Below are 72,089 nucleotides of genomic sequence, written 5' to 3' on the forward strand. Positions count from 1 at the left end.
CATTCAAACTCTTTTCAAAACCTTTTTCAAATCTCTTTAACTCATTTACTCATTTAATCATTTCAAACTTCTTTCCTGAAATCATGTTATGAATGCACACATAGGTAAACATTTAGCATTGAACGAAATAAACTGTGACAACCAGAAATTTTTTATCTTGTAAGTCCAGCCAATCAATCAAGAGTCAGACTCGTTTCTGCTACCTTTTAGCATTGTTAAGGATCATTTAATGGGTTCTAAGCCTAGTGCACATAAGGATTTAGTGTCATGAAGTGTTAACTTAGGATCATCGTGTTACATTCGAGCCAAACACTCCATCAAGAGGAGTGTACGGCCGTACACTCAAGGTGGTCGTGAACTCATGCCCTTATGTAGGGTATTCCTTCATTTCTCTTCATTTCTTACACTTTCACCTCAAGAACTTCCAATCTCTCTCAACTATCATCAAGAACACTCCTTCTAATCTTTAAAAGTGGTAAGTGATTCTTCCATCTTTCTTGATATCCTCCTTAGTTTTGTAAACATCTCATGATTCATCCATGAAAACATCTCTTTATGATAGATCTTCAAACCTTCATCCATTTCACCAAGAACACACACTAGTTCTTGGTGGCCATGAACCCCATTCAAGCTTCCAAATCGTAAGTATCCTTTCCATATACTTAGTATACATTAGAAACTCTTGATTAACACCCTAGAAACAACCATTTTAGCATGAACAACAAGAGTGTACGGCCGTACACCCTGGCATGGCCGTAAACCCTTGTTTGGTGCATGTTTTGGCCGCAAACTCATCTCATGTCCCAACATAGGATCGTGAACACTTAATGGATGCTAGATAGGGCCGTAAACACCTCTTTTGCATGCTTCTTCCATGAGTGTACGGCCGTACACTCCATGATCGTACACCCCTTGTCCGTACACTCTCTTGTGTGGCCGTAAACCACTTGTAGTCAATCACATGTGATTGTAACACTTTCTAGCAAGTGCTTCCTAGTCCCTAAGGGTGTTTCCTTGCATGTTAGTTGTGTAAAACACTAATTACATGCCTATATATGTCATTATATGTCATTTAGGATTCGTTTGTGTATCGGGAATTCATTCGTGGAACTTCTCATCCTTACACGAATCCGCAATTGAATCACCCACATAAGGTGAGTTCATACCCCTATAATCAATCTTTTAAATGTTTTAAATACTTTTAAGGGGGGGGGGGGGGGGAATACAAGTTGAACACAATGTTAATTGTGTAAACGTTTATCTGTGATAACCATCACGTTAAAGGATTTCTTATGCTTTTATAAGTGATCAAATCATTTCAAAAACTCTTTTAAGTTATGTTACTTTATAGTTTATAAAACTCCGTTTTTAAAGTACGATCATAACTCGATAGATAATTGAGTCTTTTCTACAAATCAGAGACAGTTCAAACAAACATACTAGTAACCTGTAATAGGTATAGTTTAGGAGTTCAAACATACTATAAAGAGAAACAGGGAGGAACATACTATAAAGAGAAATAGGGAGGAACATACTATAAAGAGAAACAGGGAGGAATATACTATACAAATACAAGAATGCTATAATAATAATGTGAAACCACTACTTCATGACTTAGCAATATACTTGTTAGGCCGCGTTTTGTAACCAGAGTCTCCTGGAGGGAGAGCATGAGTTTGTGTATAGATCTATACGGGATTGACACCCCACACCTTGCTGCTAGCTACAGTGGGACTTGCAAGTCTACGAGTGACAAATATGACATCAGTTCGACGCCATTAGATCGTTGTGTTATCACGTGTCATATCAGTATGGTTATAACCACATCACATTTTAACCTTAATTAACAAACTGGTTTTAAGGTAGTTAGTGCTTCAGTAGTCACTTTTTACAACAATTACTGAATACTTTCATTATTACAAAGGACAAACAGAACAGTCGAGTCTTAGTACATTCAGTTAGAAGGGGGCCTATAATGCTAACTTTATGATTCCTCGGTAGATACATCAGGGATATATATTAATCGGATCCGACAGGTAGTAGGATGTGTGCTTTCCGCTTCATTTCCTGTTCCTCGTTTGGTTGGGGGCTTAGAGCAGATTCACCCAGTCTACTATCTATTCGATCTTAGCTATATATATATATATATATATATATATATATATATATATATATATATATATTTCGTATGCACTAAGTAATCATAAGGAGTACCAAGTATGGGTCAGGTCATAGTATACAAATTCAATACATCGTTTCCTAGTACAAAACATACTTTTCAAATAGAACATTTGATAGACAAAACTAGAAACTTATCCAGTAAAGGGTTTAATCCATTTTATTAAACTAGTATAACTTAAAGGACCTTTAGTGGTTAATTCTATAATACCTTAGTTTATACATCAAGGTTGTATATAATTAATATCTGATAGATAGTTGGATGTGTGCTTTCCGCCTCATTTCCTGTTCCTTGTTTGGTTGTGGGCTTAGGGCAGATTCACACAATTAACTATCCGTTCGATATTAGATTATATATGGCTAGTATAACTAAGTGATTATAGAAGGAGCTATTGTGGTTACCATTTTACTAAAAGAAATAAGGGTTTTCTTAAAGATTGTTTTCGTCAAATATAAAGGAACTATTACAGTTAACTCCGTGAGTACCAAGTGAATACGCCAGGGTTATATACAACGAAGATCTAACAAACAATGGGATGTGTGACTTCCGCCTCATTTCCTGTTCCTTGTTTCGTTGTGGGCTTAGGGGCAGATACACACAATCGATTGTTTGTTTACTCTTGATTTTATATAACTTGTATCCGTTTAGTACTCATAGAAGGGATTGTAGAGTCATTTTTACTTAACTTTTCATCATATCAGGAAATATAGGATTTTCTGGAGGAACATGCGAACTTTTCTAAAAGAACTTTCAACTTACATTACATCACTAAAATCTTATGAACTCACCAGCTTAAATGGTGATCTACTCTTTCAAAATAACTTGTATTCTCATGTAACTAGTAGACAGGTACGCGTGTTGGGATTCAGAAGATGAAGTATAGTGGCTTCATGTCTTGTTTTGTTATTTACTTTTGGATTCAATCTTTTGTGAATCACTACTTTGTAAACACTTTAATATTAATACAATGGTTGTTTGATTACTATGATTACAATGATACATGTGTTGTGATACTAAACATGACGTCCTCCGCCCCCAAACGTTTCCGTCATTCCTGTTTGGGGGTGTGATATAAATATCTTAAAAAACAATCAAATTTATGAAACAAATTTAGTTTCATTATGGGATGTGTATTTAATAGTACTCACCTTAGTCCAAAGCTTATTCTTCCTCGCTTTCAAGGTATGTAGAAGTTTCTAACACACCCCTTATCCTTTTGAATGATTAGCAACTCAACTATCGCCTAATAGCATCAAAGAGTATATTAAAACTATATAAAGTGATCCATTAAGTTGCTTCTTAATATCTTAATACTAAATATGGAATTTTATTGTTTCATCACCTTCCTTATGTTATAACTTAAACGTAGACAAAAAATCATGTGTGATTTCAAGTTCGGATGAAAACATTATGACCAATTTTTTTTTCAAAAAATTGAGATTTCCAGAAGATTTCAAATTTCACACGCCCCGTGAGAATTTTCCCTTAAAATCCACACTCCCCGTGTGGAATCGGCAGGTCTAAAAACGTCAAAAACTTTAATTTTAGACATTCTACTTTGGTCCCATTACATTCAATCATCCTACAATTTTCTTAAATGACTCTAATAGATGTATTAAATGTAGGAAACATGATTTGAACTCAAATACATCCATTTAATTTGATAATTAAGTAATTAAGAACTTAATGCCTCATATGATGGAATGACAAATCCAATGAGACATCAAGTGACATCAAATGCTTAATTCAAGTCATGTACACTTCAATGTTTCTCAAATCACTTACAATGATTCAAAGAAATTAGTTCTTACTTGATTAGCCAAGCATTCCAAAATTTCTATAACATAGTTTAGAGCTTCCTAATATCATTCAAATGATATAATTACCAAATTCTTCATAGGAATCACTAATTCCATTCCTAAGTTGCCATGTGACTCCAATTAGCTCATAACCTCATGAATCACATTGGATCATGAGTTTTACTCATTCACTTCAACATACTAATGATTATTCTACTACAATTGATATTATCCTGAGTTCTTAATTTGCAATTAAGCATCCATAACTCATAACAAAGTTAGGAAAATCCCTAAATTATCCTTGAAACCTTAGTTTTGATCAATACTCCACATAAGATCTCCATAGTGGGAATTAAACTCTACATTAAGAATCTAACACTTCAAAATAACTCAGAGACATAATCTCAATCTATTTCTTCACATTTATCATGAATCTAGGGTCCGTAACTCATTTTTCCTCCAAGATCCAAATCATAAACGAATAATGTTATGAGCTTAGAATCATATATAGAATTCTAATTTTAGCTAGAGAGTTGATTACAAATATCAATTGATGTTATATTTTTGTATTTGGTTGCTTGACAAACCCTAGATCGATCTATAGGAAAATAGTGGAAAAGATTTATACCTCAAATGCTTGGTTCTTCACTTCTAACACCAATTCTTAGCTTGCTTTTAAGTGATTAAATAATTCCTTTAATCCTTGTGAAAAACTCCCAAACCTCCCCTATCATCACCAGAATTGCCATTAGAGCTCTCTCCATATCTCAAAAACTGATTATCAAGAAAATAGGAAAAAGTTCACATATCTAGCTCTTATATTTCAATACTTAGAACATTTGGTCCTTTCAACTTTCTTTTTTCATAAAAATGACACCATATAACTGCTGGAGAATCGTGCCCAAAACCATAAAAAGGTCAGTGATATTTCTATAAGTAGCAGTGTCCTTTTGGGTTACATACAAGAACAAAATAAAATAGAACTAAAAAGATATTTATTTTAGGAACTTGTTTAGTTAATTAGTTAAGAGTTTAATTAATTATTTAGAAAAACATGGAGAATATGAAATATTCTAGAAAAGATTTGATTCCTGGATAATTACTAATATATTAGATAATTATCAGTTGGAGTTAAAATCACCTCCCTATAAATAAAGGGGTCAAAATCTGATTTTGGAATAATGCAAAATTAGCCTCTTAGCTCCAAAAGTCAGAAACCCTAAGAAAAACCCTAGATGAGCTGAAGCTCGATACTGTGTCGTGATGTCTACATCATCGTGTCGTGTTGACGGCCAGAAGTGATTTTCTGGTTTCGTTTCGTGGTAGTTCTTGGTGGTTCCTCAGATATATTGATTGTTGTTTCTTGGGTGTGATTACAAGAGAGGAACTCTACGTTGGGTTCTCAAGTCTGATCAACTAGCTAAGTCAAAGAAATCTAGGAAGTCCACAAAGGTACGATTCGTTTCTATTAAGTCCTTTAAGTTGCATAGATACTTATGTTGAACTATATCTAAAGTTATGAGTCTATGACCAGAAAAATAGTGTGCTTCCATTGTCCCAATTGGTCTCTTGGCTAGGCTAATATCCCATCAATATAAGCAACTAGCTTATGCAAGCTACTTCTCTAAATGGACTTAAGTTCTTAATATTCTCAATGACAAACTAGTGTTTTCCTCATAACATCCTAACCATTATAATCCATCGATTTATCTTAATGGTGCAAATAAATGCTTTGCAATCCATTTAATTTGATGAAATCAATTCCACACTGAGGTCATAATTCATTTTTCTAGATTCCCAGTTCGCTCTTGTGGCTAACAATCCTTATAACACCAACAGATTAAGGGGTTATTCATGTTTTGATTCCAATTCAATATAAATGTATCAATTTATGGTTATGAACATCCTTTAAATTATAAGCCATCAACAAACTATTATAGAAACACATTAATGAATTACATATTCTCAATCCATATCATATTCACTTGATTCTCCTATTACTTTGAGTTTGTGCATTCCTTGAATGATTAGTGCAACAAACCTACTTTAATGATTCATAGAATCCTTTAAGGAATAACTTGGCAACATTTAGATTATCATTAGGATATAGGGTTTATGTTGAGATTAACACTCAAACACCAAATCTTTCAAAGGGATAATGGATTTGAATTTAAAATCACATCAAGTGCCATATAAATGTTAGAAAACAAAATCCTAGCCCTTAAATAATCATGAAATCGATTTTGGTTTCCATTACATGCTTTAAATCTGAATTCATGTAAATAGGAAAGAATGTATACCTTGAAGCCCTAGATTCCTTCCACTCTTTGCCTCAATTGAGCTAAATCTGCTTAAAATCAGTTCTTGGTGGTTTTGCTACAATAAATCACCATTTCTACAACGCTCTATCTATTTAATCATCGATTTTTCTAAAATGAGGAAAGGGCATGCTTTATATAATCTCATTTACGTTTTCAACCCTTTTTTACTCATATTTTTACAAATCGGTCCTAAACTCTAACTGATGAGAATTATCTTTAAGAGTTAACTCTTTTAGTCCATTTTCATCCCATTTATGAGTTTTTTGGTTCATGATCATGTAAGTGAATCAAGAATTTGATCACAACACTTTTGATGTCTTTATATAGTTAGTCCCTAACTTCCAAATGTTGTAATTTAAACATTTATTCTTTTAATTATTTTTTACTAATTTAAAATGATAAAATTTTGTTATTGAAATTATCTATCTATGTATTTATTTCTTTTCCTGATTAATTAAACGAATACTTATACCCCTAAATTTGGGATTTTACACATATGTACATAAAGCCTTTGAAATTGAGCAACATTATACGGTTTTAATGGATGAGGAGGTAGTGGTTTGTCATATGCATTTTCTCAAATTCGTTTGCATTAATATGATTATTACCGTTTGTTTGTTTGATTGATAATGTTAGTGAAATCGTATTTTTGCTACTGTTGAAAATATCCTTATGGGGAGTTTGATGGATTGTTGAAGGAATGGGATGTGTATGCTTTCTCTAATGTCTATGTTGGTGATAATCCTGCCCGCTTGAAAATGTTAGGTCACAAGTATACTATTTTTTATATAAAAAGACTTCTATAAAGGCCTTGGAAAATGGATTCCCACATACTTTGAATTTGTTTACTTTGGCTAATTTTGGTGATATCATTTCTGACGATTTTGGGTTGAGTATGCAGTAACCATTGTTATTGAGAACATGTGTCCTTTTGTTTTGTGCCTATCCTCCCTAATTTCTGATATATGTGGTGTATTGATTTGTAGATTTCGTCGGTGTTATCAAAACTTATAATGATATAATGTTGACTACAAAACAGCATTCTATTAAGAGGGTATCATTTAAATTGCGAAAGTTGGAGTAATACGCAAGTGTCTAAACCATTATCTGGACTTTACCGGTGATAAGTTATGAAACACATACTAATGTTACTTCTTGTTTGGTTCATAGACTAGAATGTATTCGTTGTACTATTTGGGTTGAATATGTTGAGGAATTTACATGTCTGGTACGTATTATTCCTGGTGGTGAATATGTAGTGGTGACCAACCAAATTGGTAAGGTTTACCAATAACAAGGTGATCTTTGCATATGTTGCATGAAGTCTTTAAGGTGAAATAATGAAGTTAGAAGTTTCAACTTTCTATAAATTTACCATGTTCTATGTATTTGTTGTTGTACCATGTCACCCTATAGTGATTGATTGCTATTTTGGGACAAGAGTGATTTTCAATTAAAATACTGAAGAGATCAAACAATTCGGAAAATGATATAGTCATGTTAAAATATTGGGAAAGTGGTACAATATAGGAAGCTACTAGGTTATTTTTCGCAATTATATTTGCATTGTATCTGAAATCCTGGAAATAGATGTGGAACCAGATAAATTTATAGACACTGAATATCTTAATATGGATTTAACACTGGAGGAATTTGCACCTGGTTTCCAAAGGATGTTAAACATTGAACTTAGGGACTTAGAAGAGGTAACAAACTTGTTCTTGTTACCATTACTTTTATATGATTTGTAGTATTTGTGCACTTTTACTACTCTTAGTAAACATAATTGGTATTGGTTGCGGAAAACATGTCTATTTACAAGGAATGATGTAAAATAGTCATGTTTTTGTAATTAATCATTTACATTAAATTTAGGTGTTGCTTGTTGTAGATATAAGCTCCGAGTCATGTTAAGGAAATTTCTAGAGCATTTTATGTAGTCCTCTTTGATCAAGATTTAACTTATATATTAGGAAAGATCTCCCATGACATGGTGAAGGGTTTGTCAAGAGATGTGGATGAGGATTTACTCCATGAAGATTTGAATGTGATTATTGACAAACGTTATGATTTCTAGATGGATGTGGGTGATTTTAACATACACAATAACTACCATGTTTATATGTTGTAAAAAATCAACAACGATACCAGATGACTGACAAGCCATAGAGGTAATGGAGGTAAATTTCATGAGCTTTATACAAATTGCCATCATATGTTATGTTAATATTGACATTATGGGTCAAATGATATTGGATTGGGTGTTAACAAGGTACATTGAATATGAAGAATGGTGGTGAATGCAATGTTCATACCACACTAGTGGGCTATGTAGATATGGTGTGTAATAATGAAGTCATGTTATAAATGCTAGAAGTTGTTAATGTAGCTAATATCATCTGTTTGTATATGTACTGCATGGTTAAGAGGATTCTTAGACAACATTAAGGTACAACATAAGTAACATTTTTTTGATCGTCAATACGCCCGAAAAACAAATCTATAAACAACCTATCAATTGAAACTTAATTATGCAAGAATACATACCTTTTGTAATCGTCGAAACCCTCGCAGATCTTTGATTGATTGATAAGTTCTAAGAGCCTAACATAGAACTCCTCTTTCATAGTCGCACCCAAGGCACTCAAATCAACAACATTTGACAATAATCGATCTATGGAACATATTGAACGAGGACTCCAAAATCCAGATCTAGTGGAATAGCAGCGCCATGTCATGGCCATGTAGCCACCATGCCATAATGTCAGGGTTTTGGTGGTTACGAGAGAAGAATGAGGTAGCCGAAAATTTGCTTAGGGTTTTGTGAAAATTCATCTGCTAAATTCGGCTAGAGACCCCTCTATTTATAGGGAATGATATAAACCTTAAAAGATAATTATATAGTCACCTAATAATTATCCATATAATTGGTAATTATCCGACTGCTTAAATTATCTTGTTTAATCCTCTAGAACATTCCAAAAATTCTAGATTTGATTTAATTAATTAAAGACTATTAATTAATTAACAAATCAAGTCCCTATAATTTTCCATGTCATTTATTTCTTATTTATGCTCTTGCATTTAACCTAAAAGGGTCATACTATTAATAGTAATATTACCAATTGTTGTGACTATGGGCACCATACTCCAACACTCCCACTTGCACAAGTTACCAACACTATATGGTCTAATATTCACTAGTAATTAGTAGAGAATATACAATCAAATATACCTGACATACTCACAAACTAGAGTCGTGATATAGCCCTTAGATAAGTGATCAAACATTCCTGTGTTCTTTAAGATATTTATATGAACGTGAGACATGGATGTAGTCAATCTCAAACATTTAAGATTTTGTTTCCTGATGCCAACTAAAAGCAAACTGCAAAATAGATTTATCAATTCAGTATGAGCACGACCATGCATTTTAATGTCAACACCAATGTAACGTCCATAAATTTTACGCCAAATTCAAACTTTTGCAACCATAAATAAAAGTCAAATAGTATTGTTTACAAAATGTTTTCAAATCAATATCCATCAGAGTGTCCCAAAATCATATCATAAGGATGAGGAGCGGTACGGTCACGCCTTCGCCTTACCACGATCTCCTGAAGTACCTGAAACAATAAACTGAAACTGTAAGCCCGAGGGCTTAGTGAGCTACCCCCAAAATACCAATACCACACTGACAATACCATATCAGTAACAACCAATCAATCAATCATGCATACTGGGCCATCGGCCTGACTGGTCCGCCCTACCGGGCCTACAGTCTAACTGAATCTATTCATGCATACTGGGCCATCGGCCTGACTGGACCGCCCTACCGAGCCTACAGTCTATCAGAGTCTATCCCGAGCCTTCGGCATGATTGGTCCGCCTCGTGGGCCTGCAGTCTCCCCGGACCGCTCATAGGGTATGTTGGCCTTCAGCACAAAGCAGGACCGCCTCAACCCAACCAATAAGCAAATAACCAAGTTCACATAACTATTATATACTGGCATATACAACATCAAACATATCTATCATACTGATCATCAACCATAGAATCCTCTCGTAACGAGAGTACCGACCTAGCAGATCACTAACATACCAATCCTTACGGATCATAAAGCATAACATACTGTCTACCCTGATTCCGATCTAGCAGACCAAACCATATGTAGTATACCATAACAATAACAAAAAAAGGGCCGGACTTGGTGCTGTAGACCCTATCGATATAGTGAGGATGACTCACCTCGTAGATGCCGACTCGAAAGGTAAACTCCAATTCTCGGATCACTTGTCATAGGCTCCACCACCTATGACCATAGTACAATATACTCATAAGTCTTTAACTCTATAAGGTACTCCATAACCCACCAGTCAACCCCTGGTCAAAGTCAAAGTCCTCAGTCAAGGTCAACAGTCCATGTTGACCCCCAACTCGCCGAGTACCCTTGGCTACTCGCCGAGTTCCTCGAAGCACATTCCACTCGCCGAGTGATCGGGGTGACTCGTCGAGTTCCTTCGATTCCCGATCAAACTCTAAGGCCACCCGTCGAGTTCCCTCCTTTCCACTCGACGGGCACATACGCATGCATATCCTAGGGAAAACTCATCCGACTCGCCGAGTTGTTCTTCAACTCGTCGAGTCTTATGGTGATCTTCATCGGACTCGCCGAGTTGTTCATCCAACTCGTCGAGTTCACGGCCATCTTCATGTGACTCGCCGAGTCAACCTTGCGACTCGCCGAGTCCATTAAGTCCTTTTTCCATACAGACTTGTTTTGAGCCATGCAGCGGCTCCAAATCATAGATCCAAGCTTCTAGGGCATGCTTTTCACGTAAAGTTGCAAACTTTACGTGCATGCATGACTAATAAGGCTCTTAATGCCAAAACTAAGTTCTTAATGGGGCTTTATGCATAAGGAGGGCCTCATTCTCGACCAAAATCAGAGCTTTATGACTCTAGAACCCAAGAAGGTTACAGATCTGAAGTTACAACTTCAGATCTAGCTCATATCCCACATTACCATCTCAACCAAACCATAAAAACCCTAGATCTCAACCAAAAGTGGTCTAGAAAGAAAAAGGAGAAAAGGTGACGACTTGATACCTCCAAATGATGCTATTTGAGGTAGATTTCTGATCTCCCACACTTCTTTGCTCCTAGCCTTTTGTTTCCCTAAGCTTCTCTCCTCAAAAGATCTCCTCTCCAAAGCTTTACACACACAAGAATGAACACCACACGAATTAGGGTTTTTCTGAGCTCTCAAGGACTGCAAAGAGGCCAAAGGAGGCTTATGCTTCCTTAAATAGGGTGCAAAACCCCGGGATTTAGGGTTTCATCTGCCAGCTCCTACTCGCCGAGTCCCAATATGGACTCGTCGAGTAGGTCACTTAACACGCGATCCCACGCCCGCTGCTACTCGACGAGTAGGTCAACCAACTCGTCGAGTAGAGCTTCACCCAATAAATCTTATTTAAACAATACCTGAGAATCGGGGAGTTACAACTCTCCCCCACTTGAACTAGACTTCGCCCTCGAAGTCCGTCGGAATAAACAATGCCGGGTAATGCTCGCGCATCTCCGCTTCCGGCTCCCATGTCCACTTGGATCCCCTCCGATGTTCCCACTGTACCTCTACCAAAGGTATTTCCTTGTTCCGCAGAATCTTCTTCTTCCTTTCCAAAATAGCCACCGGCCTCTCCACATAGTTCAGGCATTCATCGACCTGAATGTCATCCAACGATACCACTGCCTCCTGGTCCATAATGCACTTTCGCAATTGCGAAACATGAAATGTGTTGTGGATCCGGCTAAGCTCCTCCGGAAGCTCTAGCCTATAAGCCACCCTGCCAACCCTGGCAACAATCCTGAACGGCCCGATGTAGCGGGGACCTAATTTTCCCCTCTTCCTGAAGCGGATCACTCCCTTCCAGGGTGAAACCTTCAGGAGAACCATGTCACCCACCTGAAACTCCAGCTCAGATCGGCGTCGGTCGGCATAACTTTTCTGCCGACTCTGAGCGGTCTGCAGTCGCTGTCTAATCTGCTGTATCATCTCGGTAGTTTGCAGAACTACCTCTGTCCGACCCATCACTCTGTGCCCAACCTCGCCCCAGCAGACTGGGGTCCTACACTTCCGCCCATACAACAGCTCGAAAGGCGGGGCGCCAATACTGGAATGATAGTTGTTGTTGTAGGTGGGAATCCCAACTCCTAAGTGTACATGCAACCCTAAATACCTTGGATCTATGTTTTCTCTATTATACATGCAATTATGAACTTTCCAAGGTATTACCCTATCTAGCATACAATACTTGATACTTGGGTAATCAAATGGATAGAATACATACCTTTGTTTGATGTAGCTTGTCTCCATGAAGCTTGAGTGCCTAGTGCCCCAAGGGTGACACCTCAAATGGTTCACACAACACCAAATGCACATGGAATGACTTGAGAGAAATGGAACACTCGTTGAAATCGTCTAGCCCTCATATTCACACATTAGTGCACGATTTCTTGAGCCATGGGATTCTTTTATATGGTGGCTATTAGGGTTACACCATGTAACTCATAACTTTACCCATTCCTTATGCTCCATGGATTTTAACCTCCATGGAGTATCCATGGGTCATCCCATGGACTTAGTCCAACATAAGGAATCTTGGATCACAAGCCGACATATATAAGAATGAATGATTTACACAATCAACCCATATATTTAATTAGTCTCCTTTTGATCACTTATTTAATTCCAAATTAATTCTTGATCAATACTAATTAAATAACCTTATTAATATATTAGAACTTATAATATATTAACCAACCTTAAGTGTTATTTCTCTCATTATGGTCTATCCAAATGCATGATGCCATGCAACCCAAATGGACCATGCCGGGTCGGGTCAAGTCTTACCAATTATAGTTATGGACTTAGACATTAATCCAACAGTCTCCCACTTGGATAAGTCTAAAACTATTATTGCGTATGACTTCAGGAACCGATCAGCAATCGTAGCTCTCAAAAGCTTCTGTCGAACTCTGACCTTTTCGATGAACTCTGACCTTTGTCAATGACTTGTCCATTAGATAAGGGATCATATATTCCTCCATTCTAGATATCATATGGACTGAGACATGGATTATCAATCATTCTCTCTGTCCATTTGTTGTTTCCCGATTTCCGATTCATGATGACTGACTGATTGAACAAATCAAATCAGTCCTGGCATGGCCAAGCACTCACATGTATCATCTTTAAATCATCGAGGGGCCCACAGATATCGCTTTTATCCCGAAGGTAAAAGGAATGGATAAACTTCGACTCATATGGCTTGTTCTACTACTTGTTGAATCATACACAAAGGCACGTTTTATAACATCGAGTTACCGAATGCGTTTTCGTGCAATCAATGTACAACCAACTCATAGTAACAACTCATATCTCTAGGTTTGAAGAATATAAGATATTATCGTCTCATGATCACTCGTGATAAAATCCATGAAGTGATTCAAATGAGCGCGGGTTGAATCCAATACTCAGAACTTATGAGCACTCATGAGTGTTGTAGCACCACTTTGTCCACCAACTTGGACCTCTACAAACCAACCCATGACAGTCTTGATTCATATCTACTTCCAACATATGACCGACTATGGATGGTTTGAATAACTTAATCATTCAGGAAGAGTGACTTAGTTATTCTGGAAATCAAAACATGCAAAGTGAAACACAAGAATAAATGAATCAAATATGGTATCAAACCCTATGAATATAAATAAACACTTTTATTTATCACCATACTGATTACTCATTATTCATTGTTTCGGTTTTATCAACTTTATACTTGAATTAAAAACACTAGTTGTCCCATGCTCCAAGCATGTACACTATGTTTTTCTTAAACAATAGCTTTGCCATACACCAAGTATGCACTCTATGTTTGTCTATGATCCTTACTTTGTGAAATAAACCATTTGAACATAATTTCAATGATTCTAATTTCACACTCCCAAATCCTTATCGAAAAATGTGAGAATTTCAAATTCCTATCATTTATCGAAATCTGTTTAGATTTTAACTTATATGCACTGACCCTCCTGTAATGAATATGTACAAAGTCACAAAGACTTGTCAACAGTCATTATAAGGTATTCCAATGGAGATCAACTCCATGGAAACTAAGTCTCATATTCAAAGTACATTGCTTTGGACATGCTTCTTGCATTAAGTTTTCTAATCTTACACAGATAACTTCCACCTATGGAGACAACTCCATATTCTCATTTTGACTATCACTTCTGAATAAGAGATGCCTCTTTTCAGAATATGTCAATATGGTCCTTCCAAAATTAGCACTATACTTCCAACTGTCCCTGAGCAACCAATCTTTGGTAAACCTCAGATTGTCCTCGACAATTGCTTAATCATTTTAGTCATATCCAATTCTAGACCTTTTCCCTACATAATGCCCAGCATTTGGAAAATTTTAGAAAGGATGAATATAGCACATGTAATCGATCCTATATCCGAAGCATATGGGACACGATTCATGATGTCTCACACAAAGACTAAACCAGTCTTTTGCTATAATATTTCCATTTCAATTTGCCAAGTTCTCAAAATTCAGATTATGAAAAGGGATGCCGTAATCATAATCGAATTTTAGAACGCAAATAAAGACTAAACCAGTCTTTTGCTATAATATTTCCATTTCAATTTGCCAAGTTCTCAAAATTCAGATTATAAAAAGGGATGCCGTAATCATAATCGAATTTTAGAACGCAAATAATGGACCCATATATAGAATTTCCTTATGTTGAGCCATTCCAACATGAAATTCATATATATATCCTTGATTAAATACGATTAAAATCTCAATCTAAGCTTTTAGAATTGAAATGAAGTATAATTTCCTCTCCCTTAATTATAGCAAAACAACTTTTTCAACCCCTGCAACCTCACGAATTGAAACTTTTGTTTTCTATAATTAACATTGCTAACTTGCAACCTTTGTCATAATTATCATGCTCCCACTAACATGATGATTATTAGCATAACACTTATGCTCCCACTAGCTTTGACATGTACTCAGAAATCAGCTGACTTTCTTACCAAAGTTCAGATTTCTGATACTAGATTGTTTTGATAAAACTTTATCAAAATCATACACCTCTCTTAGATAGCTCACATGTGTGTCTAAACAATTTTAGAACTATGAAAAGGGATGCCGTAATCATAGTCTCAATTGTTTAGACCTTTGCCACTTCTCACAAGTCCATGTTAGTGTGCCGGTAAACCACACACGCTCCACTAACGACTTTGAGAATGCAAATATCACAATTGCTATCTAGCTAAAATCTACTTAGTGAAAGTGTTTCCTCACCATCATTTTCATGAATCGGAGAGAAACCTTATGACACTTAGATTTAATAGTGTATGTGTTCTTATCCATGTGAATTTGTCAAAACCATAATCACAAGACAAGGTTAGTGACAAATCCAAACTCATATTGATTAACTTGTGCAATCTTAAATTCTTGCCATTTGGCAGCTCAGGTGCCTGCCATTGCTTCCAAGTAGTTGTGCAACCAATTGAGAACTCTCAGAACTCCTATGCAAAGCCAACTTGAATAGGCACAAAAATTTCAACACGATAGGTTATAAACCTCAAGTCGTGTGCTAGTGAAGGACTTTAGGTTTTATTCTTGATTAAGTCTTGAAACTTTCAAGAGCTTTAAGACTCCCACTGTCCTCTTGACATATAAGACTCCCTTGTCAAATATTCAAGAGATAGTGCGGATTCTTTATCAAGACTAACACTTTACACAATTGGCCTAAGTTGGTCTCTGTTTTATCCAAAACATCACAACTTACCAATTTCAAATGTACAAGAGTAGATAACCTTTTACTCTTACATTTGACTAGTGTTAACAAACCCTCTTTAAGATATGTCACTCAAGTTACAATCTTGGAGTATGACTCTAAGAATTGTTTTGGAACGAAGTATGACTCATCTTTTTGATTTAACCATTTCAACAATTCATGACTCCTCTTCTTAGTCATAAGAATGCACTAAGATGACTTTAGAGGACCAATTGTGATATGGTATCTTAATCATTAAGATGATCATAAACATGATACTAAAGTACTCTCCCATCTTTTCAGATTTGAGAAACTTTTATCTTTCTGCCATACTTTGATTCTTCTTATTCGTTCTGTCTCACATTGAAACTTCTCCAATGCTACAGACTTATACTTAAAATTATAAGTATAACCATATTTACTGAACTTAAGTAAATCATGACGAATAGTCTTCTTGATCTTTTGTGGTGGACTTGACCAGTGCACAAGAATGTGTACTCGATCCCTTATTCCTTTCCTTATTCACATAAGGAATTAGTCTTAATTTTCCAAGCTGAAAGTTCTCATTCATCATACTATACAACTTGCATGATTCCAAGTTTCGGTCCAATTGAACCTTGGGTGATGAGAATCTTTCCTTATTTGGTAATATTAGACACTACCACAACCGAAAGAATCAAATCCATTTTTCCAATATTGCTATCAATGGAATCTTATAAGCAACAACTTTTCACAAATGCCATTTTAAGGATACTTAAAATAAATAAAATCAAAACCTTTTTCTTTTATTTTAAAACTTTGCGGAAAAACTTATCCTTACAATCCATATGAAAACCTTGTTGTTATCTATTCCTAAGCAATATAAATATCATAACTCTTAAGTAATAGCCCAAAATTCTGATCACCGAACCATGCAATTGAAATCCATCTTCGCAATCAGAATCAGCATGTACTTAATAGAGTTAGACAATGGACTTTACCTGAAGTAGAGCCAAACTTATTGACTTTAACATCCTTAGGTAAATTTGGCAGCTTCGTAACCAATGCCCCTTCCTTTGGCAATAGTTACCTATGGACCCTTGATAATGGGACTATCTCAGACTTCGCCTCTCTCTTTACCATTGGGTCAACCGAGTTGACTATGGCCGATCCCTTTCCATTGGGAAGAGAGAGCTTTACTGGATATCCAATGTCATCATTGTCAATGTCCATAGCGTTTTAGGAAGTTGATCTTAGCAAATAGATAAGATCATTAAGGGTCTTGTCTTAGTCTGTTTCATAGGATTCCCAAAAGAACTCACTATGTGACTTAGAAAGTAGTTGAGCCACCAACTTTCTCAAGACTTTGACACCCAACTCTCCCGGCTTGTCAATATGTGACTACATCTCCAAGATGTGATCACACCTAGACCTTGCCTTGCCAATAGGGCTTGAGTGACCATAAACTTTTTAGGAACTTGTGGGTTAGGGAGAATAATCGGAGGAGGTGAAAGAAGTATGATATCCATGGGACATCATCTTCATTTAGGAAAGCTTGTTTCAAGAGATTTGGGAAGATCATAAATGTCTAGACCAGACATCTTTTTGGGAGATATTCAAGATAGTTGATTTAAAGTCCTTAATATGACACCCAATATGAAATATTAAGGCTAGGACCCAACAAACTATTTTATAACTTAGAAGAGGGATGCCGTAATCCAAGCTATAAAATATTTGAAGGTAGGTGAATGACGATTCACCAATTTCCACCATGAAAAAAGAAATAATTTATTAGGTTTTAATTGGATTTGAAAGTCCTAGATCTTTGAGATTCATTGAACTGTTCAAAGGCATGTTTCAATCTCGAGTGTGCCCTTCAGGTTTTGTGACTGGGATGCCAAGGATCACAAAACAAGGTGTGAATAACCATGCAAATATACTTGGTACCCTTAATATTTACCCCTTAATCAGTGTGCCGGTTAACCACACACGCTCCACCGATACTATGATAAATATTAAGTTACCCTTTGCCTACCTTGTTAAGTCCAGGTTAGTGTGCCGGTTAACCACACACGCTCCACTAACGACTTAAGCAAAGTGCAAAGTGTAATTTCATGGGTTAGCACCAAATTCACATTTTCCTAAGTAACTAAGATTGGGTATTAATAAGAGTTTAGTTACTTAGTATTTATCATTAATACTTTTAATGAAAGGAGAATTATAGTCCTTGTCCTACCCGTTCGGCTAACGACCCTCCACCAGTCAAGGAAGCGGTGGGTGAGAGTGGACACCCATTAAACTGCCATTTTATAGGCAGTAACCTTATACCCCCCTTATAGACCGACTTCGTGAATGAGGCCTACTAACGGTAAGACTGACTTTACTCTTATACATATATTTATTATTAACTTATAATACTATAAAGTATAAGGGTTGAATTTTAAATTTTAAAATTCTAAGGGCTAACTTGGAATTAAAGTATTCATGGGGAAAACTTTACAAATTCCAAAACTTGAGGGCAAGTTTTGAAAATATTCAAAACTAATTAATGCCATAACTTATGTGTTTAAAGTAGTTTTAATTAAAAAAAACTCTTCAAGTTCCATAACTTGAGGACAAGTTATGGAAGACTTTAAACTAATAAAAGAATGTAACTTTTCTTTATTTTTGTAACTTATGGAACTAATTAAGGTTACACATTTTATCATTTAATGAAGTGACTCTTGAACCTCCATAACTTGAGGAGAAGTTATGGAGTCATAAAACCATTTAATGAGGACAAGACTCTTCATTTTTGTAACCATTGCCAACTTTTTATGAGTTTTATGAAACTTAAATGTGACTTTTCATATAACTTGAGGACAAGTTACAAAAACACACTTTAGAATCAACTCTTAGATTAAAATGGATTGAAAACACATAATCAATTAACTTTTCTATTAATCTAATAAACTCATATGAACAAAGATAATTCATATCAATTTTTTTTTCAAGTAATTAGCATAACCTTTAAACTAATACAAAACATGAATCTATTGACAATTATCTTTGAAATTGGATTAGCATGAACATTACCACATCAAAAACAAGTTTATAAGTCCAAAAACATCTAAGGGTAATGTTCCTAGTCCATTTCTAGCCAAAACAGTCGAATATATGCTGCCAGGGGTTCCAAAATTCGATTTTTCAGCTAATTTTGCAAGTATAACAAGAAAACAAGCCTTGGCTCTGATACCACTGATGGGTTATGAGCATTCTAACACTCCTAAGTGTACATGCAACCCTAAATACCTTGGATCTATGTTTTCTCTATTATACATGCAATTATAAACTTTCCAAGGTATTACCCTATCTAGCATACAATACTTGATACTTGGGTAATCAAATGGATAGAATACATACATTTGTTTGATGTAGCTTGTCTCCATGAAGCTTGAGTGCCTAGTGCCCCAAGGGTGACACCTCAAATGGTTCACACACACCAAATGCACATGGAATGACTTGAGAGAAATGGAACACTTCTTGAAATCGTCTAGCCCTCATATTCACACATTAGTGCACGATTTCTTGAGCCATGGGATTCTTTTATATGGTGGCTATTAGGGTTACACCATGTAACTCATAACTTTACCCATTCCTTATGCTCCATGGATTTTAACCTCCATGGAGTATCCATGGGTCACCCCATGGACTTAGTCCAACATAAGGAATCTTGGATCACAAGCCCACATATATAAGAATGAATGATTTACACAATCAACCCATATATTTAATTAGTCTCCTTTTGATCACTTAATTAATTCCAAATTAATTCTTGATCAATACTAATTAAATAACCTTATTAATATATTAGAACTTATAATATATTAACCAACCTTAAGTGTTATTTCTCTCATTATGGTCTATCCAAATGCATGATGCCATGCAACCCAAATGAACCATGCCGGGTCGGGTCAAGTCTTACCAATTATAGTTATGGACTTAGACATTAATCCAACAAGTTGTTCATCCAACTTGTCGAGTTCACGACCATCTTCATGTGACTCGCTGAGTCAACCTTGCGACTCGCCGAGTCCATTCAGTCCTTTTTCCATACAGACTTGTTTTGAGCCATGTAGTGGCTCCAAATCACAGATCTAAGCTTCTAGGGCATGCTTTTCACGTAAAGTTGCAAACTTTACGTGCATGCATGACTAATAAGGCTCTTAATGCCAAAACTAAGTTCTTAATGGGGCTTTATGCACAAGGAGGGCCTTATTCTCGACCAAAATCAGAGCTTTATGACTCTAGAACCCAGGAAGGTTACAGATCTGAAGTTACAACTTCAGATCTAGCTCATATCCCACATTACCATCTTAACCAAACCATAAAAACCCTAGATCTCAACCAAAAGAGGTCTAGAAAGAAAAATGAGAAAAGGTGACGACTTGATACCTCCAAATGATGTTATTTGAGGTAGATTTCTGATCTCCCACACTTCCTTGCTCCTAGCCTTTTGTTTCCCCAAGCTTCTCTCCTCAAAAGATCTCCTCTCCAAAGCTTTACACACACAAGAATGAACACCACACGAATTAGGGTTTTTCTGAGCTCTCAAGGACTGCAAAGAGGCCAAAGGAGGCTTATGCTTCCTTAAATAGGGTGCAAAACCCCGGGATTTAGGGTTTCATCTGCCAGCTCCTACTCGCCGAGTCCCAATATGGACTCGTCGAGTAGGTCACTTAACACGCGATCCCACCCCGCTGCTACTCGACGAGTAGGTCAACCAACTCGTCGAGTAGAGCTTCACCCAATAAATCTTATTTAAACAATACCTGAGAATCGGGGCGTTACAACCAAATCATCAAGGGCCCCAAAGATGTCGACTCCAACAATTTAAAGAAGAAGTGAACAAAAAAATTGACTACATAGATTCCGCATATTCCTCCTGTCATATCTAGTCAAACCATGTATGATTTCCATTTACGAACAACGTTGGGGAGAACAAGACACAACAGATTGTAAGAGAAAATTTCATGCATCTCCATTTGAAGAATATATGATATTACCATCTTAGAATTACTTTTGACAAATCCATGAAGTAATCTCTAAGTGCGGATTACTCCAAATACCTTAAAATCTCCATTTAAAGTACTCATGAGTATTGATCGCAAACTTTGCTATGTTCTTCCCCATGAACAATCTACCAATGCTCCATTACAATCTTAAATCACTACTAAATTCCAGGAGTTGGACCGATTATGGAAATTTGAATAAATTAGTATTCTAGAAGTGGCTCTAAACATGCAAAAGTGGAACACAGTGACGTCCTAAATGAATTTACCGAACTCCATCAAATATTAAGTTCTCCACTTAATAATCGTCAGATCAAATAGAGACCATAACTGCATCAGTTCCTAAATCAAAACAACCTAAACTAAATATGCTCAAGTTAATATACATGCAAATCTAATGTAACTAGATCTTTATCTAACTAATGACATGCAAACAATGACACACACTGATTTACGATACACATTTTTTGTGTGTCCTAAAAATAATGTCATGTTTCTAAAATTTAAAGGATAGAGGGCACGCATTTTTGTTTGCCCTAAAATTAATTTCCAACAAACAAATACAAACACGGAGGGCGCTTATCTTAAATGCGTGTCCTCTACAAATGTCGCTTTATAATTTTTTACTTAAACGCGCGTTTTTAAAGGGGGAAAATGAAATCCTCTGAAATTCTAAAATTTTGAAGTACTCGCTACTACAATCTCTCCTATGTATCACCCTTCATTCACTCCTTCCTTACACTCTCTCCTCTGTATCTCCCTTCATTCACTCTTTCCTTCTCTCTGTAAACCTTTTCTCTGTAAGCCCTAAGCCACATTGCCAACACTATCCCAGCTTAGAAACCCAAAAAATTAGAAAACACCCACTATCCTAGCTTAGAATGAATCAATTTTGCCAAACACTTCAACCACCCACGATCTCACCCATTTGCCCCTATCTAACACCGATTCTTCAACCTCAATCATGTTCGAAGGAAAGAACCAAAAACAACACACAGACACGCACAAGAAAGAGAGGCGCGAATGTTTTTTGATTATAAGGGATCTAAAGTCGAAATTAGAACTGGAAGAAGTAGGAAGCATCAAGTACGTCTCTTTTCCCACGTTCATCAAAACCTACCTCCAACCCATTACAGCTGCCACACTGGAATCATTTGATGATAATCGAGTTTAGATTTCACCTTCATTGAATCTTAAGGCTGAACAAAAACTTATGGCTCAATTCAATTAACATCGAATCACTAGGTCAACCAGCCCTTCTTGACCTTCTTGTTCAACTCTACTTCTCTGACGATATGGAAATTGAAGACTTAAGGCCTTCAAAGAAGAACGATATATATACCGAGGTATTATTATTTATTAATACCCAAAATGTTTAATTATTTTTTATCTTCTTTTATCACATGCTTATTTTGTAAAATTTCAATCTTTTTGATTTTGCCCTTGCCCTAGGACATTAAAAATTGTTTAAGCTCTTTAGGATAAGACGATGAAGATCTGGAAAATCGTTTCAGATGGAAAGTCATTGATGTGTATAAGCCTTTCTTTAAACTCTAGAAGAGAATCTTCGTTTGCCGACCTTGCCACTAGATTCTGATACTATACAAATATGCCGACCTGGGAAAGCTCTTTAGAAACCATCAAAGTATTTGGTTGCCCTCTTGCAGTACATATATGCCAAAATTCACGAGGGATCGACCGGTAAATGACATCGACCTAACTGCGTCATGTTTTGGTTTTGGTTTTTTTCGATTCACAATTTCAAGAGTTTCGTTAGTATTTGGATTTAGATTGAAAGTTTTTAACTTAATTTGAAATTATTTGAAGGTTTCGTTGTCAAAATATTATGTGCATGGAGGAAATCGAACTAAACCCACACATCTATGTAGATATTTCAATTTCATATTTCTGATCCCTGCACTTTTTTTTGAGATAGTTTATGTTCCCTTCTTTGCCATATATACACTTATCTTTCTAATTGTGCCTGTAATGTGTTTGATAAAATGCCTCTAAGAATTTCATCATCTATATATACTTCATTTCATGTGTTAAACATAATATTTTTTTGTATTAACGAATTTTTGCACATGTGCTAACACCTACATTAACAAGATTCATAATCTTTTTAAAATGACTCATAGGGGAATACTTGATTGCACCTTTCCATGGTAGAGGTAACCAGAAATATCTCTACATATCATTACTAGACAATTGGAGGTCAATTAAAACTTACAAGTTATAAGTACCCATACAGTATTTCTAATTAATTTTCTTTTGAGTGAAGGTGTAGGGGCTTTGGTGTTCCACCAACCGGTTGAAAAGCAAAATTCGGAATCTCAAACCCAAGAACCTTAATAGCATGTTGGTTGGCGGCTATAGGGGTGAAATGGTATCATGCATTTGAGGTAACAAGTAACAATACACCCCTTCCCGATTCCCATTATAATACCATCTTCTTTGTTTCTGCTAGCAACTTCCGGTTTGCGTCTTTTTCATATCCTTTTGCATCTCAGCTCCCATTTTAACTGTAATTTGACATTTCAAAGCATATTAAGTATCATATATCTTAAAATATAACATTTTTACTCAAATGTATTAGGATAAGGGCCTAAAATATATAGTTAAATAAGATCATATCAAATACCATAATCGAAGGGACGACATCATACAAAGAAAATCAACCAGTAATGGAACTTCCGATAGTATAGTTGCAATAACTGCTAAAGTCGACACTTTGGACCAAAGTATATAAGAAGATTGATTAAAACATTTATGCTATTCAAGTTGGCTGTGACAATTGTAGCGGTCCCTATTTGACGAAAGATTGTAACAAGACGAAAATGGAAATAAAAAGGCCCAAGTTTGCTATTCGAGTGGCGATAAGTATGACAAAGATGGAAAAGACAAAATCGGAGTGGAAACCGTATGTGGAATACAAGATAGAAAATGATGAGAATTATTGACAACAAGGTTGAGGGTTTTGCCAACAAGAGCAACCGGTACCTAAAAAGAACTTCGATCTTGAGAAATTATTAGCCCGATTTGTCGAAGCAAGCGAGAAACATCATAACGATACCTACGTTGCCTTAAGAGACCAACAAGCGGCATTAAAAGATCAGAAAACAACTCTACGTAACCAATAAGCATCAATCCTTAATATCAATAAGTAAGTGGGCCTATTAGCTCAACTCTTACACGAGCGTTTACTGGGTACTCTTTCGAGCAATACCGAAGTCAACCCAAGAGCCCATGTATTAGATGTCACTACTCAAGAAGGTGAAAAGTATGAACCTTTGGTGCTCATACGTGCTACCCATGAAACTAATGATCAACAAATTGAAGAAGTTGAAAAGAATGAAAATAATAATGCATCTGCCTAGTTTCCACGACGTGGTGAACCCACTACCACATCGTGGCCAGGACATAATCGTTCCGAAGTTCTGTTTGTAAATTTGTATCAACCGCCACTTCCATATCCTGAAAGAAAAAGACAAGTAGAACAAGAACAAGAGCATATAAAATTTATTGATCAAATTGAAGCACTTTCGATAAAGATGCCATTACAGATGAAAATTTTCAAATGCCAAAGTATACAAAATTTCTCAAGGATCTCCTTAGAAATTAGAGCAATCTTTAGAAGTTACTCTAAATGAGCAATGTTCAGCGGTAGTTACGATGATGAAAGATCCAGTCAGCCTTATAATTCTTTGCAAGTTTGAAAATTTGACTAAGACGAACACACTAGCTGATTCTGGAGCTAGTATTAATTTAATGTCATACTTGTTCTACAAGAAGCTCGATCTACCAGAGGAAAAACCAACAAGAATGGCTATCTATATGTCAAATTGGTCTGTTACATATGCACAAGGCATTATAGAACAATTACTTGTTAAAGTTGACAAATTCATTTTTCCGGTTGATTTTGTTGTGCTCGATATGGAAGAAGATGGTGATATTCCCATGATTCTTGGAAGGCCATTCTTTAGTATCGCATGAGCCCTTGTCGATATTCACGACTCAAAGTTAACGTCACGAGTGGAGTCGATCAAATGAAGTCCTTACGATCAACCAACAACAAGGTGAAATTAATGTTTCATATAGACGAAGCTGAGGAAAACAATAAGCCTTTTAAAGATGGGAAGTCGATGGAAGAAGAAAAAAAAAGAGCTGAACAACACCCACCACGATGCGGTGAGGACGAGACCGCGATGTGCCCAAAGAAACTTCGCGATCTAAGTTCGAAGTATTTTCTCCACCGCACCGCCACCAGTCTGATAACCATGCCGTGCTGCACATGTTTTTGAATTTTTAGATTTATAATTCAGCATTTTTGACTCTGAAAAGTTCCGAACTTTGTAATGAAACTCTAAAGCCAAAAGAAATCCAAAAATTGAGGAGTTCCGATGCGAGTTTGGATGATAATGGGAAAGTTCATAAGCAATGTGCGAAAAAAGTTGAAAAAGTATCCGGGAACGCAACTAAGAAAGGCACTAAAAAGAATGGTGGAGTTAAGGGTGAGTCTAAAGCTCAAACGGTATAAAAACAAAAGAAAGACGAAGACAGGAGCTAGAAGAAGGAAAATACAATGAAGTTGTACAAAAGAGGACTTGCAGCTTTTAAACGAAGAACGGCTGAGTTGAAATTGAACAATGAGGTACCCGTCCAAATTATTGAAATTAGTTAAGTGAGGAGTGGAGTTCGGCTCATGACTCCTAAAAAAGAAGCGCTTTTGGGGAGGCAACCCGACATTTGGTTTGCGTTTTATTTTCAGTTTCTAATTTTAGTTTTTAGTTTATTTATTTTTAGTTTTTGAATAAGTTTTCCATCTTGATTTTTAGATACCACTTTAATTTGTTTTTCTATATTTGATATATTTTAGGAAAATGAGATGAGAAGAAGGCGAGAGGCGTGGCACACAAATAAGTGTAAGGTACACATTCAACAAGGAGCAAAACCGAAGAGTCTACTAAGCTATCAATACAACATATGGGAGAAAACTAATACGAGGTGCTAGTGTAGAAATTGACTACTTCCAGATTGGTTGATTCGTTCAATGATAAAGAATTCCGATTTCACAATACCGCGTCAAGAGCCTAGCTAACCGTCGATGTGGCTTACCATTCCATCACAGTTGATTTTCCCAATATTTGAGGACCGGAACACGTTAATCATATATGTGTTTTTCAAATGTATTTTACATCACAAGATTATTATTAGAAGACCGTTATGCCCCAACTCTCACTATGAATTTCAAAAAATAACTTTTACCGTGATTAGCCTCCATTTTACATCGAGACTAGGACGTGACGACACCCCATTCAGATTTTCGATCTATGAAGTTTAGTTGTCCGCTTCATATTTTGTTGCCAAGAGTCCACTAGTTTTAGAAAGGATGTTCAGTTTTGGAAGAATTCTAGAAGAAAAGTTTAAGGTTAGTATCAATAAGCAACCCACAACAGTCAATCCAATATCACGACTACATACCCAAGGCGATTTTGTTCCTTTTCTACCTTTTTTATTTTATATGCTTTAATTGTTATTATATATAATGGGGGCCTTGTATAGTATAAATGTGAGGTAGGAGATCTGTAACACCCGGTCTTTGTAGGTATCCTTCATTTACATTTTATTGAAAAGTATCAGGATTTGTATGATTTGGTCTTACGCGGGGCGTAGGATAACCTCCTACACAACGCGTACGAGGAAAGCTGGACACAGGACTTAAATGTTCTACGATGGGCGTAGAGCTGGTTAGGTAGGGCGTAACTGTGTGCTTGCAAAATCCTAGTTTTTGGAGTTGTGAGCCCTATTTAAGGTCTCTAACCCATTGAGGGCCTTCATATCATCAGCCTCCACCCCTTGTTGCACGCCTGTCGAAACCCTAATTCCCTTGAGTGATATTTGAGGCCCTTGTGTGTTATTTTTGTGCACTTTTTTGATGGAAGACCCCGCTGTTTAAGACTTGGAGTGCTCAAGCTTGTGGATCTAGGACCTTTTGGATCTTATTCATCTACAGAAGGTATAAAGCTTACACATGTATTCTTCCTTTGTTAGATCTAACTAGGTTCTTGAAGTTTATACCCTTTTGTCCCATTAATTTGTTCAATTTGAGTATGAGCTACTCTAGACCTTGTAGAGTGCATTTCCAAACGTATTTTAGGGTGTTAAGTCATAAAAATAGGATATTGGCTACTTCCAACCATTCATGTGTAACATCCCAAAAAACAAGGAAATATTTTACATTTTTAAAACCAAAGCAAAACCATAATTGTTTACCAAAACGTAGTTCTCTAAAATAATAATCACAATCAGAGTATACCAAAATCAAACATTATAAAACCAGAAGGATGCGCACGATCAAGCCTTCTTCATGCCCTTATCCTCTGAAGTACATGAAACCATAACCATCAAACTGTAAGCTAAAGATTAATGAGTTCCCCCAAACTACCACACACAACCACTACAGATAACAACATGCATATATGAGCATTCAACTTGACTGTCCCGCATCATAGGGCCTACAACCTACTGGACCGCTCTTTGGGCCTTCTGCCTGACTGGACCGCCTCTCGGGCCTTCAGTCTATCCGGCCCGCCCTGTTTATCTTGGCCTTTGGCACAAAGAAGGACCGCTTCAACCCATACAGATCTACCAATCTAACGTATACATAGTGAACACAGGTAATCATATAGATCTACCAATCTATCATATAACCAACATAACATTAATCAAATATACCCGGATATATAATCCAGTGGGTTAGCATTGGTGTCTTTGACCCATAAGTATAGTAAGAAAAACTAACCTCACAGTCTGAAAAGATAGTTGAACAGATCACAGCTCCAACTGCTGACTCTAAAGGTCACATATACAACTAACAATGACCTAGTCTTAAACTACTGCTCAAAATACCTAAAATATCCCTAAGACAAACTTGGTCAAACTCCCGATCAAAGTCAACTAAAAAATTCAAAGATACCACATGGGCTGAGTATGCCCTGCGTACTCCCCTCTACGCCCAGTGTAGATGGAGCATTTACAGTCACGGGCTCGAGACCTGGTACGCACAGTGTACCTCCAGGTATGCCAGGCGTACCATAGTTGAATCCACATGCCATTGTTAAGACCTTATTTCATTAAGCCAAAGCACCAAACTTCAGATCCAGGTAAAAAGAGACGTCTTAATGGATAAAGTCTTTGACTTTATCCATTTGCATGCATACAAGAGGGTATACACTCAAACCCTTGGTACAAAAGTCATCCAAAGCTCCAAATCTCTTGCATGGATTAATAAGAGGGTCCAAGCTCTCATTTTTATGAATCTATGAGATCAAAGCTGCAGGAAACTACATTCCAAGGACGTGGAGTAGCTCATACTCCATTAAACCAAATCTATGGTACCAAAAATGCACATAAACTCTAGACTAGCAAGATCTAAGTAAATAACACATCAAGATCTAAGCTTTATACCTTCAAATGATGCATGAGGGTGAGATACTTCTGTATCCAAGATGTGTTGAGCTTGCAAGATGATTTCACTTCTTTTGTCTTCCTTCAAGATCACAAAAAACATACTTTCAAGCTCAAAATGCTCACACGATGAATTAGGGTTTGCAAGGGACGATTTGGGATATGGAGGATGATGAGGGAAAGGGTCTTGACAAGTTAATGATGTTTAAATAGGGCTAAACCCTAAAAATTAGGGTTTGGACATCCGTCACGTACGCCTGGCGTATGCCCAACGTACTTACTCAAACTCGCGTTTCTCATTTAATGAGCCAAGGGACCCATTTTACAATTAAATTTCATACTAAGGGTATAAATGGAAAATAAGTAGATCAAGGTGTTACAATTCTCCCCCATATGAATCAGAATTCGTCCTCGGAGTCCGATGTTGCGAATAACTCAGGGTAGTTCTCTCGCATCTCTGCCTCAGGTTCCAAGTCCATTCGGAACCCTTCTGATGCTGCCACTGAACTTTGACCAATGAAACCACCTTGTTGCGCAAGGCCTTCATTTTCCTGTCCAAAATCGGCACTAGTCTCTCAACATAATTTAGGAGATCATCAACCTGAATATCATCCAACAGAACAACTACTGAATCCTCAGCCACACACTTCCGAAGATGAGAAACATGAAAACTGTTGTGAATCTGACAGAGCTCCTAAGGGAAATCCAACTAATAAGATACCCTTCCTACCCTGGCTACTACTCGAAACGACCTAATATATCGAGGGCCCAACTTGCCCCTCTTCCTGAAGCATATTACACCCTTTCAGGGTGATACCTTCAGTAAAATCATATCGCTGACCTGGAACTCCAACTCAGATCTACGTTTGTCAGCATAACTCTTTTGTCGACTCTGAGCTGTCTGTAACCTCTGTCCGATCTGCTAAATAATCTTTGTTGTTTAGAGAACTACCTTAATCTTTCTGATAACCCTATGACCGTCCTCTCCCCAACAGCCTAGAGTACGACACTTCCTCCTATAGAGAAGCTCAAATGGCGGTGCAACCGATATTGCAGTGATAGCTGTTGTTTAAGAAATCTCAGCAAAGGGAGGGTAGGAGTCCCAACTCCCACCGAAATCTATGGCACAAGCCCTCAATATATCCTCAAGTGTCTGAATGGTTCTCTCGCTCTAGCCGTCAGCCTGTGGATGATAACCAATGCTAAAGTACAACGTCGTACACAGTTCCTCGTGGAACCTCTGCCAAAATCGAGAGGTGAACTGAACATCTCGATTGGATACAAGCGAAACTGGAACACCATGATGAGTGACAATCCCGCGCACATATACAACCACCAATTTCTCGGCCAAGGAGCTCTCCCGAATAGCTAAAAAGTGGGAACTATTGGTCAGACGATCCACTATAACCTATATCGCATCAAATCCCTTAGCCATGCATCCTCTGGGAACCTCTAACAGCTGAAGCTTCCCATGCAGCCTCTGGTGCTCGGCTTTGACCGTCCGACAGGTCAAGCACCTCTCAACATACCAAGCTATCTCTTTCTTCATGCACGAACACCAATAAATATGTCTCAAATCTCGATACATCTTGGCATCTCCAGGGTATATAAAAAATATGGACTAATGTGCCTCCTCCAACACAGTCTGCCTGAACCCACCAAAATATGGTACCCAAACCTAACCGCATCGGGTCAATAATCCACAGCTATCGGTAGAAAACATGCTGATCTCACCCCTGATTCGTTCCTACATCTAGTTCTCCTTCTTGACTCCCTTGGCCCGAGCCTCCCTAATCAAATACAGACGTAGCAAATCAATCGAAATTCTCATACATAAGTTCCCAGCAGAAGAACTGACTTGCGACTTAAGGCATCAACGACCACATTTGCTTTCCTCGGGTAATAAAGAATCTCGCAATCATAATCCTAGACCGTGTCAAGCCATATACGCTGCCTCATATTTAGATTCGGCTGATCCATGAGATACCTCAAACTCTTGTGGTCAGTTTAAATGGTACACCAGACCCCATATATAGGTCATGCATCCGATATCGAACCTTGTGACAATCGGCAAATTAGAGCTAAGTCAAGGTCAAACAAAGTCAACGAGTCAAACCGTTCGACTCAATTAACCCTTGTATATTAGGGTTTACATTGTGTAAATACTGTACAACTCACTATTTTAATAAGAAAACATCGTTGGAAAGTTCGTGTGTTTGAATTTTCCTAAGCCTTAAATGCGGTAAACATTGAACCAAAACGATAAAACATTTATACACACTCATCGGGAGTGTGTAAGACACTAAAACGCGGCTTAACGAGGTTTACGGACCTTGCGTTGCGAAGCCGGACCCTCAAAATAATCACAAACGAAACCTCTCTCAATCGTTTTCACTCTATCTCTTTCTATTTGAAACCTCTCCCAAATCTCTCCCAAATCTCTCTCAAAGTGTCCCGTAACTTTTTGGAATCATTCGGGTCAACCCGACCCTTAACCGGATCAAAAATCGCTTAAAACGGGGTTAGAACGGGAAAAATACCCCAAAAGACCCAAAACCCCTTTTAAGGCCGAAGTCCCCCTATAGGGGCCAAACCCTCCTTGGACCGGAGTCTCCTTGAGCAGCCGCAGCCAGCGAGCCGCAGCCACCGACCGCAGCCAGCAGCCGCAGCCACCGACCGCAGCCAGCAGCCGCAGTCACCGAGCCGAAGCCCGGAGCCGCAGCCGTCAAGCCCGCATCCACCTCGCCTTCGGTCTTCCTTTGGACAAAGCCGCCTGCGGTAGCAGCTCGGATCCGCAACCTCTCTTCTCCTCGGACCGCAGTCATGCGACCAATGCCACTCCGGATTTAGGCTGCTGATGAACCAACCCTCGCCAGACTTCGGATTCTCCTCTTTTCTACTCGGTTTTCGACCCCGACTCAGTTTTAAGCCCGTCTTTAATTATTTTAACGAGGGATTTCCACCCAAAACTTTATTTTAACATATTAAGACCCATATGTCTTAATTAATCACGTTTTTAATGCAAATCTTATCCAAGATTTAGTGGTTGGAGTAATTAAGGTGGAGTGTTGACCTTGCTTTACTTTATGACACAAGCAACCCCCCCTCACCCACTCTATGGCCAGCCACTCCTCCCACCCTACCATGGTCATGTCAAGATACTTTCTCATCATTTTTCAGCCATTATCTCGTCCAAAGAGCTGAAAGACTCCCACTCTCTCTCTTCATTTCACCCACTTCACTCATTTCCACCAAAGATCAAACACAAGTTTTCTCTCCAACTTTCTCTCTCAATTTCGGGATTTCAAGGCTGATCATCAAGTTTTCTTCCACTCTTGGTAAGTATAACTCATCCTCCTTGTGATTATTACACTTCATTCTACTCAAATCATGGGTTGCTCACACAAATTCCATCCCTTTGGTGTTAGATTCTCGAAATCTTCAAGGCTTCTTCAAGTGTTCTTGAGTTGAACACTTCCCTTCTCCAACACTCATGCACTGAAATCACACAAGGTGAGTTCATACCCCTACATTTTCATGTTTTCTTATGTTTTAAGGGGGGGAATACAAGTTAAAACACCAAGAACACAACTAAATTCTTCTAACAGCTTTCATCAGAAAAGTTGGACTCCATTCACGGACTGTTTTGGTCAACTTAAACATTTTTGTTTTCAAAACTATACAAGGTGCAAGTAGTTCAGGCTCTTAGCTTTAAAATGGCTACTTGCACATCTCCATAAGATTTTTCTACAATTTATGGTGATTTTTACAAAACTGCCTATCATTTCAAGAATCATTCCGGACCAGTCTGTGATTATGGACGTTTTCACCTAAGTTGGAGGTCACTAAAAATCGTGAGAAAATTTATGAACAAACTAGACTCATTTTCCAAACTCTCAGAATTTACGGATTCTGATTTGGACCTTTGATGATTTTTCTACAAATTTTCTAAGAACAGTAATAGAAATTGTTAACAACAGAAAAATGCTATCAATTTCATTACACCTTGTAACATGTTGAGCAAGGTGTATATCTTTATGTGATTATATGTTATTGCATTATATGACATTTTGTCTTAGTATAAGGACATACAACAGTTAACAAATGGATTTTGCTAGATAAAGCATAGAAATAACAAATTGTTATAATCAAAGTACATCCATTACATACAAACATTTGGATAAACTATGTTAAGTATAGTTTACATACATTACTACTACTACCCTTGTTTTGATAAACTATAATAAGTATAGTTTATGATACATTACATAATACATACATTTCAAAAGGGTACATTTATACAAAGAGGATTTTCATTACACAACACGTAATTCCGTTAGTGACTTTGTGAGACATTCGCTTCACTTTACAAATAAGTCATGTATTGTAACCAGAGTCTCCTGGAGGGAGAGCGTGATAGTTGTATATAGATCTATATTGGGTCTGACAAACCCACACCTGAACTGCATGCAACAGTTAGACCGGCAGGTCTGGGGTGACAAATGTCATAACATTTCCGACGCCTGAAGAACGTCGTTTCAGGCCATCTAGGTCATAGCATGGTTATAATAACTCACAGAAAGAATTAACAAACATAGGAATTTACGGGGATTTCATTGAAATCAAACGAGTTTATGTCGATTTAAACTTGCATTATTTACTATAAGTAAGGAAAGTACTTATACATCTTGGTCTTTGGGTTTTTTTTAAGACTACATTCACACTTTAAGGAAAATATTGGATTTTCTGGAACAAACGATACTTTCACAAGAAAAAGGTTTTCATAACTACGTACAAATGCTTATGAACTCACCAACCTTTGTGTTGACACTTTTTCAAACAACTTGTATTCTCAGGAAATCACTAAAACAGGTAACCAAGTGCTTTTGAGGATGGGACGTTAAGGCGTCAAACATTTCACATTTTGTCAACATATTGTAATTGATTTGGAAACATGTAATTCATACAACGATGTAACTTTTTCATTTATATATATATGTTGGTTGTGGTTGCTTGAATTACTATTACGATTGTTGTTATGATACTATACATGAAGTCCTCCACCTCCGGACGTTTCCGCCATCCTTGGTTTGGGGGTGTGACAGATTGGTATCAGAGCACAGTTTATAGTGAATTAAGTATATCAAACCACATAAGATATACAAACTATAAACACATTTGGGACTAAGAGTCTCTGATTTGAACAATTTTTCAAATGACTATACTTTTAGAAAATTAATGGTTTTCTTAATTTAAGTATACATACATGCTTTACATGCTCGCATAGTATCATGACTAGGGAAAACATAAAGCAAAAGAAGAGGAGTTGTACATTATGAGTATGCCTTGGTATATGTGAACCAAGTCTGGGAGGGATATAGCCTGATCAACTATATCTGTCCGAGAAGTGACTTGCATATAGGGGATAGTCATGATATGGCAACAAGTCTAACAAACTTACCAATACTACCACAATGATGATAACAGAACGGAACATAAATTTAAAATACTATAGGAGTATTTTGTGTTACTATAACAACTTATCTGAGAATTAAATAGGTCTTTATTTATAGATCAATGGCTGCTAAGTGAATACGCTAAGGTTATATGTAACTAAGATGCTATAGACTCAGAATTTATGTATCTTTGCTTCATTTCCTGTCCTCGTTTGGTTGTGGACTTGGAGTTAGGGTCATCTATTCGAAGGACTATCCTGTCTTGATCACATATGACTAGTATGCACTTTGCAACTATTGAAGTAACCGATAAAGATCATCTTAAAATATTTCCCTTAGATAGATCTTCCGTTATCAAATCCTTCTATTCCCTATTCTCGCATAGATAACATGGCTGGACTCCATCCCCACGGCAAACCGTACCTACCAATCGAAGGCTATGCTGGATGGTTTGATGAAGAGCCAGAAGACGACCATCCAATCCCTTTGGGTGATCACCATGCTGAAGACCTTTCGGATGGAGCTAACTTCGAACCCAAGGTTGAAAACCTACCCCCGGTAGCTCCCATTCCAAATCCTAACCCTCGTCCGGTTTTTCATGGCCCGACACCCCCCTTGGGTAGAATGTTTGGAAACATGGAGCGAAGAGCAGGACCAACCTATGCCATTTAATGGGGACCGAAACTTCTACAAATTAAGCGAAGGGGGCTCAGCAGGCAGAGTCCTGCCAATCCTGGTCTGTAGAGTTGCCCGAAACGAAATTCAGGGCAGGACAGCTCTCCAGCGTATCACAGAGTTTGATGTCAATGCAGGGATGCATACCCTCCGCACCAATCGCCTTGAAGACACTCGTGAGAGATCTGAGAGGGACCATGAGACCCTACTGTCAGCACTCGCTGAAACACGAGCCGAAGTCATAGAACTTCGAGTACGCCAGAGGGTATATGAAAGACACATGCTTGACATGGAGCGCCAGCTGGCTGAACTGAGGATTCACCGGAGGGATGACCATCACCAGTAGGAGACGCTTTATCTTTCAGTCCTCGTTTTAAGGAATCGCTTTCCTGTCTATGCTCTATGTAGCACTTTTCTATGTAACTACCCCCGTACCATAAGTACTTTTAGTTAGGCTTCAGGCGTCGGATATGATGTAAGGCCTCCTATAAAATCAATTTTCCCAAACTTATTTCATCATGAATATCAATGATTTTGACGGTTGGTTAATTTCTTTGTCACTCTTTATTCAAATACTTTCCTCAGACTATCGTTGAAGTCTATCTAAAACTCACTCTTGTCAAGCTATTGGACTATAGTAATTTGGCCCCGGGATCATTTCCAACTCTCTTTCAAGGGTTGGATCATGTTGTCCACCAACCAATGGTACCCCGGTTCGAACGACAAACATCTTGTGACCATTCTATGAACTGACTCATACTCTTTACTAGGACTGCATCATAGGGATGTAGGTCAAACCCTCGAGAACATAATACCACTCTTTGCATGAATGATCAAAACACAGCTAGGTTCAAACATAATCACTCACAAACTCCTTTTCATTCATAGGACAGAATCATGTCGTCATTCAGAAATAGTCAGCCGAGCAACGAAACTCCTATCCTTCATATCGACGCCGCTACCTTCCAAGCCGCAGTAACAGCTGCCGTGGCGGCTGTCCTTGCGAACCTCAGCTCTGGAAACGAAATCACGACTGGCAAAGGAGTTGACAATTTCAATTGTGGTATCGATCCGGGAAGCCAACAAACGACAACAGCCACGGACTTGCAAAACCGTAAAACCGAGAAAAGGAAACGAAAACGCCAAGCCCGAAAGGAGCGCAGGCGATCCCAAAGACTTGCCATACTACAACAACAAGTGGCAACCCCTGCCATTTCAGCACCAATCAGACCATACAAGGGCAAACTTCCGAAGTGTCATAAGTGTAACTTCCATCATAATGGGGCTTGTCAAGAAATGCAATGCTGCAATTGCCACGAATTAGGACACCATGCCCATAGCTGGGGAGCACCGGCACGACCCACCACTCGAGTCCCTGACAGCGGGATCAACCTTGCACGGGGTGGTGGTGGTAAAACTAGACCCTATCAAAGGAAAGTTTCAAAGTGGATGAACAAGGAAAACACCCGTGTCTACATAAATCTGGCTCGACACCTCACTTCCACCACCAATGCTAGCACAAGCCAGATATGTGATCAATGCGGTGAGATTGGACACCTCAAAAAGGATTGCCCAATAACAAAGAACTCCGGCGCAGACGGGAGGATACTAAGGATCACTGCCGCAGGAGAGACTACCCCGGACCCACGCTAAAGTACTTAAGGCGTTTCATTGTAATAAAACCATAAAACTGTTTAAAACTAGTGCAACTAGAGTCTATCTTTTGCGAGATCCCATCAGTAAAGGGACCCTCGTGCTGCGTATATTTGCCTATTTGTAGTACTCCTTGTTCGCAGCAACAATCTAGTAGTTAATCTAAAGTACTGTAACTCTGTTAAAAGTTGCACTATTGTGTTTTGTCTGTGACGCCTTTATAATCAAATCTAATGCCATTATTTCTAAGTGAGTCCGATATTATCATACAACTTGAGTCCATTCGATCATCACAATACCAGTTTCGTGCATAAATCTATTTCTCCGAAATCACATTCCTAGCAAAGCTGTCACTCCAGAACTCCGAAGTACTCATGCGTAGAGTACCTCATGTTTCGTGACCGTTCCGAAGAAACCTCAGCAAACCTTCCCGGAGTACAACTCGTACAGTACGTCAAATTCAGACCAAAGACCCATGCGGTTGATCTATCGCTGAAGAATGTATACACAAGGGTGGTATATAAACAAGGTTCCACAGGTTTAGAATTGATGATTCCACTCTAACTTCTTTTCCTCGTTGGGATGTGAGCTTACAGTAGAATCATTTATTCGACTACCTTTTCAACCTTAATTATATACGACTCGTATACACGAGTTTGTGATTGATGAACCATGTATGACTTTTAATATGAACTTCAGGACGGAGACTGCCCAAGACTACGAGTAATCGCATCGTCATGCAAACAAACTCATAACCCAATACGACTCATGTAACCAGATCGCCTACAGTCTCACACCCACGAAGATGCAAGAACCGTCTGGACAACTTAACAACTACTCAGCAATGGATTTTGAAGACCAAGCTCCTCACCTAGGAGAGCTTAGGTCTTATTCTTCAAAAAGATAGACGAATGGTTTCGTAAGAGCATCGCCTAATGGAGAACTCGACAAGATCCCCAATAGAAATCATTACCCCTGCCTCGTGTAGAAGGATCGTTTGACCAACCGCAAGGAACGAAATTACCTTTCAGAAATGAACCTGAGACCCGAATATCCCCAGCTGCGAGTGTTAAAGAAGGATGTCCCGATGACGACCTTCCAAACTCGATACGGACGCCACGAGTCCGTAAATGATACCCCTCGGATAAGACCAATGCACCCGTAGTGTTCATGAACTAAATGAATAGGGTATGCCATCCTTGCTAGGACCAGTTCGTCATTCTCCTTGTGAAATGACTTATTTAAATACTCTCGTAGTGAGAACGAAATCATAAAAAGCAACTACAACAAACCATGGAAACATTACGATCAGAGAAGCTCTACGCAAAATTCTCTAAATACGAATTTTGGGAATTGAAGAGCCGAATTCCTAAGGTACATTATGAGTGAGGTGGGAATTCATGAGGACCCTTCCAAAATCAAAAACCGTTGAGAATTGGTCAGCACCAAAGACACCTACGAGAATTCGCCAAATTCTAGGTCTCGCAAACTATTGTCGTAAGTGCATTCGGGACTCCTCTCGAATTACGGAACCTCTTACGACCTTGACCCAGCAGGGAATGACCCTTAACTGGGAAGAGAGACAAGAGAAAGAAACCTTTAGAATTCCAAGAGAGAGACCAAATTCTTTTGGGAAGTCTCACCTTGGAAAGGCTTGATACGTTTCGGAAAGTATGGAAATCTAAATCCAAGATAATTGATGCCTTCGAGATTCTTGTTGGAATCGGCCCCGTATCTTACAAATTCAACCTACCCCGCGAACTCAGTACCGTACGTTCTACCCTCAAAGCCTCGAACTTGAAATGTATCTGTCCGACAAGACTCTTGTCATTCCACTCGACGAGATCGAGATCAACGAGAACCTCATCTTCGTGGAGGAACCAGTCGAAATCATGGATCAAGAGATCAAAAGAACAAAACAAAGTCGTATCCCCATCGTGAAGGTCTGTTGGAACGCTAAACGAGGACCCGAATTCACCTGGGAACGCGAAGATCAAATGAAACAAAAATACCTACATCTTTTCCCAAACTCTTGAAGTCCCAGTCAAAATGCAAATTTCGGGACGAAATTCCCTCTAACGGGGGGATGATGTGACAATCGGCAAATTAGAGCCAAGTCAAAGTCAAACAAAGTCAACGAGTCAAACCGTTCGACTCAATTAACCCTTGTATATTAGGGTTTACATTGTGTAAATACTGTACAACTCACTATTTTAATAAGAAAACATCGTTGGAAAGTTCGTGTGTTTGAATTTTCCTAAGCCTTAAATGCGGTAAACGTTGAACCAAAACGATAAAACATTTATACACACTCATCGGGAGTGTGTAAGACACTAAAACGCGGCTTAACGAGGTTTATGGACCTTGCGTTGCGAAGCCGGACCCTCAAAATAATCACAAACGAAACCTCTCTCAATCGTTTTCACTCTATCTCTTTCTATTTGAGACCACTCCCAAATCTCTCTCAAAGTGTCCCGTAACTTTTTGGAATCATTCGGGTCAACCCGACCCTTAACCGGATCAAAAATCGCTTAAAACGGGGTTAGAACGGGAAAAATACCCCAAAAGACCCAAAACCCCTTTTAAGGCCGAAGTCCCCCTATAGGGGCCAAACCCTCCTTGGACCGGAGTCTCCTTGAGCAGCCGCAGCCAGCAGCCGCAGTCACCGAGCCGAAGCCCGGAGCCGCAGCCGTCAAGCCCGCAGCCACCTCGCCTTCGGTCTTCCTTTGGACAAAGCCGCCTGCGGTAGCAGCTCGGATCTGCAACCTCTCTTCTCCTCGGACCGCAGTCATGCGACCAATGCCACTCCGGATTTAGGCTGCTGATGACCCAACCCTCGCCAGACTTCAGATTCTCCTCTTTTCTACCCGGTTTTCGACCCCGACTCAGTTTTAAGCCCGTCTTTAATTATTTTAACGGGGGATTTCCACCCAAAACTTTATTTTAACATATTAAGACCGATATGTCTTAATTAATCATGTTTTTAATGCAAATCTTATCCAAGATTTAGTGGTTGGAGTAATTAAGGTGGAGTGTTGACCTTGCTTTACTTTATGACACAAGCAACCCCCCCTCACCCACTCTATGGCCAGCCACTCCTCCCACCCTACCTTGGTCATGTCAAGATACTTTCTCATCATTTTTCAGCCATTATCTCATCCAAAGAGCTGAAAGACTCCCACTCTCTCTCTTCATTTCACCCACTTCACTCATTTCCACCAAAGATCAAACACAAGTTTTCTCTCCAACTTTCTCTCTCAATTTCGGGATTTCAAGGCTGATCATCAAGTTTTCTTCCACTCTTGGTAAGTATAACTCATCCTCCTTGTGATTATTACACTTCATTCTACTCAAATCATGGGTTGCTCACACAAATTCCATCCTTTTGGTGTTAGATTCTCGAAATCTTCAAGGCTTCTTCAAGTGTTCTTGAGTTGAACACTTCCCTTCTCTAACACTCATGCACTGAAATCACACAAGGTGAGTTCATACCCCTACATTTTCATGTTTTCTTATGTTTTAAGGGGGGGAATACAAGTTAAAACACCAAGAACACAACTAAATTCTTCTAACAGCTTTCATCAGAAAAGTTGGACTCCATTCACGGACTGTTTTGGTCAACTTAAACATTTTTGTTTTCAAAACTGTACAAGGTGCGAGTAGTTCAAGTTCTTAGCTTTAAAATGGCTACTTGCACATCTCCATAAGATGTTTCTACAATTTATGGTGATTTTTACAAAACTTCCTATCATTTCAAGAACCATTCCGGACCAGTCTGTGATTATGGATGTTTTCACCTAAGTTGGAGGTCACTAAAAATCGTGAGAAAATTTATGAACAAACTAGACTCATTTTCCAAACTCTCAGAATTTACGGATTCTGATTTGGACCTTTGATGATTTTTCTACAAATTGTCTAAGAACAGTAATAGAAATTGTTAACAACAGAAAAATGCTATCAATTTCATTACACCTTGTAACATGTTGAGCAAGGTGTATATCTTTATGTGATTATATGTTATTGCATTATATGACATTTTGTCTTAGTATAAGGACATACAACAGTTAACAAATGGATTTTGCTAGATAAAGCATAGAAATAACAAATTGTTATAATCAAAGTACATCCATTACATACAAACATTTGGATAAACTATGTTAAGTATAGTTTACATACATTACTACTACTACCCTTGTTTTGATAAACTATAATAGGTATAGTTTATGATAAATTACATAATACATACATTTCAAAAGGGTACATTTATACAAAGATGATTTTCATTACACAACACGTAATTCCGTTAATGACTTTGTGAGACATTCGCTTCACTTTACAAATAAGTCATGTATTGTAACCAGAGTCTCATAGAGGGAGAGCGTGATAGTTGTGTATAGATCTATATTGGGTCTGACAAACCCACACCTGAACTGCATGCAACAGTTAGACTGGCAGGTCTGGGGTGACAAATGTCATAACATTTCCGACGCCTGAAGAACGTCGTTTCAGGCCATCTAGGTCATAGCATGGTTATAATAACTCACAGAAAGTATTAACAAACATAGGAATTTACGGGGATTTCATTGAAATCAAACGAGTTTATGTCGATTTAAACTTGCATTATTTACTATAAGTAAGGAAAGTACTTATACATCTTGGTCTTTGGGTTTTTTTTAAGACTACATTCACACTTTAAGGAAAATATTGGATTTTCTGGAACAAACGATACTTTCACAAGAAAAAGGTTTTCATAACTACGTACAAATGCTTATGAACTCACCAACCTTTGTGTTGACACTTTTTCAAACAACTTGTATTCTCAGGAAATCACTAAAACAGGTAACCAAGTGCTTTTGAGGATGGGACGTTAAGGCGTCAAACATTTCACATTTTGTCAACATATTGTAATTGATTTGGAAACATGTAATTCATACAACGATGTAACTTTTTCATTTATATATATATGTTGGTTGTGGTTGCTTGAATTACTATTACGATTGTTGTTATGATACTATACATGAAGTCCTCCACCTCCGGACGTTTCCGCCATCCTTGGTTTGGGGGTGTGACAAACCTCATGTGGCTTCAGTTACCTAGAAGCATACGTAATATCTCTCCCTCACTGCATGAGTATGGCCACCAAACCGGTAGTACTGGGGCCTCACATAATTTCTGCCTGAGTGTCTCGAATGCAGCCTGCTGCTTTGGCCCCCAATGAAAATCCGCTCCCTTCCTCGTCAGACGAGTGAGGGGTACAACAACCTTGGAGAAATCCTGAATAAATCTTCAACAATACCCTGTTAAACCCATAAAACTTCTGATCTCGAAGGGAGACTTCATGATCTCCCACTGCATAACAACCTCAATTTTGTCCGGGTCGACCAAAATCCTGTTCTAGTTAATGAGGTGTCCCAAGAAATGGACCTCCCATAACCAAAACTCACACTTCAAGAACTTGGCATACAACCGTTCCCACCTCAAAACTCCTAGAAGCTCTCGAAGGTGCTCCTCATGCTGCTCTCTAGTCTTGAAATAGACCAGGATATCATCGATGAAAACAATAACTGATCCATCGAGCATCATCCTACACACTCGATTCATCAAATCCATTAATATCTCAGGCGTATTGGTGAGCACAAAAGGAATCACCACGAACTCGTAATGATCATAACGAGTCCGAAACGTTGTCTTCTCCACGTCCTCCTCTCTAACCCTCATCTGTTGATACCCTGACCTTAAATCAATCTTGGAGAACTAAGATGCACCCTACAGCAGATCGAAGAGGTCATCAATCCGTGGAAGTGGGTAAAAATTCTTCACCGTTAACTTGTTTAACTCTCGATAATCAATACACATGCGGTGGGACCCATCCTTCTTCTTCACAAATAAGATTGGCTCTCCCCAAGGCGATTTGCTTGGTATAAAAAACTGTTTGTCCATAAGCTCCTGAAGCTGAGAGGACAACGCCTGCATCTCTGGTGGTGCTAATCTGTACGACGCCTTAGCAATCGGGGCCGTACCGGGAACCAAATAAATCCTGAACTCAACCTGCCTCTCAGGAGGCACACCGGGTAATTCCTCCAGAAAAACATATGAGAAATCTCTGACTACGGACACATCTGAAACCAAAACCTCCTTCCTGACCTGTGTTTCAACCACATACGCGAGGTAACCCATACTCCCATGTTCTAGATACTGCCGAGCCCTGACAACAAAGCAAAAGGCTTATGTAATCCTGGTACCCTCTTAATAAATAATCAGTTCACCCCTACTTAGGGTTCGAACTACCAGCCGTTGACCCTCACAATCAATCATCGCACCAAACCTGCTCAACCAGTCCATTCCTACTATCACACATACATCCCCCATAGGAATAGGGATCAAATCAATCAGGTAAGACACCCCAAAAATCTCCAAAACACAACCTCGAAAAATGATCGATGCAGAAACCCCGTGCTCGTTGGCGAGGGAAACTCACAACATGCACTCCAACTCTCTAAGAGACATATCAAAACTCCTACTGAAGGACTGAGACATAAAGGACCGACTCTAACCTGAGTCAAAAAGCACAAGAGAAGGTAATGAATTCACTAAGAAGGTACCTAGCAGAATCATAAACATAAGCATACCATAAAATAATTTGACATAATAATAAATGAAAACATACTAGTAACGACGTCCGGTGCCTCCCTGGCCTCCTCTGCTGTGAGCTGGAAACCAATACCTCGATCCATCGGGCGCTCCGCCCTGCCCTGACGTCCATCCGTGATCCTCAAAGTAGCCTGGGCTAGAGCCTGCACCCGTCTGGCAGCAAGCAAGGGATACTGGGCCTTTACATGGCCCACCTTATCACAATGGTAACAAATCCTTGTGCTTGGTTCCAGGGCTTCGTGGCAACAATTCCTCACATAGTGTCGCTCGTTTCCACATTTGTGGCATCCAGAAGAAGATAAAAAAAAACCCTCATGAACCTTGCCACAAGTACGACCCCTCTGTCCTCTCGATCGTGCACCAGCAGGCTTGAACCGCTTGGCTAAAGGCTATGACTGAACGGGAGTCTGCCTCTGCTTCGTCGTTTGGGTCTCTATCTCAATATCTCGCCTCCTCGCGACATCCTGAAGCTCGGCGAGGGTACTATAACGCTGGGTAGACACAAACTGTCTAATACAGTATTGAGAATGCTTAAGTATCGCATTATCTGGGCCTGCTCTGAACCAACCAACTCGGGAAAAAATAGAGTCATCTCAGTAAACATCTTGGTGATCTCCATCACCGTCTCCGTCGTATGTCTCAAATCCAGGTACTCCTGAGCCAATCTCTCCCTCTCTATTATGGGAAAATATCTTGTGTGAAACAACTCCGGGAACTGCTCCCAAGTAATAGCAGCCCTCTGCTTTGGAGTATAAAACCGGTCACCAGGTTCCATCAGTCCTTCGTGTCTAACCGAAGATGGTTCAAGGTGCACCTGACCTTCCTGTCCTCTGGACAAGAACATGTGAACAAGCAACCCTCTGCATCATAAATCCATCTCATAACCACAATCGGGTCCTTGACCCCATCAAACTTAGGGAGCTTCGTGTTGCTGAAGTCCCAGTACTGTAATGAACCTCCTCCTCGGCCTCCTGCAACTGTAGTGGTTGCGGTGGCGGCAACTTCAGCAGCCTCCGCCACGGCGGTGTACCGCTCATCAAATAGCTCAATCATCGCGGTCTTGATATACCCAAAAACCTCAGGGATGGAACCCCAAACAACAGCCACCTCAATAGCGATCAACTCACGGATGTCGTCATCTGTCAATCTTGGCCTATCCTAGCCACCAGCTCCAGAACCAGATCCTCTCGTGAACACCATACTGAAAATGAACCAAAAATATATCATAAATTCCATAATTATACTATTATAACCCTCACAGAGAGGTTACACCCTCGAGATATGTGACTTCCTTGCTATTCGTACGGGTCTTGTGCTTCCAGTAGTACGGGCCCATACTACCTTCTGCACTTACCCGTATTTGTTTCAATGGATCATCACAAGCTAACGTAAAACAAACCCGTTACTAGGATACACATTCATCCTATATTCATTCTCTCGAGAGTGGCTAATCATTCCTCCACTGTCCTGCTAAATCCATACTCACTCATGAAACTTCCACCAACCCTGCACCCGCTTGTGCATGCTAATCATACATAATTTTGGACTCCATAGACAGTCGAATACTTGATTCTACCCTAAGCCAACAAACATACAAGGAATAGGAAATAAGGCTAAACCAAACATTCTTAGGCTATAAAATCTTAGTTATGTAAAACTATGATGCACACACTAAGTAACTACAGTAAAGACGTCAATTTAATATTTCATACAAGAAGTTCTCCTAGGATATTAGCCATCGTACATCGGGCAATTCCATCATGCAATTTATGAAGATCCCTAGCCAAACTAGCATGCAGTTTTGTCATAAACATCATAAACAAATAACCGTGTGGGCAACTTGGGGTATACTTTCTTGCTCTGGCTGATCGTACACATCTCATCCTTCCTTGATTACTTTTGAAAATAAATTTGAAACAATTATGAAAACCATTTTGAGAACTCTTACAGATCCTTATTTTGAGTCTGGATTTACACGAATGATCATTCTATTCTCTCAAACCAGAGCTCTGATACCAACTTGTAACATCCCAAAAATAAAGGAAAAATATTCATTTTTAAAACCCAACCAAAACCATAATTGTTTACCAAAATGTGGTTCTCAAAAATAATAATCAGAATCAGGGCATCCCAAAATCAAACATCATAATACCAGAAGGATGTGCGCGATATAGCCTTTGCCTTGCACCTATCCTATGAAGTACCTGAAACCATAACCATCAAATTGTAAGACAAAGCTTAGTGAGTTCCCTCAAAGTACCACACACAACCAATACATATAACATCATGTATATATGAGCCTTCAACCTAACTGTACCGCCTCTCACGACCTACAACCTATCTGAACTGCTCTCTGGGCCTTCGGCCTGGTTGGACTACCTCTTAGGCCTTCAGTCTATCTGGACCGCCCGAGGTATCTTGGCGTTCAGCACAAAGCAGGACCACCTCAACCCAACAAACCATAACATGTCGACATATACAATAACAATAAATAGCCAGCAATATAGGTAAACATAAAGATCTACCAATCTAACACATACTCAGTGAACATAGGTAATCATACATATCTACCACTCTATCATATAGCCAGCATAACATCAATCTAATATACTAGGATACATAATCCAGTGGGTCGGCATTGGTGCCTTCGACCCACAAGTACAATGAGGAAAACTAACCTCATAGTCTGAAAAGATAGCTAAATAGATCATAGCTCCAACAACTGACTCTATAGGTCACCTATACAACTAACAATGACCTAGTCTCAAACTACTTCTTAAAATACCCAAAATACCCCTAAGACAAACTTGGTCAAACTCCAGGTCAAAGTCAAGTAAAAAAAGTCAAGGATTCCATATGGGTTGAGTATACCCTACGTACTCCCCCTCTATGCCCAGTGTAGAGGGCGCCTTTCCAGTCATGGGTTCGAGACCAGGTACGCACGTACCTCCAGGTACGCCCGGCATACCAGTGCCGAATCCACATTCCATTGTTAAGTCCTTATTTCATTAAGCCAAAGCACCAAACTTCAGATCCAGGTAAAAAGAGACTTCTTAATGGATAAAGTCTATGAATTTATCCATTTGCGTGCATACAAGAGGGTATAACTTAAAACCTTGATCCAAAATTCATCCAAAGCTCCAAATCTCTTGCATGTCTTAATAAGAGTGTCCAAGCTCTCATTTTTAATAATCTATAAGCTCAAAAATACAAGAAGCTACATTCCAAGGACCTCGAGTAGCTTATACTCCATTAGACCAAATTTATGGGACCAAAAATGCACACAAACTCTAGCAATTTCTAAGCAAATAACACATCAAGATATAAGATTTATACCTTCAAATGATGTTTAAGAGTGAGATACTTTTGGATCCAAGATGTGTTGAGCTTCCAAGATGAGTTCACTTCTTTCCTCTTCCTTCAAGATCACAAAAAACACACTTTCAAGCTTAAAATGCTCACACAATGGATTAGGGTTTGCAACAGATGATTTGGGAGATGGAGGCCGATGAAGGAAAGGGCTTGAGAAGTTAATGATGTTTAAATACGGCTCAAACCCTAAAACATAGGATTCGGAAATTCGTCACGTAAGCCCGACATACGCTGGAGTACACCCAGCGTACTCACTCAAACTCGAGTTTCTCATTTAATGATCCAAAGGACCAATTTAGCAATTAAATTTAATACTAATGGTATAATTGGAAAATAACTGGATCAAGGTGTTACACCATGCATGAGCTTGTGGACTTTAGAAGTTGTCATGAGATTAGGGTATGAACTTGAGCCCTTATAAGCCATGCAAATGCATAAATATTGGAACTTTATCATTTAGGACATTTATTAGGTCTAGATATGAGAGTTGGAAGTGGTGTCCTGCTGTATTAATCATTTAATGGAAGGATTAGGCATCAGCGCCCTACGCAAGGCGTAAATCAGACTACACAGCCGTAGCCTCCTTGCTATTACACCCCCAAACTAGAACGGCGGAAGTTTTTGGGGGCGGAGGACGTCATGTTCAGTATCATAACAATTCATAATAGTAAAACAAGCAACAACATCATCCATTGCATTGATAATATAGTTAATACAAGTGTGTTCTGAATGTATTTGTAAGACACCAAAAATATATATATCAAAATAAAATACGAGTCTTGAACATGCTCCGTCTTCTCAAAACCTGGTCCATTGTACCTGTCTACTGGTGACCTGAGAATACAAGTTATTTTGAAAGCGTAGATCAACATTTAAGCTGGTGAGTTCATAAGTATTTTAGTGTCAAATGTTTGTATAAGTTTATAGAAAATGTTTGTAATTGTTTTGATGTAAATGTTTGTAAGTGTTTTGATGTAAATGTTTGTAAGTGTTTTGATGTAATTGTTTGTATGTGTTTTGTTGTAAATGTTTGTATACTTCCTAGAAAATCCTATATTTTCTACTAAAATGGAAAGTAGTCTTCTACCAAGACCCGACTGTTCTGTACGTTTGTTCTTTTGTAAAAGTGAGTGTTTTCCTAAGTAAATGACTATTATTACCAAAAAATAGTTTACATTACCGTTTATGTGAGAAGATCACTATATGAGTGTAATGGGAAAATGTAAGTGTACAGTAATGTTATAATAAGCAACTACTGAAGCACTAACTACCTTAAAAACCAATTTGTTTAATTAAGGTTAAAATATGATGTGGTTATAACCATGCTGATCGACGAATGTTTAACACGACGTCCTTCTGGCGCCGAAACTGATGTGACATTTGTCACCCCTTGGCCTGCCGGCCAAACTGTAGCGAACAGTCGGGATGCGGGATTGTCAGTCCCGTATAGATCTGTTAGGAATAAATCCGAGATGACGAATGCGGAATATCAAGAACAATCAAGAATCAATCACCATCATATGCAAGTAATCTGATAAAGGTTTTTCATATATTGATTATGAGATGAACGTACAGAGAAAAACCCTAATCTAGTAAAAAGCTCTTACCAAAAGTAAACCTAATGATTATTTATAGGGAACAATAAATATCTATCATAAATATAAAATAAATGCCTAATATAAAACCAATGCCTTAGCAGAGCTCGATTAAGAACTTCTACTGTAAAGGCACCATAGGGAATCATAAAATGATTAACCCTAAAAAGGCTTCCCTAAATAACCAAATATGCCATATCAGTTTCAATATCTCAAATACTCAACAATCTCCCCCTAGATGTTGAAACTGATGAAGATCACGATTTCCGATCTTCTTGGCATTTCTCCCCCTAAATTGTGAGACTCATCAGTACATGGGGTCTTCAAAGTGAGAGAAATAAGAATAATCTTCCAAAAACGAACTCCACCTTGAATAATCATCACTCCCCCTTGAATCTTCAACAAATACCATGGAGAGAATCCGGAAAATTAAGAAGAATCAGCAACAATCTTCAAAACCCGTCAGATATGATGAAATAAATCCCTTTAGAATAAACCCAATTCTCAAAAATTAAAACCGGAAAAATAACAAAAAAATAATTTTGTATTTTTCGATTTTAAATTTAGACAAAAGAATAGAAAAAGAAGCAATAATTTAGAAGGGTTTGAAAAGAATAAGACCAAAGAAAAAGATAAGAAATGAAAATATTTTGGAAAGAAGGGATAAAAATGGTAAAATCCCAAAAATATTGAAAGAATTAAGAATCTTGGGGGTGACTCGGGCTTTACTTGTCACTACTGTGGAGGTAAAAATCACTTCGCTAAAGACTGCATGCTAAGAAAGATGTCTGAGAAGAACGAAGATGAGGACGAGGAAGCGAACCTTACAAGGCGTTTGGAGGAAATCAGGAAGAAGAAAGCAGGATCTAACAACACCATGAATGCTCTTATTGTGCAGGGAAATGTAGTCGATGATGAATTTGGAGGCGTTGAAATTTGGTCGACTGATTCAGAGGACGAGGAAGTGAGGAAGCCGACTCATGGCAAGGCTCTTTTGGTAAAGGAAGAGGACACTGCAGGAAGGTGTTTGATGGTGACGTCTGGTGTGTCACACATGCGAGGGTATACCACTGATGGAGGAAATGATGGAGAGAAGGAGAGAGAAGACCGCTGTTTCGCAGTAAAGCCTGTCAGTCAGCAGATCAACGATTGCGACGAGTTGATCCAGAAGGTACAATCTATTCTTTTCTCTCTGAAAATTCCAATCACTAACTACGAAATGAACTCAATGGATTAAAATCTAAATTTTCTAGTTTAAGTGGAAGTTTAACTCAAACTCGCGTCACAAACTCTAACCTAACTGATCAAATCAGCAGGGTGTCATCAAAGAGTGAGGAGAGGCGAATGTGGATTGAGCAGAAGGAGAAGGAGTTGATTAGGTCTAGGGATGAAACAATTTATTTGCAAAGAGATAATTTGAAGCTTTTAAAACAACGAAATGTGTTTTGTTTAATTGCTAAGAGGTTATATTCCAATATTACTCAATTGCATCTTGATTGTGAAATAGGCAAGAAGATACATCGTATGATTTTACCCTTCCTTGAGTTAAAGGAGGATGAAATCGATGCCGACGCATATTATTGTGAAATCGTTGTTTCTTCTGAGGATATTTCCCCTGCCTACAGAATTGGTCTTGACAAAATAGAGTCCTTTATAAAGTCCAAAGACCATAAGGACATGCTCAAAAATTTGTTGGATGAAAATGACAAATTGAAAATCCAAACTGAAACCGTACAGAAATTTGACTTGTTGAATGCTAAGTTGAGTTCAGAAAATAAAATTGTTGTTGAAAATATTTCTGAATTCGATGAGGATGATGATATGAGTGACATTTCTGTGGATGACGTGGTTGATTGTTCAGAATTTGTCAAAAGCGAACCTGAAACTAACAAAAATCTTATTTCTGAAAATTCGGTTGAGTTTGCTCGTTTATCCAATGACAAGACCAAAGTCCTTAAAGAAAAGGCCGTAGTGTATCAAAAGGTCCAAACTACTCCAAATTAGGTTTACAAAGTTAATGGAGTCACTCTGCAACAAACAGCCGAACTGACGGCAATAGTAGCAGAAGATAATGCTGAAGGCTGTGATGAATTTTTCTGGTCAGCATCCATTGATAACGCTGATGAAACAGTAGGTCTGTCACAGAAAACTTCGTGGAGAGTGAAAGGAAGATATGTAGCCGAACCACTTAATGATCCTACTCGTTTTGATGAGCCCAGCACAAGTGGTACCAAAATGCCTTCAGATGAACAAGTGGTTGTCTCCAGCAAACCCTATTCACCAAAGAACAATGCTAACGTTCAAAAATCTGAGAAAAAGGCTAACATTCACCTGAATCCAAAACTGGTAAAAGAAAGAAAGCATCAAAGGAATGTAAGGTACAAGAAAAACCTTACTGAAAGGAAGCAGTTCTGGCAGTCTCAAAATCCCAACTACATTCTCTATGAAAAACCTTCTAAGCAAAAGGAGGTAGGAAAAGAAAATCATAGCACTCACACTCATGGCGAAAACAACTGAAAGCAGAGTTTCGGTCCTCAACATCAAACTAACCGAAAGCAGAGTTTCGGTCCTCAATATCAAACCAACCGAAAGCAGAGTTTCGGTCCTCAACATCAAACAAATCGAAAACAGAGATTCGGTCCACCAAAGGATGTCAACCGAACACAAGGCTTCGGTTCTCGAGATGAGAAAAACCGAAAGGGTGGTTTCGGTTCTAGAATGAGCAGTGAGCAGAAACGAAAGGAAAGCAATTTTCACTCTCAATCACAATCGAGCGATATCCAAAAGGCTAACTCAGTTTCCAAATCTCATTTTCCTAGCTCTAACCTCCTCTCACAGAATGATCAAAAAGGAAAAGAAAAGCTTTGTCCAGCAAATTTAAAGGATTCGTCAACTAAGCCTAATGTTGATCGAAAGTATGCTAACGTAAATTACACATATTCGGCAACTCCACCTAAAAATAAAATCAGAGTTTTCACCCTAAAAAGAAAAGATGAAACAATGCTAATAAAAAGAACCTTTTTAGTTGATGTTTTGCTTACAATTCCCTACTCTGTAAAAGACTTACGAGGACCCAAGAAACTTTGGGTTCCTAAATCTGCTTAAACTTTGCAGGTTATACGTGACGAGCAATTTGACGATGAATGGTACATAGACTGTGGCTGCTCGCATCATATGACAGGAAGAAGGGAAGAACTAAGGGAGTTTCGATCCCTTACAAATGGTGGAAGTGTCAAGTATGGTAACAACTCTTATGGCACGATCAAAGGTTATGGTATGATTACCAACGGCGAGTTCTCGATAAGAAAAGTGGCGTATGTTGAGGGTTTGCAACACAATCTAATTAGCGTTTCTCAACTGGTGGTTGGTACTGGGCTAAAAGTGTCATTCGATGACGAGGGATCAGAGATTACTGAAAAGAAGTCAAATAATGTTTTGCTGAAATCAAAGCGAAAAGGAGAGATGTACCCTTTGAATCTCAATCCCATACGGGGAAAACCAGCTATCTGCTTGCTGTCAAAGGCTAAATTAAACGAAAGCTGGCTTTGGCACCGTAGACTCTCCCATCTGAATTTTAAAGACATCAACAAATTGGTGCTTGGGGATCATGTTCGGGGTCTTCCTGTTCTGAAATTCGATAAAGAACACCTGTGTGCTGCATGTGAAATGGGGAAGCAAAGTCGACAGAGTCATCCTTCTCGGGTCAACACAAAAATAATTGAACCGCTTGAATTGCTTCATATTGATTTGTGTGGTCCATCTTCAATCGAAAGTGTTGGTGGAAACAAGTATATACTTGTCATTGTAGATGACTTCTCACGATTTACATGGGTATTCTTCTTAAAACAGAAATCAGAGGCTACTCCTAAACTAAAGCTCTTCATCAAACAGGTCGAAGTCCAGCTGAGAAAGGTTGTTCGTAACATAAGAAGTGACAATGGGTTGGAGTTTAAGAACAAAGAATTCGAAGAGTTTCTTGCAGAGAAAGGGACAACTCACAACTTCTCGGCCCCATATACTCCACAACAGAACGACATTGTCGAAAGGCGAAACCGATCTTTGAGTGAAGCAGCCCGAACAATGCTGAGCTTCGCTTCACTACCTCTGTATTTCTGGGCTGATGCCATCGCGGCTGCATGCTTTACACAGAATAGATCTTATCTCAACAAACGTTTTTCGATCACTCCTTATGAGATCTTAAACAACCGAAAGCCAAATGTCAAGTTCTTTCATGTGTTCGGTTCAAGGTGCTTCATCTTTAATTCAAAGGAGCACCGAAATAAGTTTGATGTCAAAGCAGACGAGGGAATCTTTCTAGGTTATTCCTTAACCTCCAAAGCATATAGGGTTCTCAACAAACGATCAAAGAAAATCGAGGAGACCTATTATGTTACCTTCAACAATAACTACGTCAAGAGGCTCAAAACCACCGAAGGTTCTGTGGAGGATATATTTCCAACTTCTGGTCAAGTTACAATACCCATTTCGAACCTATTTGAACAATACATGCTGCTGTTTGATGAGCCCGAAAAAGCTATTCTCTCTGAATCCAAAGCGGCAGACAACAAGGTAGACAACTTGAAGAAGATAATCGACGATGCTGTAGCGAATATGGAAGAAGAACAACCTGGGGAATCCAACAGGCCAGACACGCGAGAACCTCAAAAAGATTTCTCTCAAGCCTAGGAGGAGTGTTCGTCTGATCTTCCTAACCAAGATCCAACATTCGAGGGGGAGAACTCTGCAACCGATAGTCAAGTCCAAATGGAACATTCTGATCCTGAAACTGAGGAAGTCTCATCTTTCGAAGTGAAAGATTCTAATCTTGCAACAGAGGATGTATCATCGTTCGAGGGGGAGAATGTGAACATTAACGATGATGACAATCAGTCGGAGTTTGAAGTAGATGTGAACGCTGAACTGGATCCTTCGTTTAATCCTAATTATCCTCCACTCATCAAATAGACCAAAGATCATCCCCAATCACAAGTCATTGGTGATTCCACAGAAAAAGTTCTTACACGATCTCAATTAAAGGAGAAACGAACATTACTCTTTTCAAAAGTAGAATTTTGTATGTTCAATTCTTTCGTCTCAAAAGTTGAACCGAAGACAGTCAAGACTGCACTTGATCATTCTGATTGGGTATAGGCAATGTAGGACGAACTTCATGAATTCGAACGAAATAAAGTGTGGAGACTGATTCCAACACCAAAGGATGCTTCTGTGGTTGGATTAAAATGGGTGTTCAGAAATAAGATGGACAAGGAAGGGAATGTGATACGAAACAAGGCGAGGTTGGTTGTGAAAGGCTATTGTCAAGAAGAAGGGATAGATTATGAAGAGACCTTCGCTCCAGTGGCAAGGCTAGAATCGGTTCGCATTTTTCTCGCCTATGCTGCACACAAAAACTTTGAAGTCTTTCAAATGGATGTAAAGTGTGCCTTCTTAAACGGAGAACTGGAAGAAACTGTGTATGTAGAGCAACCTCCGGGCTTTGTGAATGAAAACTATCCAGATCACTGCTACATTCTGGACAAGGCGGTCTATGGTCTCAAGCAAGCTCCACGGGCCTGGTATGAAACTCTAACAAGATTTTTGAAAATGTCCAATTTTAAACAAGGTTTGGTTGACCCAACCTTCTTTCGTAAGAAAGAGGGTAACCACCTAATGATCGTTCAAATTTACGTTGATGACATCATCTTCGGCTCCACAAATCCAAGCTTAACTGGTGAATTCCGGAAGCTGATGGAAACTAAATTTGAAATGAGCTCAATGGGTCCTATTAACTTTTTCCTTGGTCTGAATATAAGACAGGGACCCGAAGGCATTTTCATTAATCAAGAGGCTTACACGAAGACATTGCTTGCCAAGTTTGGAATGTTGGGAGATTCGAAAGTGAAAGTTCCTATGGTGTTCGGCACAAAGCTGACACCTTCCCTGGACAAACCGGCCGCTGACATGACTCTTTATCGTCAGATGATTGGGTCTCTAATGTATCTAATTGCTAGTCGGCCAGATATAATGCTCTCTGTTTGTTATTGTGCCAGGTTTCACGCAAATCCACGCGAACCTCATCTATTGGCAGTAAAGAACATATTTCAGTATCTAAAACGGACTACGTCTCTCGGGTTGTGGTACCCAGCCAAATCAGGGTTCTTTGTTCAAGCATTTTCAGATGCTGATCTTGGAGGATGTGGACTCGACCGGAAGAGTACCACTAGAGGATGTCAATTTCTGGATGGCAAACTCGTAAACTGGCAATCGAAGAAACAAACATGTGTATCTCTCTCCAATGCCGAAGCAGAATACATTGCCGCAGCATCATGCACATCTCAGGTCATCTGGATACAAAGTCAACTTCGTGACTTCGGCCTGAATATGAAGAAAATCCCTCTATATTGTGATTCTGAAAGCGCAATTAGGATTTGTCACAACCCAGTGCAACACTCAAAGACGAAACACATAGCACTGAGGTATCATTTTATCAAAGATCATGTGGAAGATGGTAACATTGAAATTCATTTTATAAGAACCACTGATCAGCTGGCTGACATCTTCACTAAGGCCTTGTCTGAAGCAAGTTTTAATAAAATACTGCAAGGCTTAGGAATGATGGAAGCTGAATCCATACCAAAATCTCCAACGTTTCAATAAAAGTTAGAAGCGAAATAGAGCGAACGTTCGGTCCATTTCGGGTTCGGTCCATTTCTGGGAACCGAAATACCCCGGACGCTCGGTCCATTTCGGGTTCGGTTTCACCGGGCTCGTTTCGCCTCTAATTTCTATCTTATGGTTTCGTTTGTATAGTATGTATACTCTTTTCCAGCAACTTCCTTTATGCATTTCTTCTATGTTTTATAAAATTCAAAAATATTTTCTTTCTGTTTTTAATTCTTTTTCAGTATATTTTATAAAATCCAAAAATATTCTCTTTCGTTTCTCTATGTACAAGAATATCTCTCGCTAGTGCAGCTGGGGCAGGTATCAATCTCAAAGTATGTACTAGCTAAGTGTCCCTAGAAGCAAGCTGTTGTATGTTGACCAAAGCCTCGAACGATTTTGAGTAAAGCCTTAATGACTTGATACATACAAATCTTGTCTCACTAATCAGGCTGTCAAATTTACTCTAATCATGAGCTGCCTTACTCTTCTCTCATTGAGTCAAGAGTTTTCTGTTTTGTCAATCTTTTGTAACAGAGGCACATTCGGTTCTCTTACCCACCTTATTTTTCTCCATCCATGTTCACTTCACATTTTGTAACCCTTGAGGCTCTCAGCAATAACCACTGAGGTTTATGGTTACACTCTTTCTGTGTTGATGATCTTAGTTTTGTTCACCACGAATTAAGTGAAACCCAAAATCCAACTCCCATAATGAATTGACGGTGATATCTTCAACGTTCTACCTATTATATGTTTTCTTTTGAAATCTCCAACTTTCTTTTTGCGAGATCCTTATGAAATTGTTTCTCACCAAGACTCTTTCTTCCCAAAGGATCCAGTTTTTATTTTTTTTATGAGATTTCATGTCCAAAACTTTTCAACAAGTCACTGAATATGTTTCCTATCTACTTGTTCAATCGGCTACATTGGACTCACAAGTACTTCGTTATGTTTTGGTCTTATATCAAGTATCGAAATCATGAATTGAAGCGAAAGCCACCCTTTAGTGCTTTAATTAAAAAGATGCCTTTCAATGCTTCTTAGCAAGTACTTGATCGTTATTCAACGGGAAGCCACACAAGCACTTTGAAGTCTCTCTTGACTTTGAAGGAAAAGATTCATGCCCGGGATCAATAGCTTTATGTCTTAATAGACATCACAATTTCCCACAAAGACTTTGCTTTATTTCTTTCTCATTTACACCCTTATGCACACACATTCTATATTCTTAAAGAGGTCTTGTTCAGTTCTTAACAAGTTAATGCAGATGGTTTCAAAATTAAAAGCGACGGTTTGGTGTAACGTCTTTGAATTATAATGGTAATCGCATTGAAGACTCATCCGATGACTCAGCAGGAAGTTTAAACGCATGACGATTTGAATTATGGATAAGATTTGAAGGCGCCAGAATTTGAATTGGTCAGCATGCGTCATATCTACTTTATCGGGGTTGCAAGCTGTGAAAATCACGCCTTTTCAGCAGTTGTTTCCAAGATTTCAGCAATCATCACTTACGATTTTTCTCTCTCCAAGATCGTATATAAGGGCTAATTTCAGTGCGACTGTTCCTTATCACACTTCTATTCACTAGAGCAAAAACAGGCGATCAATTTCTCACTGTTCATCTTCTTCCTCAACAAGCTTCATCAATGGCAGAATCATCCTCACTTCAAGAAACTACTGCTCGTTCCACTCTTCTTGCAATCAAACCTAATCAGAACCTGCTGATCGATCTTCCCCCTTTACTCTACGATACGTACATGAATCAAGTGGTGGAATGCCTGAAATATTGCCCACTTGCCAAAGCCCTAACCACAGTCGAAGTTGTTCCGATGTCCAGCCTCTTTCAAATTTATTCTTCTGCAACATATGAAAAAGGGGCAGACAAAATTTTCTTCGATATTCTTAACCAAAAAGCCTCAATCTCCAAGAATCGTTTCTGCACTCTTCTAGGGCTTGCATATGAAGACTCCATGGTTAATCCTGATTCTATCACCACAGGTCAACTCTTCTCGATGTTCTACAACATGGGTTACACTGAAACCCTAACCACTGTGACAAGGTTCAAAAAGTCCTGCCTTCCTCCTCAATGGAATGGCCTTTTTACTCTACTCTTCAAAGGGCTTTCTGAACGTAGTGCTGGTTCTGACGGTGCGAGTAAGTCCTTCATGAGTCTCTTTTATGGTGTGTACCACGGTCTAAATCTAGATTATGGAATGGTTTTGTGGCTTCAACTGATTCAGAGCTTATCATCCTCTTCTCGCCACACCGAAATCTCTTGTGCTCGATTCTGGACTGTTATCACTCAGTGGATAATGGATCGTTTTCATGTTCCTATCAGGGCAGACTCCATGCTTTCTTCCATTGCTACATTTCACACCACCAACATTATTGTTACTCATCCTTCAAAATTTGCTTTTGTTGGGTCCATTCCTGAGTCGATGTCTGCCTTTGTGCCTCCTTCAAGCAAGATCATTCAGGAATACAAGAAGCTTCCCTCCTCTGGTGCAAGGGAACTCACTGCTGACATGGTCAAATCAATCGAAGACGCAGACAAACCTGCCAAAAGAGGCAAAAATCCAGAAGTCAAAAAGGGAGATAAGGGGGGCCAAGTGTCAAAAGCTCAAACCCCTAGGAAGCGAAAGTCGGAGAAAGCAACGCCGACTCAGCCTAAGGCTAAGAAAGGCAAGAAACCTGCCCGCCGGCTAATACTCCAATCTTCAAGTGATTCTGATTCAGAGTACGTGCCTCCTAATCAATCACCAATTCCTCCCACTGAATCTGACAGCGAACGCTCAGAGGATGAAGGTTTGGTTCGTGGTGATACACCACCACGCTTGTCACACCCCAAAACCGGAAAGGCGGAATACGTTCTGGGGTGGAGGACGTCATGTACAGTATCATAACAATGCATAATAGTAAAAACAAGCAACAACATCCATTGAATTAAGATAATAATTGTAATACAAGCGTGTTCTGTACAGTTTGTAAGACACCAAAAGTATAATCAAAATAAAAGATGTCTTGTATGTGCTCCATCTTCTCAAAAGCTTCATCTGTACCTGTCTATTGATGACCTGAGAATACAAGTTATTTTGAAAGAGTTTATCAGCATAAAGCTGGTGAGTTCATAAGTATTTAGTGTCATTGCTTGTATAAAAATGTTTACAACAATGTAGTATAATAGCTGATATCAATGGTTGACAATAGTATACTCCCTAGAAAATCCTATATTTTCCAGTAAAAGTAGTCTTCTACCAAGACCCGTTTGTTTGCATGTTTGATCCTTTGAAAAAGGTAAAAGTTTTCCCCAGTGAAACTATCAGTAAGAAAATATAGTTTTGGACTTTATTCATGTAAAGTAATTGGGAAAATAAGGTTTTACCCCAGCAGTGGCACTGCCGGCTAAATGAAATAAAATGCAGACTCCAGGTAGTATTAAATGTACAATACACCTCGGGGAGCCTGTTTGGCCTTTAATTCTTAATGTGTAATTAAAGGTTTGAATGTGAACTCGTATGTAACCATGCTGATTGACGATCGAATAACTGATGACCCTCCGAGTCATATGTAATGATGTGACATTTTGTCACCCCTTGGCCTTTCGGCTGGGACTGTAGCTAGCAGTCGGGATGTGGGAGTGTCTGTCCCGTATAGATCTATACACACAATGCCCGCTCTCCCTCCAGGAGACTCTGGTTACACGGTGATACCACTGTGAAGTGTCGTATCGAGAAGTAGTATGTCACATTCTAATTATAGTATATACTCTTGTATATTGTATAATGTATTTTCTGGTATAATGTATAGAGTGTTCTCTTGTATAGTATATAGTATTCTCTTTGTATAGTATTTAGCATGTATTGACTCATAACTGTACTGACTCTGGTAGGTGTCACTGTAATAGTAATAATCCTTAACTATACCTATTATAGTTAAATAGTAATGTTAGTTGCATGCCTTTGATGCACAAACGTACTGAACTGAAGTGAAGACTTTTATATCCAACACAAATATATATGATATATAACTAAGAATTCAACGACAATCGGACAAATAACAGGATACCCTAAGTCCATAACCAAAAAAGGAACAGGAAATAAGGTGAGCTATCAGTCCTAAGTCCTTCAAGTCTTAATTATATAAATATATTAGTATAGATATGGGTTTGTAAATAAAGCAAGTTTAAAAGAGTTTGAAAACAGTTTTGGCATTTAAATAGTTTGATAAAAGGTTTGAAACACTTGAAAATCCAAAGTTTGATGGTAATTTGAAAGCAGTAGCAAATCTTGTAGTCTGTTCTAGTTATTAATGACATGTGATTGATACAATAACTATAACAGTTCAACTTATATCCCCCCCATAAAAGCATTTAAAATCATTTAAAAGGTTGATTTAGGGGTATGAACTCACCTGCAGTGAGTGGAGTGGATGGAAGTGCCGGGTAGGATGATAGGTGTCAAGTGAGGACTTGAACACACACACTGATCCTATGTAACATGTAGTGATACATAAATGTATCTAATTAGTTATTTATAACTAAATAATCAAGTAAAGACACTCTAATACATGGAAACACTTAGTTTCAAGTGCTAGGAGTGCTAAAGGGTTGTATCTAAGGAGAGTATGGCCTCACATTGGAGTTTACTCCTCAAATGGTAACCCTATATGTGTTTACGGTTTCTGGACCATTTCCCCCATGAGTTTACGGCCGTAAACTCATGGAAATGGTGTATTTATGTGTTTTAAGGTCTTATATCTCACAAGGAAGGGTTCTAAATTTGAATCAAAGGCTTAGGAAGTGGTTAGGGCTCAAAAGGACTCACCAATGGAGTTTACGGTCCTTGGACCACCCTTGGGAGTTTACGGTCGTAAACACTTGGGTTTACGGTCGTAAACCCATGAGTTTATGGCCGTAAACTCATGGTTACTCCAACCATTTCGTGTTTTGGTGTTTCTAGTTCATGCATGCAAGGTTCTAGTCTTTTATCTAAGCTATAGAAGGTGTTAGGGGCATCTAAACACCACTTGGGGGTGTTTACGGTTCAAGGATCTCCCTTGACCGTAAACACATATGTTCTTGGGGATTTTGATGTTCATTCCATGGATTAGCAAGCACACTAAGCAAGTAACTAGTTAGGAAGAGTGTACTTACTTATAGGAAGCTTGTGAGGGTGTTTAAGGGCCAAAAACACTAGTGTGTGTTCTTGGTGTTCTTGGTGTTTGAAGAACACTTGAAGATCTAAGTAAAAATGAAGTATCCATGGATGAAATGATGTATAAACACTAGATTAAGTGTTGTATGAACGAATCTAGGAAGGAAACACTTACATTTTGGCGGATTTGAAGAAATGAACTTATGATACTTGAGAGAAAAAAAGTTGGTGTTCTTGAGGTGGGAAGTGGAAAATGAGGGAATAGTGGGTAAACTCATGCTATATGCATGAGTTCTTGGGAAAATGGTGTTTACGGCCCAAACTCCTCTTGTTTGGCCATAAACACCTAGCTAAGGTGTTGTTGTTTTTGTTTGTTACACATCACTCATAACGACACTTCCTTTTATTTATTCGTTTGACGAATTTTAAAAATAAAACACCCAAACGGACTTAAAACCGGCCAAAATGTACTGGAATGTATTTGACTAATTATTTGAAGTGATTAACTGTAGAGATTATACAAATGAAAATTTTGGGTTGTCACAACGCTCGCCTACACCCGAGGTACCTTTTCGGTCCCAAGCTCCTTCTCCTCCTCTTGTTTCTGTTCCTGTCTCCATCCCCCCGATTTTTCCTATCATTACATCTCAACCATCCTCTACTATTCCCATTCCTGCACCCATCTTCACTGAGTCTACTACTACCACCACTGCTGGAGTTCGAACCAACGTATCTGATACGGGGGCTCATTCTTCAGCACCCGAACCCTCGGTCACTACCGAACCCCCTGTCACTACCGAACCTCTGGTAACTACCGAACGACCATCACCTACCCCATCTACCGAAACCAACACTGTTCTTGGAGGTGAGGACTTGGAGTTTGATTCCACTTACTTCAGTCCCTACCGTGTTCAGAGTGATGATGATGACGATGCCCCTGTTACCAAGCGCCATCTAAAGACGGTTACTGACAAACTCGATCAACTTCTTTCTTCCACGTCAACTGGTGCTTACTCTGAAGCTGCTCTAAAAGCATTATTTTCTTCTGTTGTCAAAGAGCATGATGCATCTCTCTCTGCCACAGCAAAGGCCATTGATGCTTCCACTTCCCAATGTCAGAAGGCCTCGCTTGCTGTTGAGGCCTCAACAATAGAATGCAAAGATGCGACCGCAAAAGTCGAAAAACTAATTTCTGAAGCTCAGTTATTCCTCGATTCATTGCAGGCTGCTGCTCAAAAGAACGCTCAGACTGTAAATGCTTCGGTTGAAAATCTCCAGCGTTCTCTTGAAACCGAACGGACTAATCTTGAAGCCGCTCGACAGGCCATTGAAGCTGCCAATGAAAATCTTCATGATAATGTCAAGGAGCGTCTGACTCAGCTGGAAGCTGAACTGGCTGTTGAAAATCGAATTATGGATAAGCTTGACAAACGAACTTCTCAGCTCAAAATTCAAAATCTTAAGCTTCGTTCTGCAACCACTGAGCTTAATGATTTAAAGTCTGAAAGAGAGGTGATTAGAAGCTCCGTGGGTGACGTTCATTCCATTCTGTTACATCTTCTTGACGCCCACGACTCTATTTTGACAATATCCATTAGACGCCATTTAGCTGAGAAACTCAGACCTGCATTGGATATCCTAAGTCGGATAGATGGTGTTTCGGTGTCTTCTGTCCAGCCGAAACAAGGGGGAGAAAAGGAAAAGGAAAAGGTCAATACTCAACCTCCTCCCGAACCCAAATCAACAGCTGCACCGAAGGTTAATGTAGCTTCGGTCAGCAAAAGGGAAAAGAAAAAGAAGAAAATTGGTGAAGATGATGATGATGATGATTTTGAAGATACCTTGGGTGAAAATCCTTCTAAGCCCTTTCAGAAATCAAAACCCACTGATAAGGAGCTTGTAGAAAAGATTGAAAAGGAATCGGTTGAGTTGGAGAAGAAGATAAAAGAAAAGGAGCTCTTGGATAAAAAGAAGTCCATTTTTCCAGAATGGACCATTGATTCGCTCCAGAGAGAAGCCATAGATGAACCGAGTACTCATTGGCTTGAACCTGTAATGTCATTCGGCCTTGAAAACTCGAAGGACGCTCAATTTGATATACCAATCACTCGAAAGGCATTTACCTTTCATTGCTTCAACTCCACTGTTGCCATTCCCTCTCCGGACCCGAAGGTAGATCGGGATCTGTTGGAGTTTTATCTGGAATTCGCTCAACCACAGTACTTGGCATGGAGCTTACAGAAGATTACTACTGTCAAGGTACTGAAGCCTTATTTAGCCAGGAAATTTGTCAACGTCAAATTTAAAGTGACCCGAGGCTCTGAAGGCTTGGTTCATAATTTTTCCTTCGCTGATCTACCGAACCTCAACCCTCATGACTGGATTCTCCTCAACAACATTCTGCTGTCCAATCCTCAGGAGTATCAGCCGATTATAGATCATATCAAGCGAATGCTTGTTTGCTACATTCCTGAAGTAGCGAAAAATGGATCAAGAAATCGCATCTGCCATTCACAAGCGACCAACGATCAAACCATCTGGAAGGACTGGCAATGTGAATGTTATGGTCAAGGGCAAAATCGACCCCCAATTTCATACAATGATGTTTGTCAGGGGTGAAAATCACAAATGTCTTTTTGCTCTTTGTGATAAGCACCTATTCTCAACTGCTTGCTTGGAGCATATTTTGGAGATTATCCACAGGTGCAATCAGAATTCTGCAGTTGACAAGAAGTTGTTTACTGACATGCTACGATGGTATATTCAGTTTCGGCATACACTTCTTGCTATAATTCCTCGGCTGTTCAAAGTTATGAAGACAGTGAAAGCTACTCAACAGAAATAATCTCTCGCCTCATTCGACGCAAAGGGGGAGATTGTTGGGTTAAATAGTGTTGCGTCATGGGCTCGGTCCTTAGCCCGGTTTTGCTATCCAGTTTGGGCCTGTCCAACTGTGATTGTTTTGTTTAGGGTTTAGTATTTAAGGTGCATGCATCCAGCCTTAGAAGGAAGAGCTTTGATTATTATTGTTTTGATTTGTACTACAAAACCCTAGTTCGCCTCTACAGTGGAAGTTCTTGGTCGAGCTCTGCTGAGGCGTGACTACGTTTGAATCATTCAACATTATTTGATTCCATATTGTGTTCTCTGTGTTCTTTTGATTTTATTGTTTAATCTGTTGAAGATCTAATTGATCTAAGAGTTTTTCAACTCAACAAGATCTATACATACAATGCCTACTCTCCCTCTAGGAGACTCTGGTTACAAAACGCAGCCTAACAAATATATTGCTAAGCCGTGAAGTAGATTCACATTAATGTTATCTTGTTCTTGTAAAAGGTTGTATGTTCCTTTCTGTTCTTGTTATTGTATGTTCTTTTCTGTTCTTGTTATCGTATGTTCCTTTCTGTTCTAGTTATTGTATGTTCCTTTCTGTTCTAGTTATTGTATGTTCCTTTCTATTCTAGTTATTGTATGTTTGAACTGACTCATGTATGTACCGACTCTTGTAAGTTTCATTGTTCTAGTAATAATAAGTATTATTCTCCTAAACTATACCTATTATAGTTTACTAGTAAGCTCTAAAATTGATTGATTGTTCATGATTATACACCTTTGCTACCCAAAGGTGTTGAACTGATTGTAAGTACTTTTATATCTATATACCTATACATAATATATAACTAAGATTCAAACGACCTTCGGACAAACAACCGATACCCTAAGTCCACAACCAAACAAGGAACAGGAAATAAAGGAAGTTATCAATCCTAAGCCCTTTCAACCTTATTTATATAACTATATCTATATAGACATGCTTTTGACAATATATAAGTTTAAAAGAGTTTTGTAAAACGATAAAGAGTTTATTATATAAAAGAGTTTTAACCATTTGAATGGTTATTGATGACTCGATGTCAGTTTATAAAATGATTTGGAACAGTTTGTGTGATAATATGTCACACCCCGCTAAAGCGGAAACACAGGGCGTGGCAGTAAAAAGGGTTTCATCGTAAAAGTTAAAAGACAACACCAACCATAGTATTAAAAATCATTACAAATTCACAATGGGTTTGAACAACTTTTAAAAGAAATTACAATGTAAATTGAAATACAACACATGCGAATGCTCCTAAAAGTGAAGTGTCCCTAAGTGCCACTTACTCGATGATTCCTGAAAAAGCATGTAAAACGAGCGTCAACTATAAAAATAGTTGGTGAGTACTCACAGATAAACAAAATAATATTGGTTCCATGAATTGAAATCAAAGTTTTGATAAAAGTTTCCAATAATAAAAGTATATTGTTAAAATGAGTAAATAAGTTTGTAAAAACAAAGTTCTTTGTCATCATGAGAGATAAAGTATGTTGCCCAAATAAGATGCAACATTCATATTCTCATGGAAGATAAAGTTCGTTACTCAAACGAGTAAACAAGTTTCATTGCTAAAATGAGCAATCAATTTCGTTGCTACAAGGAGCAAACAATTTCATTGCTAAAACATGTATATAAGTTTTCAGTAATAAAAGTTCGTTGTTGTAATGAGAAACAAAGTTCATTGCTATAATTAATAACAAGTTTATTGCTATAACGAGAAACGAGTTTGTATGTGTATGAGCAAACAATGAGTCTCAACCAAACCTATGACTGAAGCCCTATCAAGATCTATGCTTATCGTTCCATAGATGAATATGGTATCATGCACTCCAGCAATAGGGCGAGTGAGGAGTTGTCAATTCCTAATAGCCCTATCCATAATGACCATTGGCTCAAAGAGTTAATGGTTAGAGATAAGGGAAGGGCCTTAGTACGATAAGTTCTCATGTTCCGTGTTGCATAGACATACATAGAGAGACATAGCAATAAAATAGCAATCACGTTTGATACAAATCAATTTAAATACAACATTCAAATAATAGTTTTTCGAAACATGCTTTTCCACCCCAAAACATAAAAACCGAAAATAGGGGAGTGCGTGAATACTCACAATGTTTCGAGTAGGTACAAGTAGTGCCTCGGAATACACCAACGCCTTACTACCGGGATCCTACGACATCAAACACACACTAGTGAGTTTCCATGTCGAAATCTAATGCTAATATACTAAACTCTACATATAGAGAAATGCCAAATTTATGTTCTAATATCGGTTTTATATTAATTGGTTTCAATTTTTCTGAAATGGTGAAATTCTATAAGTCATGTGATTAAGACAATTTTGGATATTAATTTTCCAGATTTAGTAATATAATTTGAGGGTATTTCAACACATTTAAAGGTGTTTTAAATTCCTAAATATGTAAAATATTATCAAACAGTTTCCAAAAATTGTCAAACCTTGTATTTTCATTCTAAATACAATAGAGGTTTTCAGAAAATTTTTCCTTGAATTTTTTATATAGTTAACTATTTTTCCAAGTTTTTAAGCCTTCATAACCACATAAATTCACGAAAAATAGCATTCAAAGGTTAAAAATTCTCAAACTTTTTATTTTACTGTTATTACACATTACTAAGCTAGGAAAAATATAAAAAATGGATTTCCAAGCTGCTTAACCCAATTATATGATTTTTGAGCATTTATTCTAATAAAAATTGAAATAAATAGAGAACAGTTTCCAAAATTACTCAAACTTTTTGTTTTACTGTTATTATACATATAGGAGCTGGGAAAAATATAAAAGATATTTTTCAGTTGGTATTTCTATTTTTCTTTGTTTGATCCCCTTAAATAATCATTAATTGAAGAATAAATAATAAAGAGTTAAAATAAATTCCCAAAAAAAATTTGTAACATCATTTACAGTGTAAGTAATCTGGGAAAAATGCCAAAGGTGGTTTTCATATTGAATAATCCGGTTTTGGGTATTTACGTGTATTTAAGTGTATTTAACCTTAGAAAATAGGAGAAAAATAGTATACAGAAGAGAAAAATCATCACAATTTTTATGTAGGCTCCTAATGTACAACAAGAGGTTCAGGTAATTTTTCATGAATTTTGGATGATCAGAAATATTTTTTCTATTTTTAGGCCATTATAATTACAAAAATTGGGGAAAAATAGAAATGTATTATGCAAAATCTTGAAATTATTTTTCTGAGTCTTCCACCTCTGGTAAGAGGTGCGAAAATTGCTAGATGACATTTTCACACTCTCTAAAGTGGTTTTGTGATTTATTGGAACCACACAAAAAGAAAATCAAAAGACACATCAAACAGTAACAAAAATCGATGAAATTTTATGAGGGGTCATTATTCGCCATAAGGGTCATCCACGAATTTTTCTAGGATTTATAGACCTCAGAAAGTATTTTATGTGATTTATGCCCTTGTTTTCTTGTAAGAAATTTAATAAATCAAAGAAATGGTAAAAACTCTTGGGATTTTCCAGATATTCATATTATCTTAATGGGAATCTGGGAAAATTTTTATTTCGAACAGAAAGAACTTTTAGATATTTTTTTATAAATAAAATCATTTACATACACTATTAACAATGTACTTTAATCATCAAGCTCTTTAGCTTGGTGTTCATCACATGCATCACGGTTTGAAGACCATGCATGGACATATGTTGGTCATAGTGATGTTTTCAAAGGAAATACTTGAATGCATAAGGTATATGAACCTTCAAAACTTGTAAAAATCCGTATTTTAGTGTTTGACATAGGTTTTGGTCCTTGGATTTCACCATTTACAACATGCATGTTGTTTTTGGTTGAAATCCTACCACCATCATCATCAAAACCATGAGTTTGAGTGTGTGTATGTTTATGTGTTCATGATCTTTCATTAGAATGGTGTAGAAGAATAAAGAAATGCAAGAAAATCCATGAAAACTTGAAGGAAAATGAAAGGAAATCGTGTTCTACCTTAATGAACACCATTAGATGATGAAGATTTTGAGTATCTTGAGTGTTCTTGGACATGTTGGCTGTAAAATTTCGTGGTTCATAGTGGGAGGAAGAGAGAAAATGTGTATGAGAGTGTGAGAGAGAAATGAGAGAAAATGAGGGGATATGGAGTGTGAGAGAGAAGAAGAATCATTTTGTGTTGGGAAGAGGAGAGGCATCTTGGGAGGAGGGAGTCCGACTTTGGAGTGGAGAGAGGGTCTCCCTATCTTAAATTTTATAAAATTATAACTTTATTTTATAAAAATATCAAGTTTTTATAAAATATGCACCTTATTTTAATTTTCATTCACAAAACCTTGATTTTTTTTTTGCATAGAAAATAAGGTTAAATACTAATGACTTAAATTTTTTTTTTTTTAAATGCATTCTCATAATTTTTATTATTATAAGATCATATTATAAGTTTCATAATTATTTTTATAGAAATTTTTAAGGTTAAAGTTTATAAATATGAGTTTTTATGGCTTTTAGGGTTTTGGAGTTTAATAAACTTTGAATATCAAAATAAATAGAATATTTGAGACTTTAAATTATCTTATGGTATTATAACTCTTTTATAGTTATAAATAATGTTTGTAATTTATTTTTATCGGTTTATTGGCATTCTATGTAGTGACTCCGAGATTCAAGCGAAATTGAGGAATCAAGTATACTAGTCCTAGTCTACAACTTTGACTTAAGTTTCTATGAGACTCCGACCTAATTTCTACTACTAGGTCAAGTGCATAATGTGTGTATATGATTCATGAAAAGGTGTTCGAGTCAAAGAGTGGCCCGAATAAGGATAGTCACTACCGTTCAGGAGATGCAGAATTCACATATCAATGTGAAATCTAAGCACATTATCCATTGTTTCTAATTGTTTCCAAGTTTCTAGTAGGTCATAACTTAGCTTCTAGTTACTAAGTCTAGTATGTGTCGTGCCTATATGTGCAACTAAGTTTATTCAAATCTAGAACTAACTCGAATTTTGACGGTTGTCACAGTCTCCCCCGGTTAAAAGAATTTCGTCCCGAAATTCAATTCGTGACGTATCCTATTAGAACTCAACCGAATACAATTATATAGCTGGAGAGGTGGTGACTTGCAGTGTTCTTTGATTATTTCAGGTTTATTTCCTCAAAGGAAGAACCCAATTATTTAGCTATAATCAAAGTAATGTTTCCTTAATTCGAGTTCTACAGTCTAGATTGCGAGAAATTAGGATCACGGAAATCATGATCTGACAATGGCGACCTAGTTGAAAAAGATCATCTAGTTAGATATTATATGAATTAAGAGAGCGGTATAAGTTTTGCTGAAGCACCAACTGCACTGAGCGTAAATCCGCATTGATGCTTAAGTCGCATTCTAAATCGGCACTAAGTGTAAATTTATCGTCTGATAAAGAAAAGATTAGGAACAATTTGTTCACTTCCGGGTTGGCTACTAAATATGGAAAATATATATTTTGAAATAAGAAGGGGTAGCACGAATGAAAGAGAAGCGATTGAGGGTAAGTTCCTAAAAATACCTACTAAGGGTAGGCAACAAAGTTTTGGTACATCTCAAATGTAAAGGATAATTAAGTGTCGTCGACAAAATAAATTACGAAATGATTGAGCATCTCCGAGGCTATAATTACCACTACGGTTACTCTTACAATAATAAAACTTTATTCGAAGAATAAATATATTTAGAGAGTCATTGGTGCAAATGGAGGCGAAGAAAATTTATGATAAATTAAATCACATTATGTATATAGCATTGTAAGTGTATAGAAGTGATTAAAAATCTCACTGTTATCAAAATGTATGTTTAGAAATGATAATTAGTCTCACTATTATCAAAATGTGTAATAATTCCAAGATAATGAAGATACATGTGTGGCGATCAAATAAAGTAGTAAAATGATATAAAGATTAATTAAGGTTAAAGGTTTAAGTCGTAATTAAAGGAATTTGTATAGAAATATTTGTATTAAACTTTTGAGAAATTGTCCAATTGTCTAAGTCAGGACAAATTCAAGTTTACGAGGAGTCAGAATACTTATGAAAACAAGTTTGAGAGTTTAGGAACTCACTGAAAATTGCAAAGTAGAATACTATTTAAAGAAAGGTGTAAAAATGTTAATCTTTGAAAATAGTGCATTCATAGTTTAGTGTTTCTACAAAAACAATCATTTAGAGAATAGATAATCGTAAAATTCAAAAATTTTAATGTATTTAAAGAAAAGAAGAAACATAAGGAAATATATCCTTCACATATATTTTCCGGATATAGAAAAATTATAAGCATAAGAGTATTCATCTTGTGTATTACTTATAATGAAAAATACAATGAAACTTGCATTTTAAATCAAGTTTCCAAATTTAGAACAAAAGAGCAAATGTAAATAAGGATTACTTGTTTATTTTAGATTTCAAAATAAAAAAAAAGATGTATATGATAAAAGGTGTAATTGAATATATCAGAGCTGACTAAATCAAAAGTATGCCTTACGACTATATACGTATTAATCGCTCAAAACGAAAGGGTAGACTTCTAGTCTTTATGTATACGAACATGATACCACGAGAAGCAAAACAGACAGAAACAAAGTTAGACAATGTATTATGTTACTATTATGGGCGTGCGAGATCTAAAATCAAAAAGAGAGCGAGAAATCAAGTTCGGGGGAAAGAAAAAGGAAGGTAGCGGCGGCAATTATTGTTATTGTTGAAATTATAAGAACAATACATATAGGTAGATTTAAAACCAGGTTGAGATATATTTCAAACTTCAATATGTGATGTATATTGATGATTAAATAGAAATGAAGAAGTTTTAAAGTGTTTTCTAAGGTTTGCTAAAAATTCACGAGTTATCTATTAAGTTAAACTCCATTTGTGAAAAAGAAGAAACACTAAAACTTGTAATTGAAAATCTGACAGTTTTGACCTTTTTGACCGGAGTCCAACAATGCTTAAAACGGATAAGGTAAAGACTTAACATATTTAGATGAATAATTATGCATTGTCGAAAGTGCGCCACTGGAACTTTAAAAGTGAACACTAAGTTTTGCAATGCTTTATATTTTAGAATCTTTATAGATTATAAAACTATATTGAAGCAAAGTACACAAATAAGGTATGTTTTGAATTACAAGCGTTAGATATGTCTTATAAACATGTTTGAAGTAGACATTTGCATAAATATCATGTTGTGTTTTCGAGAAAACACATTAAAGTAAATTACAATGTCTAAATGAGAAAGCGGTTAAATGTGTCAAAGCAAAAGTGGTTTGGAAAATCCGAGGATGCTTTTACATATAATAGGACTTCAATGTTATATGTTTAAGTTTTATAGCATAGAGTTTAAACACTTTTATAAAAGAAAATGTTTCTAAGTTTTTCGAAAACGTGTCAAAATGGTAAGCAAGGTTTAAAATGGTTTATATGCCCTTAAAACACATCTATCCATTGAAATGGATTTGAAATAAAATTGAAATAGCAAGGTTAAAACCAATATTGGTTAAATTGAGTTTTGAAGAAAAGTGTTAAGTTAAAGCAAGTTGTCAAAAGATTTTTAGCGAGAATATGGCTTACATTGTTAGGAAATGTCTAGTAAGTTGTATGAAGTGGTTATAAAGTATTTTATCGATGATAAATAAAACCGATGAAACAAAATAATTTTTCGATGGAAGATTAAGAAGTAAGGAATAAGTATGTTAGTGTAGCTGATCGTACCTAAATACTAAGGCGAGTCTAAGGCGAGTGCCGGTGTCTTTTTCCCCAAGATAAAGGACAAGAAAAATTGTTTGAAAAACGTTTTATGGTCTCAATACAGTTTACGACCTTTTATAGAGGTCAAAGGGAAATCCTATGTTAAGTTTTAAGCTCAAGGTGGAAACAACATAGAGCTAAATCGTAACGTAGTAATAAGGTCTCACGTATGGGTTAAACTTTCGTGTCTCCTCGTGAGTCGAATCCGGAATGACCACCAATGGTATACAAGTGATTACTTAGTGGCGACTCATCTACCTCCTTACGCGATGCTCCAATTATCATTCGTGTCGATATCGAAACACTTTTTCATAGTTGTAACTCTAGTACGAAGACGATGAAGAGGTATTGAGGAATAATTGGTATAGGTTTCGACTTATGATTATTACTAGTGTATATCTAGCTACTAACCTTACATCTAAAGCCAATAGCTACTGAGGAATACCCATTCGTAGTACTATGTGCATTGCTCTTAGAGTGGCTAGTGATATAACCTAAGTGGTTAACCTAGCACAGGGCGTGGCAGTACAAAGGGTTTCATCGCAAAAGTTAAAAGACAACACCAACCATAGTATTAAAAATCATTACAAATTCACAATGGGTTTGAACAACTTTTAAAAGAAATTACAATGTAAATTGAAATACAACACATGCGAATGCTCCTAAAAGTGAAGTGTCCCTAAGTGCCACTTACTCGATGATTCCTGAAAAAGCATGTAAAACGAGCGTCAACTATAAAAATAGTTGGTGAGTACTCACATATAAACAAAATAATATTGGTTCCATGAATTGAAATCAAAGTTTTGATAAAAGTTTCCAATAATAAAAGTATATTGTTAAAATGAGTAAATAAGTTTGTAAAAACAAAGTTCTTTGTCATCATGAGAGATAAAGTATGTTGCCCAAATAAGATGCAACATTCATATTCTCATGGAAGATAAAGTTCGTTACTCAAACGAGTAAACAAGTTTCATTGCTAAAATGAGCAATCAATTTCGTTGCTACAAGGAGCAAACAATTTCATTGCTAAAACATGTATATAAGTTTTCAGTAATAAAAGTTCGTTGTTGTAATGAGAAACAAAGTTCATTGCTATAATTAATAACAAGTTTATTGCTATAACGAGAAACAAGTTTGTATGTGTATGAGCAAACAATGAGTCTCAACCAAACCTATGACTGAAGCCCTATCAAGATCTATGCTTATCGTTCCATAGATGAATATGGTATCATGCACTCCAGCAATAGGGCGAGTGAGGAGTTGTCAATTCCTAATAGCGCTATCCATAATGACCATTGGCTCAAAGAGTTAATGGTTAGAGATAAGGGAAGGGCCTTAGTACGATAAGTTCTCATGTTCCGTGTTGCATAGACATACATAGAGAGACATAGCAATAAAATAACAATCATGTTTGATACAAATCAATTTAAATACAACATTCAAATAATAGTTTTTCGGAACATGCTTTTCCACCCCAAAACATAAAATCCGAAAATAGGGGAGTGCGTGAATACTCACAATGTTTCGAGTAGGTACAAGTAGT

Source organism: Lactuca virosa, chromosome 8 (genome assembly GCF_052849685.1).
Source record: "Lactuca virosa cultivar CGN04683 chromosome 8, Lactuca_virosa_CGN04683_v6, whole genome shotgun sequence".
NCBI classification, from domain to species: domain Eukaryota; kingdom Viridiplantae; phylum Streptophyta; class Magnoliopsida; order Asterales; family Asteraceae; genus Lactuca; species Lactuca virosa.